A 54880-nucleotide genomic window follows, 5' to 3' on the forward strand; every position below is an offset into this window, starting at 1 on the left:
TATTCTTGTTACATGTGAACTTTTTAACTTTTCATCAATCAATGAACGTATCTCGCTAATTTTTACCATACATTTTATTCATTGAAAAAGGTACAAAAAATCAATTTCACATTTTAATTCATTTCGTTATTATGTAAAATGCACTTGACCAATTACAAATATTGATGTGATACATTATTAATTGTAATGGTGTGACATTTGTTTACTCAGTGTCTCATAATACTCAGTGGCTCATAATATAGTTGATGTCTAACCGCATGAGGCTGGCATTAGATGGCAGGGCACTGTCCTGCTTGTTGGACATTTCAGATGGAATTGTGGCATTCAACACAAGGTTTTTGGGGTAGTACCATGTCAATTTATTTGTCTGCTTTTACTGCCATTCAAAGAGTTGGTTCTGAAAAAATTTGATACATGTAATGTAATTTGTTTTTATAAATATACTGGGCATTATTTCACTTGTATATCTTTATTATAATTTCACTTGTATATCTTTAATATTATTTCAGCATTGATAATTATGTCAACATATTGCAGTTTTCTAAGAAAATAAAAATCTGGAGCCAGCAATATGATGTATAATTTGTTTCTTTGGAGCCGGCTGGTTTTCCTTTTATTTTAGTAGTGCCTGTCAGTGTTTAAATGCTGGCTAAAGCAATTTTCCCATCATTCTGTTTGACAAGTAATGAATGGGTCACATGCAACCAAAAGTGTACAGGGTACCAGTAAATAATCTCATTATGCATTGTCAATGGAGATGACTTTAGATCAGTTGTTACTGTGCAGCGTTTTTTTTCCCCAAAGGGGAAAGGTACCTGTACCCCTACAATTGGGAATTTTTCGAGTCGTGAAATCTTCAAATTGGGAAAAAAACGAGTCGCGAAATCAATGAATTGGGAAAAATTCGAGTCGCAAAATTGATGAATTGGGAACCTTTAAAATGCATGTAATCTATCATTAGGGGCTATATTCTGCATCACAAAGCATTTTAAACTCTAGGTTTTGACAGAAAAACTACAGTACGGTTATGATATTTTGACTATCGTATCATGTCATGTGAAAATTGTGTTATTGCCACTTCAGTTAGAATGTGCCCGTCAATTGGAAAAAAATATCTTCCAGTGGTAGGCATAAGCACTGAGGTTGCATAAAAAATAATATTAATAATTTTGTTTTAGCCCTTAAAAGTCTTACAAGCCCTGCAATGTTTCATGTGAGTTAAATTAAAAACTTAAAAACTAAACAAAAACAACAACAATGGATCTTGTACTGGTTTGACATCTTTTAACAATAGACAGTGAGAATAGTCACACGTAACCAAAATGAGTTTTTAGAGTGAAATGCTTTAACAATAATTTTCAAAGGTAAGTCTTATATTTTGTTTTGATTTTTTTTTCAAATCATCAAATAAGATATTAAGATCATCTGCCATGAAATGCTTATGTATATGTTGTAAATAACTATAGGATTTTACACCCATGTCTCATTATTTTTAATTTTATGTTAAACTTTTATTTGTTTATATCCGTATCCGAATAGTTACTGTCCGGATTTGACACTTAAAAAACTATACATAGAAGTAATATGCGCATTTAACTCAATACGGTTACGTTTTTTTTAAATGTCAACGAAAATTTAGTGTTGAGAAAGTTTATTGATGTAAGGAAGACTGGTCTTAGCGATGGAATTCTTTCACGGGAAATATCGATCACTCGTCGCGGTTATGTAATCCATTCACATTTTGCACAGCGGTTAGAGTTGCGCCCCATTTGAAAAGTTTTGTTTACTTTCTACGCAACAATGTCCGGCGAAAATAAATGGCCGAAAATGAAAGGCTCCACAATATCAAAAGATATTTCCAGCGAAAATAAAAGGCACTGGCTATTGGGAACGGCACCTAAAATCGTTCGGTAGATATCGAGATTGGGAAAGGTCCGGTGCTAAAATTGGGAAGCCTCCGGTAGGCTTTGGGAAAGGTACCGTTCCCCGGTACTAGTAAAAGAAGGAAAAAAAACGCTGCTGTGAATGCAGTCATCTCCCATATCACTAGTTAATCATAAAGTTATAAATACTCAGTTCTCTGGCTAGTTATGATAAATGATGAATTATTATTTACATGAAATCGGATAAACAGAGACCCGCTATAGTTACCTACTATTGACCTTCAGCCTTCCCTTCATCACATGACCTTGGGTGTTGTATTTTCACATTAGATAAATCTCTTTAGATGAAGGACAATGCTCTTATAGAAAAAACACAGAAAAAAAGATAAATTATGTACAAGTGCTTGTTGTCAGGATTTATTATGTCTACAAGCTTTTTGTGACCTTAAATCTCTCTCTTAATGATCACCCTGAGTCTGGCTCTGGGAAAATGGGGCGCCATTAATTTTTGTTTGTTTTGTTGCTTTTTGTTTGTTTAGAGGAAGTCTCTACTTGACAAAACCCAGTCTAGACAGAAAGTGTCGTCCCTGATTAGCCTTATGGGGACTGCACAGACCAATCTGAGACAACACTTTATGCCCGGGCATTAAACCTTTGCATGCTGGGAAATTTGTCGTCTGCTTAAATGTTGTCTGCTAAATTTTTAAAAATTAGCATTTTCTTCGATTTTTTTTTTAAAGAATACTATCACAATAGCAAACAGTTTGGATCCTAATGAGACGGTTTTGTGGCGTCTCATCTGGATCCAAACTGTTTGCAAAGGCCTTTAAAATTCGGTTCCAGGGCTGAAAGGGTTAAACCTAGTTTTCTCAGAGTGCGACGCAAATAAAATGTTTCACCCATTATATGAAACTATTTATGAACCATATGATATATTAATTTTCCTTTAGTATATATTATATTTTAGAAAAGAGATCAATTGTTGATTAATATATAAATAATTTAAAACAGCTGACCAAAACAGGGCTTCCCCTGGCTCAAAAATTTCTTTAGCCAACATTTTAGCCAATTGGATTTTTTTGTAGCCAAATTTTAGAAAACTGTAGCCAAAGTTTTAGCCAAGCATTTGGGACCGCCTCGTGAAAGTCTATGGGTATAAGAACACAAATAAGTACAATATGAAGCTTAAATATATTTATTACTATAATCATCCTTTTAAAATATTGTACATAACAGAATATCAGTTTATAACAAAAACATTTATAGATATGTATACATCTAGGTATACATACATCAATGTAATAATCATACTTTTATTCTACATAACAGAATATCAGTTTATACATACATCATAAGCACATGTTCAGTTCACATTGTTTACAAAATAAGCACATTTTCATTACATTAAAGATATTCATTCATGAGCACATATTTCAATCTTTGCAAAACATAACAGTTGATCAAGACTAAAGATGCTTTATTTTCAAAGCCTCTCACTTCATATTGTTAAACAGTTATATTTGGTCATTTGGATATGATATACATCAGCTTTGACAGTTGCTGTTGTTAAAACATTTTCTGTAAATGTAGGATGATTTCTAGGCTCAAATAAATGAATGTTTTTCACGCATATTTCTTGTCAGAAAGGCCCAGATAATTGCCACCATCCATTCTAGTTGCCTGAAATATGATAAAATATAGTTTTACAAACTATCAACACGAAACAAACACATAAATGTCCGCATCTTAAAATGTCTGAATTTTTAACATATCCGAAATATATTACAACGAGTGAATGGTATCCTTTTTATTTCCGAAATTGTTGGTTTCTTAATCAAACTTTACCTTTCCCAAAATATTAAAATAATGAAACTATTAAACAGAAATGCTCTCAAATTCCTGTTGAAACAAGATTTCATGTGTTTTTGTGAAGAAATAGTTTTTTAGCCGGATTTTTTTCGAAAAAATCTCGGCTTATAGATTGATGTTGTCGGGCGGGCGGGCGGGGGGGGGCGGGCGGGCGGGCGGCGTGCTCGAAAATGTTAAAGTTCTTATTTCATGGTATAACTTTGGTATGCTTGGACCTAGAGTCTTCAAACTTGACATGAAGGTTGGCCAGGATTAACAGATGACCACTGGTCATTTCAAGGTCATTCATTTGAAGGTCAAGGTCACTGTGACCTTCAATATAAAAAATGTTAAAGTTGTTATAACTTTGGTATGTTTGGACCTAGAGTCTTGAAACTTGACATGAAGGTTGGCCATAACTAGTTAGTAACCACTGGTCATTTCAAGGTCATTCATTTGAAGGTCAAGGTCACTGTGACCTTGAATGTAAAAATGTTAAAGTTCTTATTTCATGGTATAACTTTGGTATGCTTGAACCTAGAGTCTTCAAACTTGACATGAAGGTTGGCCAGGATTAACAGATGACCACTGGTCATTTCAAGGTCATTCATTTGAAGGTGAAGGTCACTGTGACCTTCAATATAAAAATGTTAAAGTTGTTATAACTTTGGTATGCTTGGACCTAGAGTCTTGAAACTTGACATGAAGGTTGGCCAGAACTAGTAAGTAACCACTGGACATTTCAAGGTCATTCATTTGAAGGTCAAGGTCACTGTGACCTTGAATGTAAAAATGTTAAAGTTGTTATAACTTTGGTATGCTTGGACCTAGAGTCTTGAAACTTGACATGAAGGTTGGCCAGAACTAGTAAGTAACCACTGGACATTTCAAGGTCATTCATTTGAAGGTCAAGGTCACTGTGACCTTGAATGTAAAAATGTTAAAGTTCTTATTTCATGTTATAACTTTGGTATGCTTGTACCTAGAGTCTTCAAACTTGAAATAAAGATTGGCCAGTACTAGAAGATGACCACTGGTCATTTCAATGTCATTCATTTGAAGGTCAAGGTCACTGTGACCTTAAATGTTAAAATGTTAAAATTGTTATAACTTTGGTATGCTTGGACATAGAGTCTTCAAACTTGACATGAAGGTTTGCAAGCACACTTAGATGACCACTGGTCATTTCAAGGTCATTCATTCTAAGGTCAAGGTCACTGTGAACTTGAATGTAAAAATGTTAAAGTTCTTATAACTTTGGTAGGTAAAAATGTTAAAGTTCTTATTCCATGTTATAACTTTGGTATGCTTGTACCTAGAGTCTTCAAACTTGACATAAAGGTTGGCCAGTACTAGAAGATCACCACTGCTCATTTCAATGTCATTCATTTGAAGGTCAAGGTCACTGTGACCTTCAATGTTAAAATGTTAAAATTTTTATATGCATTCAAAACATAACACAAGGTTTGCTCATGCCTTGAAAAGTACTTACATTTCATTTTGACCTTTGAACAATATTTCAGTAATTTAAGTATTGCATTGACAAAAACACGAAAGGTACTTTCCTGTCATTTAAATCAAAAATCCGGCTTCAATGCGGTCATCTCCGACCGCGGAACTCTTGTTGTTTAATGCTTTTGCCAGGCCCGTGGTATTGACATAATGTTCGATAACACCTTTTGTTTTCACACCAGCAAGCGTTCTATACATAGATGGTGACGTCACTGCCAGTACACAATGCACCAGCAAGTTTCCTTTGTTTCGATGACCGGTTCTGACCGGTGTTGCTGCAGACTGCGTATCAAATTTTCTGGTTAATAACACGATGATGTATTGACGCACAGTCAACGGTTTAAAGAGTTTACTGTCTGTGATGGTACTTGACAGGCAAAAAACGTTTCGCCGAGCATTTTCGCCAACCGAAAATTTTATTCGCCGAATTTTAAAAACGTTTCGCCGAGCATTTTCGCCAACCGAGAATTGTATTCGCCGAATTTGCGAAATTTTCGCCAACGGCGAATTTGGCGAACGACTGCGGAAGCCCTGCCAAAATATTTCCGGAGTTTTAAAGTAAACTTTGTTCACATAAATTAATTTTTATGCCCCCCTTTGAAGAAGAGGGGGTATATTGCTTTGCTCATGTCGGTCTGTCTGTCGGTCGGTCCGTCCACCAGGTGGTTGTCAGACGATAACTCAAGAACGCTTGGGCCTAGGATCATGAATTTTCATAGGTACATTGATCATGACTCGCAGATGACCCCTATTGATTTTGAGGTCACTAGGTCAAAGGTCAAGGTCACAGTGACCCGAAATAGTAAAATGGTTTCCGGATGATAACTCAAGAACGCTTAGGCCTAGGATCATGAAACTTGATAGGTAGATTGATCAGGACTCGCAGATGACCCTTATTGATTTTGAGGTCACTAGGTCAAAGGTCAAGGTCACAGTGACCCGAAATAGTAAAATGGTTTCCGGATGATAACTAAAGAACGCTTAGGCCTAGGATCATGAAACTTGATAGGTAGATTGATCATGACTGGCAGATGACCCCTATTGATTTTCAGGTCACAAAAAACATATTTACAAAATGGCTGTCACTACAACTAAGAGCCCATATGGGGGGCATGCATGTTTTACAAACAGCCCTTGTTAAATGCAAATTCTGATTGATATTGACAAAAATGTGCTCAAAATACTCATTAGCACAAACATCGGACATTTTTCTCAAGTATCACATGAATTTCAGCATATGTTTATATTTAAAGATTTGATGAAATAGGTGTCCAATCGGTACAAGGGTAATCCAACACGCGTAAATAACTTAATGTGGTGTGCGCGCACCGTGTACAGTTAATGTTCTGTTACAAATTGTAGCCTGAAATAAATACATGTATATGCCCATGATATTTTCGTGTCAAGTCTTTGTTTGGACATAAAGCGCGCGAAAATAGGCCTGAGTGTATTTATTTATACACAAAAACTGCATAGCGCAGAAAACAACGTAACAGCTTCGTATTGAATTTCCATTTAAGTATCGGGGTATCTTGCAAATGATTTATACATTTCCTTGAATAAAATAAAAGAAATAAACGCTGTATCATTATACTTTTTTAGTTCGTTAAATATTGCAACAATTATTGTACTGTATCTGATTGCACACAAAGTGCCGTGTACAGTTCATGAATATTCTTTTATAACAACCAATTAACAGCGTCATCTATATTTAGATTTTATGCAATATGTACAAGTCATTTTCTGGAAATTAGGAGAAAGTAAAAGTGATTTTTCGAAAATAAACCAACGTTTTTTTTCCATTTAATTTGTCATAATTATTTATATTTTATGTTGTCTGTGTATGTTTGTTTGGTTCTCATTTATTTTATGAAAATTAATATGGTAATGATAAATGTTTAAAGCAAGTCCCGTTTCCGAGATTATTTACGAGAATTACTTCGATATATTTACTGACATATAAAATCATGGTTTTGACAGACAACAAGTGCTTATCTAAAGTTGGTGTTTTTGTAATACACAGGATATTGGATTATCGCTGCTTGATTGAGCAATAAAACAAAGACGCAGTCTGCGGTTTTCAGTAGGCCTTTTGTACTGTCCAACATAATAATTAATCATGCATGTGCTTATCTAACATTTAGGGATAAAACACACAGGATACTGGACACTTTGGGCTTGTTTGGGCCATAAAACGCAATCGCGGTGGCTATTTTCAGTAGCACATGTGTCCAGAAACTAACGAGTTTGGGTAATAAAGCACAGAAATTATGATAGTTAAACTGCATGGTCCAGTCTGAAATGAAACAAAATGCCGACAAATCAAAAGATTAATCGCCGAATGTTTCAGTATACAATTCAATATATTAAGGTGGGGTTCTCACTGCATTTCCTGTTGCATTGACGCATACGCTTGTTTTACTTGTTATATCCTCGTATTATTTATTAGAATACAGACTTAAAATTTATATGGTTGGAAGGAGAATTTATTTTCTCTACATTATTTACATTGACACAAATGATGTGAAATGCAAGCAACTAAGTGAAAATTAAGCCTAAACAAGACAGGTGTAACAGTTGAGAATTTTTCCATTATTTTCCCAATAACCCTATTGAGATGGTGTAGTCAGGCTTATCAGCTGTATATGGAGTCACTGTTATCAGAACAGCAGGACTGGTATTGGCCTGGAGTGGCAGATCAGATAAGAAGTCTATCAGGGAAAGGGTTAAAACCTAAAACTAAAAGTGAGCTTAAATGAAATATGAGCAGAAACATTAATAGGACTGTAACGATACATTTGAATATTCAAATCACTCGAATACTGCTGTGGACGAATCGTATTCGTTATATGCCACCTCCCGAACTGAATATTTGACAAATACAAACAATGTGGTTTCGAGTTTGAAAGTTTAATCATCTTATCTTACCTTACAAATGAAGGTTCATACAATAAACCCGTATATTTAAATGTTCTTCTCCTTATTCCGGAGTTTTTCATCATGTTTACCCCACCCTCTATGTTACACAGTGAGATTATCAACAAAAATGGCAGGCACAGGTTAAATATTTACGTCATTGAATTGAAAAATCTTTCAATGGATGTTTAATGTTTATTTAGGTAAATATGAGTGATTTGATGCTTAAACATACACACAAAGGATTAGCAGATGGAATATCTTTTTTGTTTATCTTTGCGACAATGATTGTGCAATGTGAATGGGTACTGTCAATAATGTGTCAACTGCTGACTCTTAATTATTCTACGCAAGGATTTTATTGGTACTACTCATGTTTTCTCAAAAGTTTCAAAACTCAATGTTTTAGCAGTTGTAGTCAGTGTTTTGTTATTTCAAAGCGTTATATTAGATATTTTCAGTATGCAATGATACTCATTATCAAATTGACAAATACTCATACTATATAATGTCATGTCAATTTTTCAGTATTACTTTTGTTCATTGGAATTCATATTCGCGAAAAAATATTCGTATTCGCCACCTGTATTCTTGATACGTGTCATATTCCTCACCTAGTGTATTTGTTACAGCCCTTTAAATTACGTCGTATTTTTATTAACATTCATGAAATATTTCTGCACATCGCGCCGAACACTTCCACCTATGGGAGTAAATAACTCAATAATGTTTACTGTCAAACCGATACACATTCTGCAATTCAGATCGTTGTTTTCGGGTATTAACAGTTCATGTTGATCAAATTTATGCTTAATAGTGCTTTTTAATTGATTTGTTTATCTTTCCCTTCCTGAAAAAGTGTGTAAACTTCAAATTTAATGCGTATACAACGCAGCAGCATTATTGACATCGTATAATTCACTTTAACAAGTGCATGTTCTGTTAAAAAAAGTGAGTTTTTTCTGCATGTTTTCTCAAATAACACACTTTTTGAGTATATTAAGTGTACTTAAGTGCACTAATATGCTTCAGTTTTATTTGTTCTCTAAAAATACTAACTTAACAAAGAACTTCAAGTGTATGTAAGTGCATTTATATGCATTAATTTGACTTAAAACAACATGATGAAAACTGCACTCAAATGTATTATTCTAATGCATTAATACACTCAAGTGTATTTTTTTATACCAAAAAAATTCGCTTTAGTGTATTTTTGAGAGTATTAGTGCACTTAAAATTCAATCAAGAGTATTTTATAAACCTCAAGTGTATTCAAATGTGCATTATTGAAAAACCTACGCTCTAGTGTATTTTTAAGCGTATTAGTGCCCTTAAAATTCACTCAAATGTATTTGTTAAATACACTTATGTGTATCTTTGAAAGATGGGTATTTTAAAAATAAATTCATTTGGATATTAAAAGTGAACAGTTTAAATATGAACTGAAACAATGACAGCAAATAAACTTTGTAAATAAATATATTTATAAACATTAAATATTATTTCTATATTAAAGTTTCTCTGCTGATGGCCACAGGTTGTTTCCAAATAAAATCATTACATACAATCAGTCATTTTTAACAGCATGGCCCCCTGTCCCTATACTTTTTGGGTTACACTGTTCCTTATAAAGAATGCATTCAAATAACATGCCAATAATGTACATTTTCAAACAGTATCACAAAAATAGCAATGCAAAATCAAATATGTTGAAAGACATTGGGTTTAAAGTATGAACAAATATGAAAGACATAGCTTACCAACTTGTCAAATAGCAAAAAAATATAAACGTTTCTTTCTCAATCCTAACAAGGTTTTGAATGTTGTAACAAATAATATTTTTTACCAAACTTGTAATGTGGTGCACAGCAAATGTAAGTTTCTCGAGTTTATATAAAAATATATATCATCAAAGATAAAAGAGCTATTTCATTATAATTATTAAAGTTATAAGCACTATAATTATGAACGTGGAAGCACATTTACAGTACAGCCAACGCGGAACAAACATATTTCACGATCCGAGGCGGCAAGGTGAAACGAGTCGATGCCGCGTCAGTCGTTGAAGCCGCGTGAGTATGCGGCGGCAAGTCGCATTTCAACGGGAAGCTTTGCATCTGTCCGCCGAGGCCTGGCGAGATCCGCGACATGATGCCGAGTCGATGCTTATCATGAAATAAAAAATCTTTTTAAAATTATTAGTTACATGTAGTGAACACATTTTGAAAGAACTATTATAATAATAATTAAAATCATAATAAATTTATTGTGCACGGATTGTTTTAGCATATACATGTAAGCAAAGTTAATGTGTCTGGCCAATTAAGTTTGTTTCCCGCCCGTAGTGTATGTATTTCACACATAAACAAGGTCACGTTATTATGTTTTTGCACATACAAGTGGTCAAGGCTCCAGCATATGGTGGATTTATAAATAAATTGCATGTTGATTGTGCTATTATATTTAAGCTGAGAAAATAAGCAGTTTGAAGCTACATCAATAATCAAGATGGTGAAGACGTATTTGTTGTTTTGTTAATTATCAGCTTATTATAACTATTGTTTGAATATGCGTGTATAAACACGTTTTATTAAGTTCATATTATACAGTTAATATCGCTACTTATTACCCGATAATCCCGTATATTCCAGTTTTAAAGCAAATGCTGGTAAATATTTACGATACACAAACATTCTCCATACTTTCTTAAGTATCAAATACATTTTGGCATTTGTTACTATTTAAAGAGATGATGAAATAACGTCTAATTGTGGCTTTTTTTTCCCACTGAACATGTGATTTACGCCTGACGTGATGTTCATGTATTTATACAACACAAAATACACCCACACTTTCCAAACGACGTTCTTCATGCCTGCATAATTTTTCGCGCGCTTTTTATGAAACAAAGGATATTTTAGCACTGTTTATTTGACGCTAGAACTTGCCAGGTCGCGTTAGCATTAAAATTCGGAAGTGTGTTTCGGATTACAAATTTAATAAAGATAATTTGATAATCGAACAAAACATTAACAGTTGCGCGTAATTAATTCAACGATAATTTGTTTAAGCGCATAACGTGTCATATCGCTTATTAAAACGTGAAAATAATAATTATGAAACCTGCGTATATCTTGGTTTCTACGCTACACATACATGTACATGTTGTATGTACATGTAGGTGGATATCTTTTCACTCCATACGCCGCGTACGTATGCGGCGGATTTACTCCGCGAAAGTACGCGAGGTTATTACAGACTCGGAGTCGTTGCGCGGATCGATGCCGAGTGCCACGGCGATATGCCGCGTGAACACACGATTCAGCCGCCGCGTACTAATAATCTGGCCGTGGTGTAGCCGCAGATTGTGTTTGTGCCGCGTTGGCTGTACTGTAAGATCCAAACAATTTTCTGAACTTGGAACTTTATACAACTATTTACACAAAAATTGAATCAGCTTAACTATCAAGGGGACATTTTATTAACGACTAGAACAGTATTTTTGAATATTTTGGAAAAAAAAGAGAAATAAAAAGAGAACTTTATTACATGATTTCTTAAACACACATCTTTTTGTTAAAATAATCTGCAATCATAACTATAAAAAGTTCGCTGGGGCACTTCGCAGGCTTGGGGAAATCTTTGAAGTAAAATATTTATTTATAAAAATGAACACGATTGTCCTACTATGTGCATGCTTACTGGCGATAATCAATTTTTAACAGTACTTTAGTGAAGAAAATATTAATTGAAACTTGAAAGTTTGAACCCTATAATTTTTGGGCATTTTACCTTTTTTATGTCCCCCACCACTATTATAAGTGGGGGACATATTGTTTTTGCCCTGTCTGTCTGTCTGTCTGTCTGTCCGTCCGTCCGGCCGTCCGTCCGTCCGTACCTGCGTCCGTCCGTCCGTTTGTCTGTCTATCCACCAGATGGTTTACGGATGATAACTCAAGAACGCTTAGGCCTAGGATCATGGAACTTCATAGGTACATTGATCATGACTCGCAGATGACCCCTATTGATTTTCAGGTCACTAGGTCAAAGGTCAAGGTCACAGTGACCCGAAATAGTAAAATGGTTTCCGGATGATAACTCAAGAACGCTTTTGCCTAGGATCATGAAACTTCATAGGTACATTGATCATGACTCGCAGATGACCCCTATATATGTTCAGATCACTAGGTCAAAGGTCAAGGTCATGGTGACCGAAATAGTAAATTGGTTTCTGGATGATAACTCAAGAACGCTTATGCCTAGGATCATGAAACTTCATAGGTACATTGATCATGACTCACAGATTACCCCTATTGAGTTTCAGGTCACTAGGTCAAAAGTCAAGGTCATGGTGACCTGAAATTGTAAAAATGGTTTCTGGATGATTACTCAAGAACGCTTACGCCTAGGATCATAAACATTCATAGGTACATTGATCATGACTCGCAGATGACCCCTATTGATTTTTAGGTCACTAGGTGAAAGGTCAAGGTCACAATGACAGAAAACGTATTCACTCAATGGCTGCCACTACAACTGACAGCCCATATGGGGGGCATGCATGTTTTACAAACAGCCCTTGTTTATTTTTCACTCTACACATATTTTAAAATGTCATTTTTGTCTAAATAGGAGACATTACTACAATTTTGATGAAAACAGAAACAAAATATAGAGGTGCGCATTAGCTCACATGCCTGGTTACTGCACTTGTAAACATGAACATGCACATGAACAAAAAAGTCACGCAGATGGATGGAAAAGTGCAAATCTATATACCCCATATTAAGCCCAAGAAGCGTTAATTTATTGTCCATGTATGTTTATATTTAACACTTTATTCTTGTTTGAAGCATTACATAATATCACTTACTATTCCTTAGTATGTACATGTATTAATTTTTTATTTCAGCCAGTGCAGGAAAGTGACCCAGATTTCGGAGCTGACCAACTCGCAGCCAACTGGCCTGAAGGGGCTGTCAGTGGAGCTGGAAACTGTCCTGGGGGAAATTAAAACCCTGCAAATCAGTCAGGAGGCCAGCATTCAGTCATTGCAGAGAACATACAAGGAACATAGTGCAGTTATGATAGAACAAATGCGTGGCAATTTAAATACTTACATAGATGAATGTGATAATAGTTTTGTGGGTACATCAGGCGGAAATGAGCAATATTTAAAAGAAGAGATGTGTAGGAGTGTTCTCTCTATCGTGAATGAATTTGATATTACTACAAAGGAACTTAACGAGATGAAAGATGAAGTTATAAGCATTAAAGGGTCAGTTACAAGTTCTATTCATAAATGCACCACTCTTCACAATGACTTGTCACAATTCCCTGAAATTGTTCAGAAAATTGGAGATAATAAGGAGCTCTGTCTTATAGCCAGCATAAAATGTAAGCATATAATACAGCAGGCATTAACTCTGCTAGGAAAGTCAGGCAAGGCGTTTAACGTCCAGCGGAAGTCTGTGCACAATGTGAGAATACCAGGTGATAAATATTCATGTAACATCACAGGCATATGTGCTCTCCCAGATGAGCAGGTCCTGGTCGCAGACTACAATAATAAGAGAGTCAAGCTTCTAAACCAGCAGTACAAGGTGGTGAATCACTGGGATGTGAATGCTTGGCCATTTGACATATGTTTGATCACACCCAGTGAGGTTGCAGTGGCTGTGAATGTGAATAATACCAACATAAATGAGGTCCAGTTTATCACTGTCAACCAGGGAAAGCTTGTTCCTGGCAGGAAGTTTCAGTTACAATATCAATGTACAGGTATTGCCCATCACCAAGAAGACCTTTTTGTCATCTGTGGTGTAGAACTGTTCAAATACTCACTGAATGGCAAACTGATCCGCATACTCTATAATTTTGATTATACAGGTAAGAATCATGGTGAATCCATTCTGATAACATTTGTATTATGTACAGGGATTTGTCTAGCCATTGTGGGAAAAGGAGTCTAGTCAAATTGTGTTATTTTAAATCCATACAATGACAAATTTGGGAATTTTTATTGACTCAATGAACCGAATTGGGATTTATTTTTTTAATCAACAGATATTGACCCATTAGGCCTTTATCTTTTTATTTTGAAAAAAAAATCATATAATTTATAGTTATATACTTTGTGAGATGATAATTAAATAAAATTCAGATGTAATAGCAGAAAACCCACTGATGTATTATAAACTATTTGTTTAATAATTCATATGTGCCCTTTGATTTCTGCAGTAGCCAATACAAGATTCAGAAATATTGATTATAAACATGAGTAATGAAGTATTTTGACTGTCACTACATGACATGTCTATAAATAGAAACTGAATTCCTGGGAAAGAGACACTTTCTGACCTGGTCTTAATTTTGTGGTTGGTTTATAATGATTGTACATGTACAATATGTTTGATAGATTGAACAATTTCATAACACCATATAACAAAGGTACTCTTGTGGTTGTATTCTTTTATGAAGTGTTCAAATGTATGTATTAGTTACAATGTAATTATAGTAGTATATTCATTTAAACATTTTGCTGTTGAAATTGGTTCGGTAACAAACTAGCTAGAAAGTGTCAATAACTGTTGTTTTTAATATTTATTTTTCTTGTTACAAACACAAATAACGTTGTGTTAAAAAAACACGGCACATGTATGAATTATGTATACATGTGTGGGAAATCTATTCATGCTGCACATATATATATATATATATATATATATATATATATATATATATATATATATATATATATATATATATATATATATATTTTATATATATATATACATGGTATTAACATGTTGATTGAACTGTGCAATTGTTTCTGTATGTGTAATTGTTTCCATCTGTGTAATTGTTTTGCTTCAATTCATATCGAACTCACCAGTCGCATTTCAACATGTCAAACGTTAACACAATAGCTCTGCTACTGAAGTTTATTGTCACGCTTAACTTTTGAATCATTGAAATGTATGCATATATTTTAGATGTGTAAAGGCCTCTTTATAGCAACATATGTGTAATACAATATCACTGCAGTATGTTTAATTAGATTATTTAACATTTACAGTAATTCAATATCTTGATGTTACTCTATTTTGCAGTAAACAAGTGTGCTGTGAGTCCCACAGGAGACAGGCTGTACATCACCAGCTGGTCCCAGCACAAGCTTCACACCCTGGCCAGGGATGGCACACTCCTGGCTACATACTCAGACCCAGCACTAGATGGCCCACTTGGTCTACATGTGACCCCTGCAGGCCAGGTGCTGATCTGTGAACACTGGTCCTACACTGTACTACAGGTGGACAGGGAGGGGAGGGTGCTTGCCACTCTGAATACAGAGGAGATGGATGGAGTGTGGTCTCCAATGTCAGTCTGCTACAGCAGCACCACATCATCCATCATTGTGGGACTGTACGGGAACGACAACATCCTGGTGTTCAGAGTGGAATAGTGTGTACATGTATGTATTAGTTGTGGTAATAAGTGATTAATATTTCAATGACAATGTGTTGTTTAGCATACGAACATAGTAGTGTGTGATGTTACAATACAACATTAAGTGTGTAGTTAAAGATACAAATAATTTATGTGCACATATTGTTATCTTATTATACAATGAGAGGGTTTTTGTTTGAACGTTAGATCTTATGCATATTATGTTATGTTGTCATAATGTTTGTGCCATATGGTCCTAAAATTAAGTTCTTGTAAACTTTTCATGAAAAAAACAAAGCATTTCAACTGAAAATTCAATATTTGTACATAGATGCACATGTACATAGCAACTGAGGCTATTTTTAGACTTTCATTTCTATAAACACCATGCCATGTAAGAAATGTATATGGATGAATACTTTTTTTTATAAAATATGAAATTGTTTAAGTAATCTATGGAGGAGTATGTATTGATATTGTACGCAATGTTTACAGAAAAGTAACACTTGATGTGAGATTTATTAATGTTCCATGTTTTATGCTGTTGAACATTTGTTATTGATTTTCATTACATTTATATCAACGTAAGTGTGTTAGTTACATTTTTAGTGAGGCTGTTTTCGGAGAAAACCCGAGCTATTGTCATAGCCAGCTCGTCTGCCGTCCAACGTAGGCGTCGTGCTTAAACCTTAACATTGGCTCTAAAATCAAAGTGCTTCCACCTACAACTTTGAAACTTCATATGAAGATGCACCTTGATGAGTTTTACACGCCACACCCATTTTTTGGGTCACTAAGTCAAAGGTCAAGGTCACTTTGACCTCTAACATCAAACTTTAACATAGGCTCTAAAATCAAAGTGCTTCCACCTACAACTTTGAACCTTAATATGTGGTTGCACCTTGATGAGTTCTACATGCCACACTTATTTTTGGGTCACTAGGTCAAAGGTCAAGGTCACTGCGATCTGTAATATAAAAATTAAACAACATGCTTAACATTTCCTCAAAGTGCTTCCAACTACAACTTTGAAACTTCATATGTAGATGCACCTTGATGAGTTTTACACGCCACTCCCATTTTTGGTTCACTAGGTCAAAGGTCAAGGTCACTGTAACCTTTAATATAAAACTTTAACATAGGCTCTAAAATCAAAGTGCTTCCACCTACAACTTTGAAACTTCTTATATAGTTGCACCTTGATGAGTTCTACAGGTCACACCCATTTTTGTGTCACTAGGTAAAAAGTTAAGGTCACTGTGACCTCTAATATAAAACTTGAACAAAACCTTAACATTGCCTCTAAAATCAAAGTGCTTCCACCTACAACTTTGAAACTTCCTATGTAGATGCACCTTGATGACTTCTACACGCCACACCCATTTTGGGTCACTAGGTCAAAGGTCAAGGTCACTGTGACCTCTAAAAAAAAAATTTAAAATCTGACAAGCTTTCGCAGCGTAGCGTGGCACACATTATGCTGTGCTCTTGTTTATAAATTTGTTTGAGTCCTAAATATACATACAAGAAATACATCAAGCTATTCTGCTGCTACAGTCGCTGCTGAGTCAGGACAACGATGCTGAGGCTGTGGTGGACAAGAATGACCTGAATACGCAGAAGGTAACATAGACCCTTTGTCGGACATTTTCTTTGTCATTTTGGGGAAAATGCCAATGTGGTTTTGGAATATTTTCCTGTGAAAAGTCAATTGATTTGGGGAAAACTAATTTAATATCATTCTTTCTAATATATCAAATTATAAGAATAAAATCATTTTTTGATAGTTAAATACTTAGTTAGATCTAATTGAAATATGATTGAGATATAATAATTATAATGCATAAAAATGGGAACATCACGTCAGGCGATTAAAGCGTGTTTAGTGGAAAAAAAACGCCCCGATTGGACGTTTTTTATCACATCTTTTCACAGTAACATATATGCCAAAATTTAACAAAAAATGGTGAATGTGTTTCTTGGAAAATTTGAGCACTTTTGTCGTAAATATTTATCAGAATGTCCTATAATGGAATATACGGGATTATCGGGTAATGAGTAGCAACGGTTAAAGTCGTAAGTTGGCAGTAATAGATGAAAAGTATGGTTTTATACGGATGTATTAGGGAATCAATCGAGACGCGATTATGCGTATCTATGCGGGAAAAGGTTAAAAACGATTTTTCTTAAATCTCGTGATTAATGACTTTATTGCTTTTTTTTCGTGAAGAGTCATAACGCACCGTCATGACGTCATTTCACTATAAAAAAACAAACCCACATATGTAGGGTTTCCTGTTAATTAAGAATGCAAAAAGATGAGGCGGTAAAGAACAGAATGAATTTACATAAGGTAAAGTATCTTCTTAAAATTGTTTGTATATTGCAAAATCATTGATATTCCTCCTCATGAAATTTTGATGATTACAAAAGTATTTCATGGAAATTTAATTAGTTAATGTGTGGATTACTCAGTTTGGAAAAATAAATGAGGAATTTGTGTCAGTTCATTTCCCGTGTGTTTGTGATAAATTTGTGGATTGGTAAAACCTTTTTATCAACAAAAAAGCCTCAAACGCATAATAATGATTTTACAGAGTTACCTCTGTACTAAAAATGCTAAATATGAAGTAGAGAAGAAACTGATATGATTTCATAGAAGTTAAAATTGCGTCTTTTCTTTTATGTATTGTGTTTACAGCACGACTTCATTTACTTGAGGATCAATAACTCAAAACATTCTTCAGCTTGTTGCTTTCCAACTTACCAATACAGAAACCTCAGTAACACAACACCACAAGAATTTCTGTCATCCCCATGTCATCCCCATGCAGGCCTTGAGTTTGTATAAATTTGTGAGATATTTAGTTAAGCTTTGAATGCCTTGATCATATAGAGCCTGTTAGCGAGGAGGTGTTAAGTTCTTGATGTGTATACTGTGTTATTGTTTTTTTGTCAAATATTGGGGCCAAAATCGGCCCCATACCAAATGCTGGAACTATGTATTTTTCCCAAACAACTTCCTAAAATTTCCAATTGAAGGTAAAGTAAAAGAAATTTATCACAATACCAAATTTATCTCTCTCCAACTCTAATAATTGAACCTTATTAAATGCAATATTGAAAACGTTTATTCTCTATTGTATAGTATTTGTAAGCAAAAATCCAACAACACAACATTACCCAATTTGTAGTCAAAACACCAAGAATTTTCCCTATTAGAAGGACTCCGGCCTCATTCCACAAACTTAAGTTAAGTCTGCTTACAGTCTGTTGTTGAGTGTTTTTTCAAGAAACACATGTGCCTCCCTCTGGGATAAAGGGACTAAATGCATGTGCGTAAAGTGTCGTCCCACAGTAGCCTGGGTAGTCTGCACAGGAAAATCATGGATGACACTTTCAGCAATTTTTTGTATATAGGAAGTCTCTTCTTAAAGAAAATGTCAGTCTAGCGGAAAGTGTTGTCCCTGATAAGCCTGTGTGGCTGTATAGGTTAGTGCACTTAGTGTGTAAAGTGTGGTCCCAGATTAGCCTGTGTAGTCTGTACAGTGACTAAATGCATGTGTGTAAAGTGTAGTCCCAGATTAGCCTGTGTAGTCTGTTCAGGGACTAAATGCATGTGTGTAAAGTGTGGTCCCAGATTAGCCTGTGTAGTCTGTTCAGGGACTAAATGCATGTGTGTAAAGTGTGGTCCCGGATTAGCCTGTGTAGTCTGCACAGGGACTAAATGCATGTGTGTAAAGTGTGGTCCCAGATTAGCCTGTGTAGTCTGTTCAGGGACTAAATGCATGTGCGTAAAGTGTGGTCCCAGATTAGCCTGTGTAGTCTGTACAGGGACTAAATGCATGTGTGTAAAGTGTGGTCCCAGATTAGCCTGTGTAGTCTGTACAGGGACTAAATGCATGTGCGTAAAGTGTGGTCCCAGATTAGCCTGTGTAGTCTGTTCAGGGACTAAATGCATGTGTGTAAAGTGTAGTCCCAGATTAGCCTGTGTAGTCTGTTCAGGGACTAAATGCATTTGCGTAAAGTGTCGTCCCACAGTAGCCTGGGTAGTCTGCACAGGAAAATCATGGATGACACTTTCTGCATTTATGCAATTTTTTGTATATAGGAAGTCTCTTCTTAAAGAAAATGTCAGTATAGCGGAAAGTGTTGTCCCTGATAAGCCTGTGTGGCTCTATAGGCTAGTGCACTTAGTGCACAATTTATAAAGCCCTGTTTTCTCAGAATGAGGCTCAAAGTAAATCCCCCTACAGTCTGTTACAGAGTTGTACAAGATGATACCAGGTGAGCCTTGTTATGAGAAAAGGGTGCTTAATGCATGTTATGTACCATCCACAGATTAGCCTGTGCAGTGCGCACTCAGAATTATCAGGGATAATGCTTTCCGCTTTTGAGGAAATTTTAGTTTTAAGGAAATTTCTTCCAAACAAAAATCAAGTCTTGGTGGAAATTGTCGTCTCAGGTTTTAGCCTGTGAGGACTGTGCAGGCTAATGTGGGAGGACATTATATACATTCATTAAGCCCAGTTGTCCCAGAATAAGACTCAAGTTAAGTCTGATTTTAAATTAAAAATAAATAGAATAAATCTCGTCAAACACATTTCTAAAAAACATGTTGATTATGAACTGTAAATTCATTTTTATTTGTGGGACATTAATTAATGTTGATTTTGTGGGCTTACTGATCCATGAAATTAGCTCAAACTTATAACAAAATCACCCAGGGCAAATTCCTTTTTTCGAAAAATACAAAATCCACGAATTTAAGTGTCCACGAAAAAGTTTTTTTTTTTTAAACCTTGAAGTGTCATGCCAACAAGTATAAATATTTTTCCAGAATCAGGTGTGTAACACTCCAGTCTCCAGCTTGAATTGGTGACTAATATTTTGCTCTGTTTTATCATCCAGGACCTGTTTTGAAGAGGTATTCAATATAAGTCTGTTTTCAAAGAGCATGATTCAGGGCTATTTTTCCTCCGAATGGCTGTTTTTCACAAATTTGAGAATTTCGTGACTCAAAGTTTCACAATTAAAACAAGTTTGTGACTCAAATTTTGGCAATTTTAAGGAGTTTGCTCCTCATTTGTTCACAACTTTAACAAATTTAAAATGAGTGGGCTGAAACGCTTCACAAAGATGAGACAAATCAAGCCCTGTTACATGTATATGATTTGTGTTTGAGGGTGTGTGGGTAATATTTGTACTGAAACTTTTATTTTCCCTAAACATATGAAACAAAGTTAATGTTTTTATACTTAGAAAAAATTCATGTCTTGGTATTGGTTACTGTAAAAATTTGGATTTGTGGGCGTCATCAAAGTAAGAGCAAAGTAGTGTTATCAGCTAGAAGTAATTAAGGGCAAGTGGCCTGTAACATAATTTTACTCCCAGGTGTATGTGAATACTGAACAGATTGTCTTTCCTTCTTTATAAAGTACACCATAATAGGCGCTTCCTTATATGCTAGTGGAATAACGGAATGAGCACTGAAACTGAACATTTAATTTGTTGGATATTGATTTACAAATGTACTTTGGATATGTTTTCTATTGTGAATTTAAACAGATTTTAACAAGCTAAGACATTTCAAGGCATGGTAAAAATTGTATGTGTCTTTTTGCAACTTTTGGAAGACATTTTTATTTAGTTTTTGCCTCCCACTTATTGAAACATATATTAAAGTAAAACATATATGAATGCTTTGTAAAAGTAAAGTGATTAAAAGAATGGGTGCACTCAAACAATATTAAATTTTTAACAATATAATTTTCCATTCCTTGGTCTTGTTATGCTGGAAAAAATGGCTAAAAAGATAAATAAGCCTTGCTGTGGAAAATGGGGCTTTTTGCATGTGCTTAAATTGTTGTCCCAGATAAGCCTGTGCATTCTGAATTCTGCACAGGCTAATAAGGGAGAACACTTTCCTCTTCAAAGGTATTTTTTGGTTGAAAAGAAGAATCATCTTTATGATAATTCAGTCTATTCAGAAAGTTTTTTCCCTGATTAGCTTATGTGGACATGCTAATCTGGGACGACACTTCCTTATATTGACGAGCTGCATATTGACTTATGAAATTATATCTCTGAAAGTTAAGAAAAACTATAATTATGAATTTACAGGTTAGTATAGCAATAGCCATAACTTTTAATGTTTCAATACGAAATGGTTTAATTGTATATATGTTCATGCTATTCAGGACAAGGAACCAATGAAATACCAGATAAGACATTCATGAGAATAAATTTTTGCTGTTGAAAACCTTCACATCTAATCAAGAGGCATAGTTTGTTGTAGATTGTAATATAAACATTTGTTACACGTTCATATAACCCACTGTGCTGTTTTCAGGAGAGCACCAGCATTGGTATCGAGTTGGCCTAGCATCAGTACCAGTCCAGCATGCAGGAGATCCAGTCAAGGACGACCCTTCCCCTCCCCTGACCACTAACTCCTCACTTTTGACCTGCAGCCTCGAAGGATCAGCATCGTTGAACAATTCTGTTCTGCAGAAAATTCTCAGCACGTCAAGTTTTCACGGGCTGTTCTCAACAACCGCAATGTCCTGGTCGAGTTTTCCACACTCAAGCCTGAGTAGTTTTGTTAAATATAAGCAGTAGAAATGGTAAAACTAACAGCCAGTGTGCTTGCTCTGGGACATCACAAAGAATATCACAGAATACAAAGTTGAATAACTTGTTCCATTCATTATGGGACCAACAGAAATTCAGCAAGAAACAGGGCAAAAAATCAAGGAACAATTGAAGCAATTAATTTAGAAGTGTAGGTTTTCCAAAGTAGATACTTCTGCTGTTGATAGTTTTGACAGTAATAGCGTTACGGACGTCTCGGTTTGTCCTCTCAGGCGTGTAAACTGTCCAAAGAGAACACGCTTCTGACGCTTTTGCTGACGAAGAATGGCAGTAATGACTTGGCTGTGAACACCCAGAGCACAATACATCCTTGGGGCATGCCTCAGACGCAAATTCCGCTCCAGATTATAAACAAGGCGCAAAATGTGAATATGTCTAGCTTTGTTACGAGCACTTCCCACTCCGAGCCCATAGGCCTCGTATTGAATCGAGGCTGAGAAGGCATTGACAAATGACAGCAGTTGTGTTGTGTGGTCCAGTATGCCCATCGACTCTCAACCCGACGTTAATCAGAACTCAAACTCGGCCCTTAGCAATATCAGCTCAGCTCCTTGAGCCTCAGGTAAGACCTTACAGTATTAATTATTTTGTCGAAATTGGGGCCAAAATTCAGTCCCACTCCTATTCTCAAAAAGTCTATATTTTCCCATAATTACTGGCTAAAATTTTCAATTCAAGGTTTGCCCCCCAAAAATGTTTTAATAGGTTGCAACATTGAGTTAATTTCCTTATTCAGCTCTATAACTTGGACCTTAGTGCAATTAATATAGATAGCACTATTCTCAATGTTTATTTTTTTTATAGCAAAAACAACAACCATTTTCCCAATTTAATTCAAAACAGCATGATTTTTTCCGAATTGTCCCGATCCAAAAATGTTTAAAATAAACTCTCTGCTTAGAGCTGGCCCCTAGTTCTAGCACATTTTAGAGTCTTTGATAAAAATAACTTGTTTAATTTGCTTATTTCACTAAGTTTCATTACTATTTTGAAGTTGGAGTTATATAAATTATTTATGTCACATATAATTGGATAAGATTATTATTATGCCCCCCTTCGAAGAAGAGGGGGTATATTGCTTTGCTCATGTCGGTACGTCGGCCGGTCTGTCTGTCGGTTGGTCTGTCTGTCGGTCCCTCAACCAGGTGGTTGTCAGACGATAACTCAAGAACGCTTGGGCCTAGGATCATGAAACTTCATAGGTACATTGATCATGACTCGCAGATGACCCCTATTGATTTTGAGGTCACTAGGTCAAAGGTCAAGGTCACAGGTGAAGGTCACAGTTACTGGAAATAGGCATTTTAAGGATTTAGCATGGTTCAAACAAGAGAAACAACTACCGTTTATGCATGTTTTTTTTGTTACAGCATTTGCCTCCCTTGTAATATATTTAAATTTTACCAAATGTAAGCTACACCACCACAATCACCACCACCACCACCACCACCACCACCACCCACCACCACCACCACCACCACCACCACCACCACCACCACCACCACCACCACCACCACCACCACCACCACCACCACCACACCACCACCACCAACAACCACCACCCACCACCACCACCACCGTTCACAGTGACAAAAAAACGTATTCACACAATGGCTGCTACTACAACTTATAGCCCATATAGGGGGGCATGCATGTTTTACAAACAGCCCTTGTTCAAATTAGAGCCCAGATGTTGTCAAAACAATAGCACTTTATTGCTTTCATATCCTTATGCACACAATTTCAGCACCAGTAGCTAGAAGTATCAATTCAAAATCACCTACAGCGAATAGTTTTAACCAGAATTGGCAACAATTACTAGTTAAATTAGTACAGCTCCTGGTTGCAAGATATCTAGTGTCATAGACTTCTTTTCAATAAAGACGTTCATCTGTATTTCTGTCTGATCCACAGATAAAACATGTGTGATCAAGTACTCATACACTTACAGTATTCAACTCGCATCTATTGTTTCTTATTATATGTCATACAGTTGTATTAATTGCCTCACATTTAAAGTTGTTTAGTCTCAAGTATAAGTCATAAACTGTCACATTTAAAGGTGTGCAGTCTCACAATTTAAGCTTTACAGTGTCACATTTAAAGCTGTATTGTCTCACATTTTCAGTTGCTGAGTATCACATTTAAAATTATGTAGTCTTACATTTAAAGTTGTCTGTTATCACATTTTAAGTTGTATATCGCATAATTAAAGGTGTACAGTCTCACATTCTAAATTGCTTAAGTAAGGCCTGTTTTTGATTTAAAAAAATAAGTATTACACCTTGCTACAAACTGTACTTTACCATGTATTCCTTGAGGTTAAAACCCCCTAACTTTCAATTTCAAATTGATGCGCATTAAACATTGATACAACGCTATTCTGAGTTGTTATTGGTGAACAATCAATTCCGATATCCTAAATATAAATTTATTGTTGTCAGGACTTGATGCAATCTTTGATTGGTACCCAGCTTAACAACAGGCTCTTTGGTCAGCTGGTCCCAGACGCCCAGAGACACTTCCTGTGCATCGGGGGCAGTTGGCTCTTGGCGCAGGACCTCGGGCCAAATGCTCAACAAATCCTTAGCGCAGGGTGCAGCCAGTCTAAACCTGGGGTTTCAAACTTTCCTGCCTAAGGGCCGATATTATCTCATCCACAAGGTATATTTGGGCTGTAATTTACCGTGTATAATGTGCAGATGTGTACTCCTAATTTCACGTTTTGATTAAACTCCATGCTACTAACTTAAAAAATTTAAATAACATTACTATGCACTCGTAAATATGCATAATAGCCGCCAATAGCCTTGATATCTTTGCAGTATATAGGGATTTTTAAGTCACTACGTTATGAAATGGTGCAGGGGGGGGGGTGTAAAGATTTGTCATCATCTTTAATTACCAGTAACCTCCATCCTTCATTTTCTCCTCCTTATATCCGTTCCACTTTTTTTGCTTTTGCACATAACTTAATTAGCTCCAGAGGGATATGTTTGTATAAAGAGTACATATATAGAAGGCAATATTTGAGCATTTATTTAATCAAACCAACTTCATTGACTTTCAATATAGCAGATGCCATTTGAGAATTCATTGAATTATTTGGTTTACAGGCACACATTTCTGGGAGGCGCTAAGACCATTTTATCTGTTCACAGAGTCTTATACTCACAAGTTCAGGCCCAGAGAGAAATATCCCCAACTGCAACTTTGCCCCTTCATCACAATAGGTAAGTGGCCTTGCCATTGCAAAAGGAGTCACTGTGGCAAAGCTTTCAAGAGACCCACTCTTAATAGCCTAAGACTTTAAATGCAATCATACTTTAATAAATGGGTTAAACCAAATGCCAACTGTGGTTTCTGCTCTTCCATTAATTGACAAGTTAATCATATTTCAGTTTAAAAGTTCAGCGACCAACTTTTGTATACATGTAGTATATAGAAAAGTGAAGAAAATGCGAAAGTGTCAAGCTTAACCCTCAAATTTGCATTTTAAATTGAACATCTAGAAATATATTAAAACTAAAAACAACAACAACAAACGAGCCATTTATCAGCAGGTACCAACATATCTGGCTCTTAAACTATTTTCTAAAACAGGTTCTACATCAATTGTAATTATGGTTCTAAAACTACCATTGATACAAAAGTGGGGCCAGTGATGTTTGTAGCTTTGCATAACATGATTTTTTTCTTTATTATTTATTGTATATCAGTTTATCAACTTTAATGACCAATTATAACCTATAAATTATGTGATTATAATTATACCCCACAAACGAAGTTTAGGGGGTATAAAGGATTGAGCTTGTCTGCCGGTCAGTCTGTTGGTCGGTCCGTATTCAGTGTCCGCTCTCTAATTCAAGTGGTTTTCATCCGATCATCACCAAACTTGGTCAGATGTTGTATTTAGACAATGTCTAGTTCAAGTTTGAATATGTATCATGCCGGGTCAAAAACAAGGTCACGGGGTCACTGAGTGCGTTTAAACATTAAGCATGGTGTCCGCTCTCTAATTCAAGTAGTTTTTATCCGAGCTTCACCAAACTTGGTCAGAAGTTGTATCTAAATGATGTCTAGGCCAAGTTTGAACATAGGCCATGCCGGGTCAAAAACTAGGTCACGGGGTCACTAAGTGCGTTTTAAACATTTAGCATGGTGTCTGCTATTTTTTGTGAAGAAAACATGCAAAATATTCTGTGTCAATTCAATGCCGCATGTGGGGGGTCACTTCTTTGACAAAGCTCTAGTTTTAATAGTTTACAAAAGCACATGATACAGTCAATCTTGTATTAAGAGACCACTCAAGGGAGTAATCAAAAGTGGTCTCTTAATAAAATAGTCTTTAAATAAAAAAAGGCCATTCTGGAAGAATGTTTACCCTCAATTTTAATCTATATGAAGGATTATCTCTTTTGTCAACAATGATTTTAACTTTTATAATAAAATGAATATAAACACATATTTATTTGCAAAAACACCATAGACAAGGAAATATTTTTCACATTTTTTTCACCTGACACATTATTTTCCACGTCTTCAAGCACCTCGGCTTTACGCTTAAGAATGTTCTGAATTTGAGTTTTACCGACTCCAAACTCTTCTGCGATTTTACGTGCACTTTTACTCTTTGACAATTCCAAAACCAGAATTTTCTCGTTCAACGTTAACACTTTTTGTTTTGACATTTTAATTTCTGCATGTATGCTTAAGGAAATCTGACTCGATTTTGATACATACAGTACAGCCAAGGCGGAACAAACATATTTCGCGATCTGCGGCGGCAAGGCGAAACGAGTCGATGCCACGTCAGCTGTTGAAGCCGAGTAAGTATGCGACATGACGCCAAGTCCATGCGTACATGTATCATAAAACAAACAATCTTTTTAAAATGATTAGTCGTTAACAAAAATTAAAAGAACATTTATAATCATATGTCAAATCCTATTATTTAATGTGCGCAGATTCAAAATAAAATAGATAACATCGTTAATAAAAAAGCGTGCTGTTGTGTTTTTAGTGAGTGCATTCCCGTTTATAAACAAATTGTTGTAATCTTGAAAATTGAACAAAAATCAAAGTCATCGAAACAAAACACGATAATCAAGGGCATGTATGAATTCAATTTCAATAATAATTTATCTTTGTCATTTTTAGAATCGGTTTAAGTAGTTTTAGTTACTTTGTGTGCGTCTATTAACTGCACCGTTTCATTATTATTTAATATTGAAGTGATATTATGGGCATTTTTCACTGTTGAATTGAACTGAAAAGAATAAGCAGGTCAAAAGAGTTAGTGAAAATGTGGTTACTGACAATTAGCTGCAACTCATCTTGCTCCCGGCTGTTTATAAAATTATATATTTTTTATGACTGGACATTCTTCTAAGCCGAAATGATTCGTAAAACAAAAAAGTGTCTTTGTGTCGTTTGAACGAATCTGCACTAAAACTAAATTCACATTGTAAATCGAATACTTTCTGTCGTAAGTTGGGAAAAACGAAAGGACGGTTGATATACAAATGCATTACTTTCTCTTTCCTGGATATTGTTTTAGTATGTTGATGCTGCATTCACAAATATAAGTGTATCTTAAGTGAAAACAAAAACAATAAATAACGGTTGCGATAGACACCTATTACACGTAACTGTTAGATGACCATTAGAAAACTTTCAATGATCAACAAACATATTTGTTTTTGGTTTTATTTTTACAACAACAGGTATTATCATATAAGCATATTTAGTGTGCCTGGCAAGTAAGTAAGTTTCCTGTCCGTAAAGAATGTATTTCACACATTAACAAGGTCACGTAATTATGTACAAAATAGTTTGTTGAAATGTGGTTACTGACCAATTATCTGCAACACATCTCGCTACCAGTTGTTTATAAAAAAAATTTTATTATAGTCGATATTTTACATGACTTATCCAGTCCTCTAAGAAAAAAGGATCCGTAAAACAAAATAGTGTCTTTGTGCCGTATGAACGCATCTGCACTAAACCGAGATTTACATCGTAAATCGAATAATTTCTGTCGTCAGTTGTCAAAGTACGGTTGATATTCAAATGCATTATTTTCCTCTTTCCGTGATATTGTTTTAGTATGTTGATGCTGCATTAACAAATATAAGTGTATATATGTGAAGACACAAACAATAAACAACGGTTGCGATAGGCACCTATAAACTGTACGATGCCCATGATATCACTTTATAACATGAAACTAATAACTATGAAAGTGGCGTAAATCTAGGTTTCTATGCTACACAAATGAACGTGTAGATGTTTATCTATTCACTTGATCCGCCGTGTACGTATGCGGCTGATTCACTCCGCGAAAGTACGCGAGGTTGATACAGGCTCGGCGTCGTTGCGGGGAACGATGCCGAGTGCCGCGGCGATTCGCCGCGTGAACACACGATTCGACCGCCGCGTACTAATAATCTTGCCGTGGCAAAGCCGCGGATAATGTTTGTTCCGCCTTGGCTGTACTGTAATGAGCTGAAAAAATTTAAGCACGTCAATTGAAAACAAACAGACCTGATTGGAAAATTTATTAAGCAAATAACAATGTGATTGGCTAACAAATATCTACTAATTAGCATTATTACAAATTGGTAATGTACGGATATCGACAGATGTTGCCGATTAATAGTTTATTTTCCGCACTTCTCAGGAAATGTTTGTCGCGTACAGTGCATTGTTTATGCACCTGTTATCTATACTCGAGAAAAATCGGCGTTGTCTCTTAACGTTCCACATAGTAAATTATTTAAGCTGTATACTGTGCGCAATACGTTCCTCTATTATTCAACTCAATAAATTGATACGCAGTCTACAACAATACCGGTCAGAACAAGTCAACGAGACAAAGCATAATGGTTTGTGTGAAAATAAAGCAGAGGTGTAACAGTACATCTTATCGGCTTAGATAAACAACACGGATTTGTCCCTGAAAGATCAATAGATTAACCACTTTTACCTCCTAGTGGTCGCTGAATTCAAGATTCTGACATCAAAATACACAAAAATCAGCGGTCGCTGGTCGCGTAAGACAAAAGTCGCTTAATACAATATCATTATATAGCGAAAAAGCTCCGTGGGATTTCAAAATGGTCGCATAAGACAAAGGTCGCTTAATACAAGTGGTCGCATCCACAAGATTGACTGCAGTTAAGTGGTGTAAGTCGCGTTTTATTGAGTGTATCAGGAATTTCCCATATGGCTTATAATTGACCCAAAAAGACTCAAAAGTGATATGTGCTGCAACACATTTACAGATCTGCTTTAGCTGACTTGAGCACACGATTCTAAAAGCAATTGTGATCATACTATGTTAAGCTTGTTACTAAGCTAGAAGCCTGATTTTTGATAAAATATTTATTAAACTCGGTCTGATTGGTCCTAGACAATATCTTGGCAATTTTACATCTGGGTCACATGACTCCTTCAACAAGCCTTGTTGTTACAAGGTCACATATATTTAAATCATATGAAATCACTGTTACATGTAACACTTCAGAGGCCACATGTGTGGCTCAATATTGATGAAACTTTGTCCAAATGTTTTTATGCAGGGTGGCATATAGCAGTTGAACTGTCCGTCAGTGTGTCAGTATGTCAGCATTTGTGTATGTGTGTATGTCAGTCAGTCTGTCCGTCCGTCCGAAAACTTTAATGGCCATAACCTTTTCAATATTGAAGATAGCAACTTGATATTTGGCATGCATGTGCATCTCACGGAGCTGCACATTTTAAGTGATGAAAGGTGAAGGTCAAGGTCATCCTTCAAGGTCATATGTCTAATATATGGCATCTGTCCGTCCGTCCAAAAACTTTAATATTGGCCATAAGTTTTTCACTATTGAAGATGTCAACTTGATATTTAGCATGCATGTGTATGTCATGGAGCGGAACATTTTGAGTGGTGAAAGGTGAAGGTCAAGGGCGTCCTCCAAGGTTAAATGTCAAATATATGGCGTCTGTCCGTCCGAAAACTTTAACATTGGCCATAACTTTTTCAATATTGAAGATAGCAACTTGATATTTGGCATGCATGTGCATCTCATAAAGCTGCACATTTTGAGTGGTGGAAGTTCAAGGTCAAGGTCATCCTTCAAGGTCAAAGGTCAAAAAAATAGAAAAAAAAATCAAAGCGGCGCAATAGGGGGCACTGTTTTTTGGACGAACACATCTCTTGTTTTGTTTTTTTTGTTTTATTATTTCTTTCAACTTTTGTTACATGTTGATTTACTTTGGAACTGTTGTCCAGTTTGAATTAAAACAGATTAATAAAATTTAAACAATCAAAGATCTGTAAAGGAATAGTAGAATTTTTTTTTCAACTTTGGGAAGACATTATTATTAACATATATTAACAATAAAACAAATGTAAAAGCAAAGTAAAAGTAAAGTGATTAAAGGCATTAGAATAATTAAAATATATGACATTTTTAACAAGATGAGTATAAATTTTTCTAAATGGAAAAAACTCGCTAAAAAGATAAATAAGCTGTGCTGTTGGAAAATGGAGCTTTATGCATGTGCTTGAATTGTTGAACCAGATTAGCCTGTGCAGCCCACACAGGCTAATCATTGACACCATTTTTCTCTTAAAGGTATGTTGGTTGAACAGAAATATCCTCTTTATGAAAATCCAGTCTAGTCAGAAAGTGTCCTCCCTGATTAGCTTATGTTGACTTAACATGCTAATCTGGGACGACACTTTCAGATATTGATGAGCGGCATATTGGCTTATGAAATTACGTCTCTGCAAGTTATGGGAAAATAATAATTATGAACTTACAGGTTAGTATAGCATTAGCCAACACTTTTAATGTTTTAATACGAAAGGATTTAGTTGTATCAATGTTTAGGCTATAAAGGACTATGGATCAATGAAACACCAGATAAGAAATTCATGGGAATGAAGTTTTGCTATTGAAAACCTGCACAGCCAACCAACAAGCATAGTTTGTAATAGATTGTAAACATTTATTACAAGTTCATATTACCCACTGTGCTGTTGTTGTTTTTTAGGAGAGCACCAGCATTGATATTGTGTTGGCCCAACAACAGCACCAGTCCGGCATGCATGAGCCCCAGTCCAGGACAACCCTTCCCCTACCCTGATCCATATCTCCTCCCCCAAGACCTCCAGCCTCAAATTCTGAACACATCCAGTTTTCTTGCACTGTTCTCATCAACCGCAATGTCCACGTCAAGATATCCACTGTCGAGCCCAAGTAGTTTTGTTTAGCTTGAGTGTCCGAGTGGGAAGAGTGTTACAGACACAAGGAGTTATATCAGTAGTTATGGTAATGCTCAATCAACAGTCAGTTTTTGCTGTTGGACATCACTGTGAATATCACGACAAATGAGAAGTTGAATAACTTGTTCCATTCGTTATGGGACAAACACAAATTCAGCGAGGAACGGGACAAAAAAATCAAGGAACAATTGAAGCGATTAATGCAGAAGTGTAGGCTTTCCAAAGTAGATACTTCTGCTGTTGATAGTTAGGACAGTAGTAGTGTTACGGACCATCTTGGTTTGTCCTCTCAGGCATCTAAGCTGTCCAAAGGGAACATAAAGCTTTTGACGCTGTTGCTGATGAAGAAAGGCAGTAGTGACTTGGCTGTGAACACCAAGAGCACAATACATCAATGGGGCATGCCTCAGACGCAAATTGCGCCCAAGATTGTAAACAAGGTGCAAAATGTTAACATGTCTAGCTTTGTTACGAGCACTTGGCACTTGTATTGAATCGAGAATAGAGATGGCTTTGAAAAATGACAGCAGTTTTGTAATGTCGTACAGTACGCACTTCGACTCTCAACAGAGTTAGTCAGAACTCAAACTGGGGCCTTAGTAATATCAGCAAGGTAAGTTTGTCTTCTCATCTTCTTGAGCGTCAGATGTTATTTGGTTAAATTTGGGGCCAATAATTCAGCCACAGCCCTAATCTCCAAACATCTATATTTTTTCCATAATAGCTGGCTGTCATTCCCAATTGAAGGTTTTCCAACAAAAAAATGTGTTTAATAGTTCATATTGAGTGTATTTCCTGATTCAGCTCTATAAATTGAACTTAAGTTAAATTAATACATTAAATTTGATGGTACTGATTTTCGATTTTTAAGTATTTGTAAGCAAAAAATAAACCCCAATATTCCAATTTTAGTGAAAATATCCAGGTTTTTCCCAATCCAACAGGCTATGACCCAATTTCAAAAATGGTTATAATAGACTCAGCACAGAGCTAGCACCTAGTTTTATCACATTTGAAGTCTTTTTTTTTAAACAACTGGCTTAATTATTTCACTAATTTGTATTACAATTTTGAAGTAGTTTGTTTTATAAAAAAATGTTTATGTTGTTTATTTCACATATAATTTGATATGATTATTATTTCAATCAGAGCCTGGATGTTTGCAAAATTGCTTTATATCCCGATGATAACACCAGTAACTAGAAGGTCTGTCCTACAAAAGGAGGCTATTTAATGTAGAAATCAATATCACTACTTACCATGGTCTCACATCTTAAGTTTTTTAGACTCTCGTTTAAAGTTGTATTGTCTCACATTTAAAGGCGTATATTCATACATTTGAAGTTGTAAAGTGTCAAATTTAATGGTGTATAGCCTCAGATTCAATGTTTTTAGAAGTCTCACATTTAAAATTGTATAGTCTAACATTTTGAATGAACAGTCATTCATGTTAAGTTGTATAGTGGCAAATTTTTAAACGTTGTATTGTCTCACATTGTAAGTTGTTCAGTCACTTGCTTAAAGTTGTGTAGTCCTAGATTTAAAGGTGTATTGTCATACATTTGAAGTTATATGGTGTCAAATTTAAAGTTGTTGTGTCTCAGATTTAAAGCTTAAAACAGTCTCACATTTAACGTTGTATAGTCTCACATGTTAAATTGTAGAGTCTCACATTTTCAGTTGTAGAGACGCTCAAACTGAAACAATTTGTTCCAACAGATAGAACAGGCGTTGATTGACTCGTCCGTAAATGTAACTGGCCTTAATATGTTGCTCTCGAATAATGTTAACCTCACCAGGAGAGCTGTCTTCGATTGACGCCATTCAACAACAGTTGTTGTCGGGAATTCCCGGGTTTGGGTTGGTGACTTAGGTGTCGGGACTCGCTTCATCTCTGCATATGGCACGGTCGCAGCAGCAGCAACAAGAACAGCAGGTAGTATTTTAGCTGTGGTCTGGGATATGGGGCTTAATGTTTGTGCTTAAAAAATCATTCCATAGTAAGCCTGTGCAGACTGCACATACATTAAGTCCTATTTTCCCAGAATGCAACCCATATAGTTCACTTAACATCAGTACTTTTTCTGGCTGATTAAGGAAAAGTTCTTAACATCAAATGTGTATTCTTTGTTTTTAAATTGATTAAACTTGGTTAATAAATAGGAAAGTTGATCTGATATATGTTTATATCATAGAAATTAGGGCATAGTTTATTTTTTGGTCGAAATTTAGCCCTGAACCAAAATGTTCTGATGACCGCGATTCGAAATGTGCTGATAACTACAGTGTCCTTTCAGAAATTGCTTTCATATTTGATATGCATGTGTATCTGAACAACATCTTTCCATGCGCATATAATTTTTGACCCATGTGACCTTGACCTTGAACTTGAGGTCAGCGTTCAGGTTTCGAAATCTGCGACCACAATTCGCAAAAGGCTCATTCCTACTGTGTCCGTTCAGATATTGCTTTCATATTTGGTATGCATGTGTATCTTGACAACACCTTTACATGCACATTAAATTGTTGGACTTGGGGTCCGCGTTCAGGTTTCGAAATCTGCAACTGCGGTTCAAAAAAAGCTCATAACATCTGTGTCCCTTCAGAAATTGCTTTCATATTTGGTACGCATCTGTATCTGAACAAGACCTTTCCATGCGCATATAAAATTTGTACCCCTGTGACCTTGACCTTGAACTTAGGGTCCACGCTTAGATTGCAAAAATCTATTATGTGGTTATCTCCGCCGTCTTTCCGTCCTGGCCAATATCTTCTCCTACACTGTTACCACTAGAACCGTACCTTACACGCATAGTAGCTATGAGCATATGTGCGACAGTGTATTATTTGGAATTTTGATCTGACCCCTGGGTCAAAAGTTATGGGGGTTGTGGTAGGGGCCGGGTCAGAGATTTTTACTCATTTTTTAGGCTATTTTACATTAACTTCTTTATTTCCTCACAGATTTACTTCAAATTTATACTGAATATCATTTATGACTTAACAGTCAATCTCAACTATGCATAGCCCAATTACCAACCCTGGGGCTTCCCTTGGTCAAACATGCGGCATGGGGATTCGCGTCAGCCTCTGGCCGCCATTTCTAGTTTACTTTGTTTTATGCTGTTGAACATTTGTTATTGATTTTAATAACATTTATATAAATGTGTGTGAATCCTAAGTATACATACAAGAAATACATCAAGCTTATTTCTGCTGCTCCAGTGGCTGCTGAGTCCGAGGATGTGGTGGACAAGAATGACCTGAATATGCAGAAGGTAAAATAGATTCTTTATTTGTCAGGTGTTTTCTTTGCCATTTTGGGGGAAATTTGTTTTTTTGGATGGTGAATTTTTTCGCATGAAAAATCAATTGATTTGGGAAAAATAATTTTATATTACTCTTTCTAATACTTCAAATTATAATAATAAAATCACGTAATGATAATTCTATACATTTCAAGCCCCCAAAGGAGGGTATACAGTGATCGGACTGTCCGTCGGTTTGTCTGTAAAACTTTGCGTTTAGGTTTCGAAAAATGCTCATTACTTCTATGTCGCTTCAGAAAGCTATTTCATATTTGGCATGCATGTGTATATGGACAAGGCCTTTTTATATGCACACAAATTTTGACCCCTGTGACCTTGACCTTGAACTTAGGGTCCGGTCCGCGTTTAGGTTTCGAAATCTGCTTTTAGGTTTCGAAAAAAGCTTATAAATTCTATCAAGCGTTTATAGGGGGCATAAGTCATCCTATGGTGACAGCTTTTGTTTTAGATCTTATTGAAACATAATTGAGATAAAATAAGCTTAAAAAATAAATTGATTTGGGAATAATAATTTTATATTACTCTTTCTAATACTTCAAATTATAATAATAAAATCATATAATGATAGTTCTATACATTTTATGCCCCCAAAGGAGGGCATATAGTGATCAGACTGTCCGTCAGTTTGTCTGTCACACTTTGCATTAAGGTTTTCGAAAAATGCTCATTACTTCTATGTCGCTTCAGATAGCTATTTCATATTTGGCATGCATGTGTTTATGGACAAGGCCTTTTCGTATGCACACAAATTTTGACCCCTGTGACCTTGACCTTGAACTTAGGGTCCGGTCCGCGTTTAGGTTTCGAAATCTGCTTTTAGGTTTCGAAAAAAGCTTATAAATTCTATCAAGCGTTTATAGGGGGCATAAGTCATCCTATGGTGACAGCTTTTGTTTTAGATCTTATTGAAACATAATTGAGATAAAATAAGCTTAAAAAATAAATTGATTTGGGAATAATAATTTTATATTACTCTTTCTAATACTTCAAATTATAATAATAAAATCATATAATGATAGTTCTATACATTTTATGCCCCCAAAGGAGGGCATATAGTGATCAGACTGTCCGTCAGTTTGTCTGTCACACTTTGCATTAAGGTTTTCGAAAAATGCTCATTACTTCTATGTCGCTTCAGATAGCTATTTCATATTTGGCATGCATGTGTTTATGGACAAGGCCTTTTCATATGCACACAAATTTTGACCCCTGTGACCTTGACCTTGAACTTAGGGTCCAGTCCGCGTTTAGGTTTCGAAATCTGCTTTTAGGTTTCGAAAAAAGCTTATAAATTCTATCAAGCGTTTATACGGGGCATAAGTCATCCTATGGTGACAGCTTTTGTTTTAGATCTTATTGAAACATAATTGAGATAAAATAAGCTTATGGCACTTATCTAAAAAAAAGGTTTGGTTATGGTTCCGTTTAACAGACCCATCAATATGCCAGGAAAAGGCCTGCTTGTGTATTTCATATGTATTAAGAATGCAAAAAAGAAATGAGGTGGGAAAGAAAAGTATAAATTTGCATGAGGTAAAATATCCTCTGTAATTGATTGTAACTTGTGAATCATTTATTTTTGTCCATATGAACTTTCCTGGTTAAAACAGACTTTCATGGACACATAAGTTGATGCATGGATTTCTCAGTTTGGAAAAAATACATGAGGAATTTGTGTAAGTTATTTTCTAATGTGTTTGTGTTAACTTTGTGGATATGTCAACCCTTAAAATCAACTCAAAAGAATGTCCCACTAATAATAATGATTTGACAGTGTACCAGGCTGTGTATTAAGAATGCTAAAGATGAAGTTGACAAGAATGATATGATTTCACATAACATAAAATGACTTATTTTACTTTAGGATCAATAACTCAACTCTTCTTCAGCTGGATGCTTTCCAAACCTCAGTAACACAGAATTTCAAAATGTGATTCAAAGTAAGCATCATTCTGGGAAAAAGGGGTCTTAATGCATTTTTAGTTCCATCCACATATTAGCTTGTGCAGTGCACGATACTTTCTGCTTTTGAGGAGTTTTTTGTTTAAAGGAAATTTCTTCTAAACAAAAATCAATTCTAGGCGAAAATTGTCATCTCAGGTTAGCATTACAAAACACTTTTCGCAAAAAAAATGGAATATGAATTTTAAAATCGCTATTATTTGTGGGACATTAATAAATGTTGATTTCATGAATTTACTGATACACAAATTTAGCTCACATACAAAACAAATTAACCATTGCAAATTCCTTTTCTGCCAAATTAAAAAATCCACAAATTTACATGTCCAAATCAAAGTCATTTTTTGAAATGCCCGATAATTTTTGCCAACGTATATCAATGAGTTTACAAGATAAGGGTTGTTAAAATCCAGTTTCCAGTTTGATTTGGTGGCTTAAATTTTGCTCTGGGCAAATATCAGATTGGGCAACCCCTTTTTTTCAGCCTTTTTTTGCAAAAGTTACCCGTGTGAAAGGGACATGACTCGCGGGGCTATTTTCCTTGGTACATTATACGGTAAACTAGTTTTGCCAGCTGGTCAGGGCAAATGGCCTGTAACAGAATTTTACTCCCAGCTAGGTGAATGTGAAATTGTGAACAGCCATTTATTTCCTTCTTTATAAAGTACACGTTCAAAGCATTTCCTTGTATGCTAGTGGACTAATAAATAGAGCACTGAAACTGAACATGTCAGCAAACACGCATGTAAAATATTAATGTGATAAGTTTGTGCAATTAAGTTTTATGTAATTAAAACAACCCAAATATTTCCAAATTAAACAAAAATTCTAAGAATTTTCAAAATGTCATTTATAATCACATTTATTATTATCCCCCCCTTCGAAGAAGAGGGGGTATATTGCTTTGCTCATGTCGGTCTGTCGGTCGGTCTGTCGGTCCGTCCACCAGGTGGTTGTCAGACGATAACTCAAGAACGCTTGGGCCTAGGATCATGAAACTTCATAGGTACATTGATCATGACTCGCAGATGACCCCTATTGATTTTGAGGTCACTAGGTCAAAGGTCAAGGTCACGGTGACCCGAAATAGTAAAATGGTTTCTTGATGATAACTCAAGAACGCTTAGGCCTAGGATCATGAAACTTGATAGGTAGATTGATCATGACTAGCAGATGACCCCTATTGATTTTCAGGTCACTAGGTCAAAGGTCAAGGTCACGATGACCCGAAATAGTAAAATGGTTTGTTGAGGATAACTCAAGAACGCTTAGGCCTAGGATCATGAAACTTGATAGGTAGATTGATCAGGACTTGCAGATGACCCCTATAGATTTTGAGGTCACTAGGTCAAAGGTCAAGGTCACAGTGACCCGAAATAGTAAAATGTTTTCTGGATGATAACTCAAGAACGCTTAGGTCTAGGATCATGAAACTTGATAGGTAGATTGATCATGACTAGCAGATGACCCCTATTGATTTTCAGGTCACTAGGTCAAAGGTCAAGGTCACAATGACCCGAAATAGTAAAATGGTTTCCGGATGATAACTGAAGAACGCTTATTCCTAGGATCATGAAACTTGATAGGAAGAATGATCATGACTCGCAGATGACCCCTATTGATTTTCAGGTCACTAGGTCAAAGGTCAAGGTCACGGTGACCCGAAATAGTAAAATGGTGTACGAATGATAACTCAAGAATGCTTATGGCTAGGATCATGAAACTTCATAGGTACATTGATCATGACTGGCAGATGACCCCTATTGATTTTCAGGTCACTAGGTCAAAGGTCAAGGTCACAGTGACAAAAAACATATTCACACGATGGCTCTCACTTCAACAAAGAGCCCATATGGGGGGCATGCATGTTTTACAAACAGCCCTTGTTCCCGATTGATGTGGTAAAAGGACTTTATCCAATTTGGACAAAAAAAATGGCTGATATATTACTAAATTAAATGTACGTGTTCAAAAGACTGACTGCGCCAACATATTTTATATTGGTTTGCTCAACGTTACAGCAACTGCTCAGCACAGAAGACGACTGTCTGGTGAAAGGCTCAGCCGTATCAAAGTTCAATGATGTTGGGGGACGTTGCTGTTCCAAGTCTGGGGATCGCATCATGAAGGACATTTTAGCTGACACTTACAAGGGAGAGAACTCTAGGTCTGCACCAAAAGTGAGTTGTTGACCTTAAGTAACTGTTTAATTACAAAGGATAGAACTGTAGATCTGCACAAACAGTAAGTTGTTGCCCTTTAGTTACTGTCTAATTATGTCTACCACTGTTTGTTATGCCCCCCTTCGAAGAAGAGGGGGTATTTTGCTTTGCTCATGTCGGTCGGTCGGTCCGTCCACCAGGTGGTTGTCAGACAATAACTCATGAACGCTTGGGCCTAGGATCATGAAACGTCATAGGTACATTGATCACGACTCGCAGATGACCCCTATTGATTTTGAGGTCACTAGGTCAAAGGTCAAGGTCACGGTGACCTGAAATAGTAAAATAGTTTTTGAATGATAACTCAAGAACGCATACGCCTAGGATCATGAAACTTCATGGGTAGATTGATCATGACAGATGCCCCCTATTGATTTTGAGGTCACAAGGTCAAAGGTCAAGGTCACGGTGACCCGAAATAGTAAAATGGTTTCCGGATGATAACTCAAGAATGTATACGCCTAGGATCATGAAACTGCATGGGTAGATTGATCATGACTGGCAGATGACCCCTATAGATTTTGAGGTCACTAGGTCAAAGGTCAAGGTCACGGTGACCCGAAATAGTAAAATGGTTTTCGGATGATAACTCAAGAACGCATATGCCTAGGATCATGAAACTTCACAGGTAGATTGATCATGACTCGCAGATGACCCCTATTGATTTTCAGGTCACAAGGTCAAAGGTCAAGGTCACGGTGACCCGAAATAGTAAAATGGTTTTTGGATGATAACTCAAGAACGCTTTTGCATAGGATCATGACACTTCATAGGTACATTGATCGTGACTCACAGATGACCCATATTGATTTTCAGGTCACTAGGTCAAAGGTCAAGGTCACAGTGACAAAAAACGTATCACACAATGGCTGCCACTACAACGGACAGCCCATATTTTGTATATTTTGTATATTAAATATTGTGTTAATGTTTAATTTTGTTGATTAATACAAATATAAGCAGGACAGGGGAGGTAATACACTATTATATCTACCTATATACAGGGGAAACAAATGCAATAAGTTTAAATTTATTGTTACAGCATTTGCCTAACTGCATTTTTGTATTGCATACTACTACTACTACTACTACTACTACTACTAGTGCTGTTGCAGCTGCTGCTGCTGCAGCTGCTGCTTCTGCTGCTGCTGCTACTACTACTACTACTACTTCTACTACTACTACTACTACTACTTCTACTACTACTACTACTACTTCTACTACTACTACTACTACTACTACTACTACTACTACTACTACTACTTCTACTACTACTACTACTACTACTACTACTACTACTACTACTACTACTACTACTACTGCTACTATTATTTCTTCTGCTGCTACCACCACCACCACCACCACCATTCACAGTGACAAAAAACATATTCACACAATGGCTGCTACTACAACTTATGGCCCATATAGGGGGGCATGCATGTTTTACAAACAGCCCTTGTTTGTTGTTAATATGCAGGAAAGAAATGGCAAAAAATATAAATGACCCGTGCTGTGGTAAAATGGAGCTTAATGCATGTGCTCAAATTGTTATCCCATATAAGTCTGCGCAGTCCGCACAGACTAATAGGGACAACACTTTCCTCTTCAAAGGTTTTTTTCTTTGAAAGGAAGTGTCCTTTTTACAAAAATCCAGTCTAGTCGGAAAGTGTCCTACCTGATTAGCTTATGTGGACGACACATGCTTATAAGGGACAAAAATTAATATTATTGATGAGCCGCATATTGGCTTATAAAATAACATCTCTGAAAGTTTAGTGAAAATGATAATTTTGAATTCACAGGTTAATATAACATTAGCCAACAATGTTTTAATACAAAATGGTTTAAGTATGCCCCCTTCCATGTGTATATGGACAAGGCCTTCCCATACGCACAAACATTTTGACTCCTGTGACCTTGACCTTGAAGTTAGGGTCCGCGTTTAGATTTTGAAATCTGCGTTTAGGTTTCGAAAAATGCTCATGACTTCTATGTCCCTTGAGATATAATCTTCATATTTGGTATGCATGTGTATACGGACAAGACCTTTCCATACGCACACAAATTTTGACCACTGTGACATTGACCTTGGACTTAGGGTTCGCGTTAAGGTTTCGAAATCTGCGTTTAGGTTTCGAAAAAAGCTCATAACTTCTATCAAGCGTTTATAGGGGGCATAAGTCATGCTATGGTGACAGAGCCTCTTGTTTATATTAATGTTTGTGCTATTGATTACAAGGAACCAATCAAATCCCAGATTAGAAATTCATTAGAATAAAATTTTTGCTGTTGAAAACCTTCACATCCAATCAAAAGGCATAGTTTGTTATAGATTGTAGTATTAACATTTGTTACTAGTTCATACCACCCACTGTGCTGTTGTTGTTTTCAGGAGAGAACCAGCATTGATATCGAGTTTGACCAGGAACAGCACCAGTTTGCCTGAAGAATCCCCAGTCCAGGACGATCCTTGCCCCCCCTGACCCCTAGCTCCTCCACCCTGACCTCTGGCCTCAAAGGGTCATCATAGTTGAATTCAAGCGCTGTACTCAACAACTGCAATGTCTGTGTCGAGTTTTCAACACTCAAGACTGAGTAGTTTTGTTGAGCTCGAGTGCCAGAGTGGGACAGACACAATGAGTTATAGAAGTAGTTATGGTAACACTAACAGTCAGTTCTTGCCGTATGACATCACAACGAATATAACGAAGAATAAAAAGTTGATTAATTTGTTCCATTCTTTATGGGACAAACATAAATTCAGCGAGGATCGGGAAAAAATCAAGGAAATTTTTACAATTGAAGCGATTTATTCACATGAGTAAGCTTTCCAAGCAGAATACTTTTGCTGTCTATAGTTTGGACAGTAGTAGATTTACAAACGCGCTTTTGATGCTGTTGCTGACAAAGAAAGGCAGTAACTACTTCATTGTGAACACCCAGAGCACGATACACCCATGGGGTTTGCCTAAAATGTGAATTCCGCCCAATATTGTAAACAAGGTGCTAAAAGTAAACACGTCCGGTTTTGTTACGAGCGCTTTGCACTCCAAGCCCAAAGCACATAGAATCAACGCCAGAAAAGGCTTAGAAAATGACAGCAGTTTCGTTGTGTGATCCAGTAAGGACTCTGAACGACATTAATGAGACCTCAAACTTGACCATAGCACTCACAGCGAGGCCATCATGTTATCTCAGCTTCTTGAGCTTCAGGTGAGACCTTACAGTGTAATTTATTTTGTTTAATTTGGGGCTGAAAGTCGGCATCATTCCTAGTCTCAATAAGTTCATACTTTTACTTAATTACTGGCTTATATTCTCAATTCAAGGTTTGCCCTCAAATGTATTTGTTTAACATGTTGCAACATTGAGTTAAGTTTCTTATGCAGCTCTATAAGTTGAACCTTAGTGCAATTAATCTTGATAGCACTTAATCTCAATGTTTAAATATTTGTTAGCAAAAAACAACAACCCATGTTTCCAATTAAAATCAAAACAGCACGATTTTTTCCCATTTTGGCCCAATTCCAAACACGGTTAAAATAAACTCTGCACAGAGCTAGCCACTATAGTTCTAGCGAATTTTAAAGTCTTTTATAAAAATAACTGGCTTTATTTGCTTAGTTCACTAAGATTTATTACTATTTTGAAGTTGTTGTGTTTTAAAAATTGTTTATGTCACATATAGGGGATATGATTAATTAAAGTAGAGCCCAGATGTTTGCAAAACAATAGCACTATATTGCTTATAGGTTTGAAACTTTAAATCTTATATCTGTCCTACAAAAACGAGGACATCAAAGGAAATGAAGAAATCAACTAATATCAATTCCATATCGCATACAGCTAATACGTTTAACCAGAATATGCTATAGTTACTGAGTATAATGACCACTGGTAGCAAGATAGACAGACTTCACCATAGAGGGTCATCTGTATTTCTACATTTCTGGCTTATCCATCGACAAAACGTGTAAACTCAAGTACTCATACACTTACAGTACAGTCATGTATTCAACTCACAACAATTGTTTCTTATGATATGTAATACAGTTGTATTGTCTTACATTAAAATTGTTTAGTCTCACGTATTTAAGTTATATAATATACTATCACATTTAAAGGTGTACAATCTGACATTTTAAGTTGAGTATTGTCACATTAAGAATTGTATTGTCTCAAATTTAAAGTTGTTTAGTCTCACTTTTCAAGTCATTTACTCTCACATTTAAAGATGCATAGTCTCACATTTTAAATTGTAAAGTGTCACATTTAAAGTTGTATTGTCTCACATTTACAGTTGCTGAGAACTATGTAGTCTTACATTTAAAGTTATTTAAGTTGTTAAGTAGCACATTTAAAGTTGCATACATGCATATTTAAAGGTGTACAGTCTCACACTTCAAATTGATTAAGTTATGCCTGTTTTTTATTAATATTACACCTTGCTACAAACTGTACTTTACCATATATTCTTCGCCGTTTAAAACCCCCAACATTTCAATTTAACGTTGGTGCGCGTAACACATTGATACAACGCTATTTTGAGTTATAATTGGTAAAAAATTAATCCTTAATATCAATTATAGACGCAATGTTTGTCACTAAAAAAGCAGGTATGAAAAAAAAATGTTGCAACGCATATTCATTTGTCACTAAAAGATCTGAATTTAGTTTGCTTTCCATTTCAGCAAACATTATTAGCCAACAAGATGAAAACATCATTGAAGTGAAAGTCAAAGACAATACTGACTTCCTTCGGGCACAAATACTACAACTTGCTGAAGAAATTCAGCACGAAGATGTCTTGCGTCAGCCTAGCACGCCTCCTATCAACTCTTCCAACAGCGGAGCCTTGGTGAGTTTGACTTCCGTCCAAGGTTCGATGTTGCTTAGCAACAATTAGATGCTTGGTACCAACAAATTGTTCCGTACGAGTCGCTCGAACGTAAACGATCTGATCCAACAGATAGAGCAGGCGTTGCGAGACTCGTCTGTTAATGCGACTGACCTCGCGATATGTTGCTTTCAAATAATGTGAACCTTATGCCTGAAGAGCAGTATGCGATTGACACCATTCAACAACAGTAGTCGGGAATTCCTGGGTTTGGGGTGGTGACTTTGTCGTCGGGAGTCTCTTTCTATTGCCTGGTCGCAGAGGCAGCAGCAACAAGAACAACAAGTATTATTTGAGCGATGCTCTGTGGTATGGGGCTTAGTGTATGTGCTTTAAATATCTAAAATATTAACTTTATAATGCTAATTTTTAAATCTTTTCTCAAAATAAGGGATGTAGTTGATTCTTGTACGTAATTTCATGTCATCGTCTGTTCCTCAAAAAAATCTGTTGCTCTGGTCTCTTTACCATTAGGTAACTAAATGGTAATTAAATTGAATGCGTTTAAATTCCCTTTTATTATTATTTAATTTGAGTTACAATGCTATGAGGTTACATTTTATTTTCACTCATATATATATCATGAATATTGCTGGCCAAGTGTTAGGTTGAGCGATCCTAAACCGGTTTAAACCCTCAATTCTTTGCATTGACAGTTCCCAGCTTTATTCTTATATGTATGTATGTTGTTTTGTATTAGGCTGTTTCGTATTGTTTAAGGCAATTGGTCACTTGTCTTAAATAAAGGACCAACTAATTGTATATAATGAGAATGCAATACTGCTCCAGCAGCTGGAGTTTCACTTCTTTATATTAAGTATCATCCAAGATTAGCCTGTGCAGACTGCGCATACATTAAGTCCTATTAAAGTGTCATCTCAGATCAGCCTGCGCAGACTGCACATACATTATGTCCTATTAAAGTGTCATCCCAGATTAGCATGTGCAGACTGCACATACATTATGTCCTATTAAAGTGTCATCCCAGATTAGCCTGTGCAGACTGCACATACATTAAGTCCTATTAAAGTGTCATCCCAGATTAGCCTGTGCAGACTGCACATACATTAAGCCCTATTAAAGTGTCATCCAAGATTAGCCTGTGCTGACTGCAAATACATCAAGTCCTATTAAAGTGTCATCCCAGATTAGCCTGTGCAGACTGCACATACATTAAGTCCTATTAAAGTGTCATCTCAGATTAGCCTGTGCTGACTGCACATACATCAAGTCCTATTAAAGTGTCATCCCAGATTAGCCTGTGCAGACTGCACATACATTATGTCCTATTAAATTGTCATCCCAGATTAGCCTGTGCAGACTGCACATACATTAAGTCCTATTAAATTGTCATCCCAGATTAGCCTGTGCAGACTGCACATACATTAAGTCCTATTTATCCGAGAATGAGGCTCATATAGTTCACTTAACGTCAGTCCTTTTTCTGCCTGATTGAGGAAAAGTTCCTAGCTTAAAATATGAATTCTCTGCTTTTAAATTTATCAAACTTGGGAAATAAATAGCAAATAAAAGTTAATCTGATATCAGTTTTAATCATAGGTAAGGGCATAGTTGTGTCTATTTTTCTGCTGAAATTTAGCCCTTGAACAACAGTTTCTCCTTGCAATAAAAAAATCCACTTTAATTATTAAATTCTATTATATTTAAGTAAAACAATTATTTAATGCCTTCAGCACATTATACAGTTATTATCAATTATTAAATTCTATTAAATTTAAGTAAAACAATTATTTAATGCCTTCAGCACATTATAAAGTTATTATCTTCATTTATTTTCAATATTTATTTAAATTGCCGAATTTTGTTTAAAGAGCTAGTTCCTAGCAATCATAGATCGGTACCCTGCTGAAAAACAGGATCTCTGGTCAGCTGGGCCCAGATGCCCAGCAACACTTCCTGGCCCAGGACCTTGGGGCAAATGCTCAACATGTCTTATCTGCATGGTGAAGCCAGTCTAATTCTTGGGCTCCAAACTCTCCTGTTGTGGGGCCGAGATTACCTCATCCATAAGGTACATTGGTACTGTCATTTAATATGTATAATGTTCAGTGTTTATGCCCCCGGTAGGGTGGCATATAGCAGTTGAACTGTCCGTCAGTCAGTCTGTCCGTCTGTCCGAAAACGTTAACATTGGCCATAACTTTTGCAATATTGAAGCTAGCAACTTGATATTTGACATGCATGTGTATCTCATGAAGCTGTATATTTTGAGTGGTGAAAGGTCAAGGTCATCCTCTAAGGTCAAAAGTAAAAAAATACAATCCAAGGGATTAGCTTTAACAGTTTTTTATTGCAATTTCGGGGCCGATATTCGGCCCCATTCCCCTCAAAAAAGAGTATATATTTTTCCCCCATTTTGTAAAAAAAATCCCCTCCAGATGTTTTTTTTTTTTTTTTTTTTTTTTTATAAAGAACTGTTTCATAATCCTGATAAATATATCTCAAATTTATTTCATAAATAACTAACAAAGTATATAACTATAATTTATATGATTTTTAATTATTATAAAGTGTTATATTAAATTAGATTAGATTTTCCCAAATTAGTGGACTTTTAACATGAATTGCATTTTTCTCCCAAAATTGCCATGAAAAGGCCTGATGTATTTATATTGTGTCAATATTTGTTGATAAAAGCATTCCAGTTGGTTCCATTTTTTTTTTAAATGCTCAAATTTGCCATTTAATCGATTTAAAAAACTCCATTAGACTCAAAATGGCTAAGAAAACTGAGACTGTGCATGAAGGCTGATCTGTCTGAAACTAATGTTGAAAAAATCATTGATATATATTTCAGAAAAAGTATAGAGACATTCTGCTGTGAATATTATATTCATACAAACATGTGTATTCATATAATAAATATCATTACATATAAAAGAGTGAATTTTTAATTTCCCCTTTTCGTAAAAAACAACGCATGTTTTCTCCTTTGGACAGGCCCCGCCACCATTCCCCTATAAGTGAAAAAAAAACACTGTTTAAAAGGGAGATAATTTCTAAACCTGCCAAATGATATATTGAAATTTTATTTCAAAGCAGCACAATAGGGGGCATTGTGTTTCTGATGAACACATCTCTTGTTTACTTCAAATTTCAATTTAAATAGTTTGTGCGTTTTATATATTAATAAATCTCTATCATGGCTGCTAACTTAATAAAATCATTATGTTATCGTTAATATTCATAATTGCCTTGAAATGGCAAAGGGGGTGCGTACCGATTTGTCCTTGTCTGTTGTAATTTTCTCCGTCCTTCCTTCCATTCTTCCATATGTCCGTCCCACCTTTTTGCTGTTGAACTGCACTTAATAAATATTGGCTTCAGATGGATGAAAAATGTTTGCTTCTAGTGTACAGTATATAGTAGTCTATGTTTGAATGTTTGTATGAAGTGTTTAGCGTATATCTCATTTGTATCAAGAGTTTTCAAACATAATGTATTTCTTTTTATACTCAAACAAACTTGATTTACATCCAATGTAATTGATGACATTTCAGAATGCAATGAATTATTTGGTTGACAGGGACACATTACTAGGATGCGCTAAGGTCCTTTTATCTGTTCACAGAGGCCTTATACTCACAAGTTCAGGCCCAACTACAACACAATCAGTACGTCTCAATAGGTAAGTCCTCTTCCCATTGCAAAAGGGGTCACTGTGGCATTGCCTAATACTTTAGATGGAATCAAGTTTTAACAAATAAGGTTAAACCCTATGCAAACTGAGGTTTCTGCTCTTCAATTAATTGACCAGTTTATCTTATCTAAGTTTAAGGGTTCAGCCACAAACTATTGTATCGTTTATAGACATGTGAAGAAAATGCATAAGGTTCAAGCTTGAACTCAAGCTCAAATTTGTTTTTTAAATTGAACATCTATACCTACCATTTGAATTGTTTTCAATTATGGAACATTTAGATTGATTTAGAGCATAATCAATTCCATATGTTTTTTAAGTAACTGAAAATAAAACAAAACTTATATGTAAAGATTTTTCTCTAAAGCAATCTAAATGTTCTATAATTGAAAACAAGGCAAATTCATCATTTGTTTTTAATTTCATTCACGAGTTACAAAATTATGTCTTTTTTATGCCAACCTCACCATTGTTGGGTTACTTTTGTCTATGGCAAAGTGAGTTCAATGTTAACACATTGCCATTCATCAAAAATTATAAAACAGAAACAACAACACGTTAAAAGGATTAGATATAACAGATTATGTTCACTTTGTGTTGTAATTATAAGAGTAATAAAAGCTTTAAAAACAGATATGAGCCTTGCACTGGGAAACGGGTTGAATGCGTAAAGAGTTTGACTCCAATCAGGGACACCACTTACCGCCTAAACTGGATTTTGCTAAGAACATATTTCTTTAAAACAAAAATTCCATAAAAGCAGAAAGTGTTGTCCCTGATTAGCCTGGTTATTCCTGCAAGGTTCATGTTTAATAGAACAACCAGCAGCAGCTGCATGTTGGCTGTTGGGTAGTTGGCATCCACTATTACATCTGCTCACTAATTCAAGGCAGTTTAAGTTGATTCTTCATGAAAGTTGTCAATAATGTTTGTGGGCAGAATTTTGTGTACAAGTTTAGTAACAAGCCAGATTCTCTGTACTTGTTTAATAAAGAGAAAAAATGACCAGTAAACATGTGTGCCAATGTACTCACGATCAATGTAAACCAGTCTTCTAACTGGGTGTATTTTGTTGGCATTCTCGTTCTTAATTTATTTTTGTGTATGAACTGCCTAAATAATGCGACTTGTCTGAGCATAAATGCCATCAGAATTTATGCAATCGGCGTAATTTTCCTGACAGTTTTTACAGTTTTAAGTGTGCTGTCACATTGCAAAACCGTGTTATATTGTCTTGAATAGTTTATGGCCTGTGTGGATGCTATATTTTTAAATCTTTTTCTATAAAGAAGGAATGTAGTTGACACTTGTTCATAGTTTCATTCCATCGTTCCTCAAAAAGTTGTAACTCTGTTGCTCTGGTATCTTCAATACCATTGAGTAATTAAATGGTAATTAAATTGAATGCGTTTTAATTCCCTTTTATTATTGTTTAATTTGAGTTACAATGCTATGATGTTAAATTTTATTTACACTTGGATGTATTATGAATATTGCTGGGCCAAGTGTGAGGTTGAGCGCTCCAAAACCCGTTTAAACCCCCAAGGCTTTGCATTGACTGTTCCAAGGCGGTGACCCCAGCCTTATTCTTATTTTTGTTTATGTTGTTTTTTATTGTGCTGTTTTGTACTGTTTGGGCAATCGGTCACTTGCCTTAAATAAAGGACCTACTAATTGTTTATAATAATAATTCAATACTACTCCAGCAGCTGGAGTTTCACTCCTTTATACTGTATCTAATTTAATGTCAAATGGTGACTTGTTGTCAAGTTTGGACCTTGCAGTAAATATAAGAATGACCTTCTGCTGATGCAACTAGATATTCACTTCGTTGATATTTGATTTCAGAGGACACCCTTCCTGAAAACCTCGCTGAGTGCGACTGCGCCATACGTGACCCTTCAGTGAAATGAGATTCCAGACGGAATGTCAAACCTGTACTACTCAGGTCTCCAGCAATAGCCTCAGCCTTGACCGCAGGTTCATGATGCATCCATGTTCTAACTTATTTCTGAACATCTCAATCTCACAGCAATTGATGTGAATTAATGATAATAAGACTCCACAAACCAAGTTTTGGAGAGGGTATATTGGAGTCAATTTTCTGTTAGTTATTTTATAGTCAAAGCGGCATTTTTTGCATTTATTATATAAAGGTTTGTATCAAATCTAAATTTCTCAAAGGATTAAATTTGAACTTAAATTGTGTGAAACCGTTGAACAGTAAGTTATAAGTGGTGATTTTGTTGCATGCAAAGCCCCATCGTTTCATTGGCCAAGTCACTCTTTTACCCCGTATTATTTTACTTTCAGTATCTCACCATACATGGGAAATCAGAAGTTATGAAACTTATATTCTAATCAGGGTTTTAACTAACATTTTGCCCACAGTTGCGCTGTAACCTATATGCAATTCTGGGTTATAACTAACATTGTGTCCACAGTTGCGCAAAGTTGTTTGAATAGTAGTGTCTAAAAACCAATTATATAAGGAATAGTCACTTGCATCCCTTGTAATCAATCATGTTCATGAAGGAGCCATTGTGAAATATTATGTTGCATTTTGACAAATTACCAAGCATATGTCTTTTAGCTTATCTTGTTAAGTGTTTGGCAGTACCAAGCCATGTCGAAGCAGCAGCAAAAACAAAAGTAGCAGTCTAGTAAGCTGTCTTACACGTTTGAGCTACCTAGTTGTTGCAGCTTTCAGCAACGTTGTCACAATATGGATTGTTTTAATAAAACCTAATGGAGTTATAGAGCATAATTACTGATTCTCGTGTAAGATCGTACTTTTATAATGCACTTTCATCAACAACACTGATGCATATGCATGACATCTAATACAAGTATTAATGCACAAACTAAAGTATGAATTTCTTGATAATTTAATTTATTCGCAAACATTAGTTTCAAAACATAATTAAGCATATCGATATTTTTTACTTTGCTTTAATTTATTGTTTGATTTTTATCACTTTGCCTCTCTTTTCCTAACCAGGTCAAGGGTCACCCCGCAATGTTTAGTGCCTAGCGATGAAATCATCCACTGTTACATGTAGTTGGTCAGTAAAATGAGTGTTTTGTCTGCATATAATGTAAAAAGATTTTATCAAACAACATCTACATTTCTCACAGGATTAAATTGATACTTTAGTTGTTTGATCCCCATGAAGTCTTGCTTTGATTGGTAGATGGTCATCTTGTGACAAAGCCCTAAATTATCATTGGCCAAGTCACTTTTGAACAAGATCAAATTAATAACACTGTATCTCACCACACATGGGAATTCAGAGGCTGTGTAACTTATATTCTATTCAGGGTTAATAACTAACATTGTGCCCACAGTTGTGTAAAGTTGTGTGAATACGGTCTGTTGCAAAGTCCACTCAACATGGATTGTTTTAATAAAACAAATGGAGTTAAAGAACATATTTGCTGATTCCTGTGTATGATCTTAATTGTATATAAAACAATACATGAACAACACTGACGCATATGAAAGGTAGCTAATACAAGTATTCATGCACAAATTAAAGAATTAATTTCTTTATAATTTTTAGTTATTATCAAAAATTCGTTTCCAAACATATTTAAGCATATTGATATTGTTATGCCGTATAACAAAATAAAACAAAGGGTTCATTCAAAATTTCTTATTTTACTTTCAATTTCAGTTTCATTATTATTTTCATTACAACAAAAGCATATATCCAAAAAATATCATATACAATCAATAATAAAATATTCGTACCTGCATCTTATTCTGTATCATAATCTTTTTCTTGTTTAAATAATCTATCTTAACCGGATGTTTTTCGTTAAAATCTGTATTCCAAACTGATACTTGTTTACTTTCGAATTCGCTATTTATACTTTTTCGGGCATGACATCACTGACACTAGTGACGACCGTTAAAGTAAAATATATACCAATAAACGTAATGTGAAATGGTGGATTCATTGAATGAATGAGAACCAAGTTTGAACAATAATATTATACAAATACAATGAAAAAAACGTAAGTTAAGCAATATACATCAATGGAAATCAATAAATATGATGTTAATGAATATAAATTTATTTAGATAATTAGCATTTTAATTTAATAAGGAGTGTTTGTTTACATTACACCATGTATTACGGAATGGCCAATGGGAGGAGTAACGGCCTAGCAATATATTGACTATGCTTTGATTTATTGTTTGATTTAATCACTCTGCCATTCTTTTACTTACCAGGTTCTGGGTCTCCCAAAACCACCCAGTGCCTTGCAATGAAAACCTCCAACGGGACTGTGACCTTGCCCTTGTACATACCTAATGGTCAGGTTGATGATCACTTGGGCTTAGATAGTCACTGCAGTAAGAACGTGTAAGATTTTAAAGGTACTTGTTCACAGATTTTATGAGTACTTTGACTGACCCGAATGACATAACTAAAGCACATTTAACTACACAGTGTATACCAATATTTTGCAGTATGTTATTGTAAATTGCTTTTACTGCTTTTGATACATAATAGTATAAATAATCTCAGTTTAGAACCTAAAAGTAAGCAGCTTTTATGATTTTTTTTATATATTTTGTATATTTATTACTTTCGGTTATTCCATAAACTGTGTTGATGTGGTTTTAATAATGTTTGAAAAATGATATTGAAAACTCGATGATCAAGCTATTTTATATTGTTCCATCTGTATTTGTAAACAAAATGACTGCAGAACAGGGCATCACTAAGTAAATCTATTAACATTTACCTTTAAATTTGTATTTTTTACATGTTTGTATTTGTCAAAATGAGTATAAAACAGGGCATCAACCGAACCATGTATATGTATTAACATTTTCATTTAAATATTGCTCAATCACTCATAGTAAACGGAATTTCTACAGAAAGAAAAAAAAACAACAGGACTATATCTTTAAACATTTCCCTTAAAATAGTGTATATCATTTTCAATAAAGAAGATGACTTCACAATAGGACATCCGAGACTGCAATGACGAAATGAGTGTCCTCACTTCAGCAGTGGAAGCCAATACACAATACGAGAGTTTCCAGGGGCTTACCTTATCTGGTATGTATGGGTTTATTTTAAACCTAATTATTATATGATTTAGTTAGGTAAGAATATATATGTACGTAGTTTAAATATAGATTAAATATTATTCACTGAAGTAAAAATATGAGAACAATATTACCAATATTTGTGTTCAACATCAGTCAGCCAGTAAATTATTTTTCATTCCCGCCGAAAAAAAAAATCGGATGGGATATAGTATTAGTCTCCGTCCGTCCGACCGTCTGTGTGTCAGTGCATCCTTCCGTCTGAAACTTTGTCCAGAGCATAACTCCAAATCTATTCAATGGATTTACTTTAAACTTAGAATATAAACCGATGGCAACTAGGAGAATTGCAGTGACCAAGAACCATAACTCTGTTTACCTAGGTTTTTAATGATCTCCCCTTTTATATAATTTTTAATTTAATTTTTGACCGGAGCATAACTCTAAATATACTGAACGGATTTACTTGAAACTTGAAATATAAACAGATGGCAAGTAGGGAAAGTGCAGTGACTAAGAACCAGAACTATATCTATCTTAGATTTTGAATTATCTTCCTTTATTTGATTTCAAAGTAAATTTTTGTCCGGATCATAACTCTTAATTTACTGAAGGGATTAACGTGAAACTTGAAATATAAACAGATGGCAAGTAGCAGAAGTGCAGTGACTAAGAACCATAACTCAATCTCCCTTAGTTATGGAATTATCCCCCTGTATTTAATTTCAAAGTAAATTTTTGTCCGGAGCATAACTCTGAATCTACTGAAGGGATTAACTTGAAACTTAAAAAATAAAACAGATGGCAAGTAGGAGAAGTGCACTTACAAAGAACCATAACTCTATCTACCTTAGTTTTTGAATTACCTCCCTTTATTTTATTTAAAAGTAAATTTTGGTCCGGAGCATAACTCTAAATCTACTAAAGGGTTTTACTTGAAACTATAAATATAAACAGATGGCAAGTAGGAGAAGTGCAGTGAACATGAACCATAACTTTTTCGGCCGTAGTTTTTGAATTATCTCCCTTTATTTTTTAAATTAATTTTTTAAAATTATTTTTGTATATTATATTTTATTTATTTATATTTTTTAATTATATTTAATTAAATTTTATAGTACATATTTTAGCTTTTCATTTTTAGCTCATCTATTTTTTGAAAAAAAATTATGAGCTATTGTCATCACCTTGGCGTCGGCGTCGGCGTCTGCGTCGGCGTCGGCGTCGGCGTCCGGTTAAGTTTTGCGTTTAGGTCTTGGTACACTTACTTACTATCATGAGGGGACTGGGCAGGCAAAGTTAGATAACTCTGGCGTGCATTTTGACTGAATTATGTGCCCTTTTTATACTTAGAAAATTGAAAATTTTGGTTAAGTTTTGCGTTTAGGTCCACTTTTTTCAGAAAGTATCAATGCTATTGCATTCAAACTTGGTACACTTACTTACTATCATGAGGGGACTGGGCAGGCAAAGTTAGATAACTCTGGCGTGCATTTTGACAGAATTATGTGCCCTTTTTATACTTAGAAAATTGAACATTTTGGTTAAGTTTTGTGTTAAGGTCCATTTTATTCCTTAAGTATCAAAGCTATTGCTTTCATACTTGCAACACTTACTAACTACCGTAAGGGGACTGTGCAGGCAAAGTTATGTAACTCTGACTGGCATTTGGACGGAATTATGGGCCCTTTATACTTAGAAAATTGAAAGTTTGGTTAAGTTTTGTGTTTTGGTCCACTTTACCCCTAAAGTATCAAAGATATTGCTTTCATACTTGGAACACTCGCAAACTATCATAAGGGTACAGTAAAAGGACAAGTTGCATAACTCTGGATGTCATTTTTACGGAATTATGGCCCTTTTTTGACTTAGTAACTTTGAATATATGGTTAAATTTTGTGTTTCGATCCACTTTACTTCTTAAGTATCAAGGCTATTGCTTTCAAACTTCAAATACTTTCATGCTATCATGAGGTTACTGTACCTGGCAAGTTGAATTTTACCTTGACCTTTGAATGACCTTGACTCTCAAGGTCAAATTATTAAATTTCTCTAAAATTGCCATAACTTCTTTATTTATGATTAGATTTGATTGATACTTTGACAAAACTACTCTTACCTGACATACCACTATAGACTCCACCCAAACCATCGCCCGTGCCCCCCCCCCCCCCCAACCCCCCCCCTATTTTTTTTTTTTTT

At 35.5% G+C, this 54880-nt stretch overlaps 1 long non-coding RNA gene across 6 annotated transcripts; it reads left to right on the forward strand.

Moving 5' to 3' along the window:
• Positions 1-15518: 15518 nt before the first annotated feature.
• On the forward strand, positions 15519-51118 carry LOC127842609 (uncharacterized). Of its 6 annotated transcripts, XR_008031734.1 has the most exons (9): positions 15519-15633; positions 17166-17231; positions 21961-22824; positions 41445-42265; positions 43744-43910; positions 45782-45981; positions 47471-47598; positions 49459-49590; positions 50612-51110. It is a non-coding gene; the product is annotated as an uncharacterized LOC127842609 (long non-coding RNA). The 6 variants fall into 6 exon arrangements; XR_008031737.1 differs by having other exon boundaries at positions 47497-47598; positions 49459-51118; XR_008031736.1 differs by having other exon boundaries at positions 47542-47598; positions 49459-51118.
• Positions 51119-54880: the final 3762 nt, after the last annotated feature.

The sequence above is a fragment of the Dreissena polymorpha genome, chromosome 8 (genome assembly GCF_020536995.1).
Source record: "Dreissena polymorpha isolate Duluth1 chromosome 8, UMN_Dpol_1.0, whole genome shotgun sequence".
NCBI lineage: Eukaryota > Metazoa > Mollusca > Bivalvia > Myida > Dreissenidae > Dreissena > Dreissena polymorpha.